Source organism: Oncorhynchus gorbuscha, linkage group LG14 (assembly GCF_021184085.1).
Source record: "Oncorhynchus gorbuscha isolate QuinsamMale2020 ecotype Even-year linkage group LG14, OgorEven_v1.0, whole genome shotgun sequence".
In the NCBI taxonomy this organism is placed as follows: domain Eukaryota; kingdom Metazoa; phylum Chordata; class Actinopteri; order Salmoniformes; family Salmonidae; genus Oncorhynchus; species Oncorhynchus gorbuscha.
Window position 1 is genome coordinate 84746012 of NC_060186.1, and position 72089 is coordinate 84818100.

General features: G+C 45.0%; 1 protein-coding gene across 1 annotated transcript; it reads right to left on the minus strand.

Moving 5' to 3' along the window:
* Positions 1–13568: 13568 nt before the first annotated feature.
* Positions 13569–53863, minus strand: gareml (GRB2 associated, regulator of MAPK1-like; the record flags this gene model as incomplete). Its single annotated transcript, XM_046299217.1, has 6 exons — positions 13569–17381; positions 17530–17690; positions 21225–21860; positions 51897–52111; positions 53329–53494; positions 53733–53863. Coding segments are annotated over 6 exons (1898 nt in total), but the record flags the coding sequence as incomplete, so codon positions are not given.
* Between the last annotated feature and the right edge of the window lie 18226 nt (positions 53864–72089).

Sequence of the window (72089 nt, forward strand, 5' to 3'; positions counted from 1 at the left end):
TCTACCTTTGGCTCTTTCCTCTCTGCCTCCTTCTTTCCACTCCTCTCCTCTTTGACCTCACCCTCTCACCTTCCCCCCTACTCACAAGGCAGGCAATACGCTCGACCTCATCTTTACTAGATGCTGTTCTTCCACTAACCTCATTGCAACTCCCCTCCAAGTCTCCGACCACTGCCTTGTATCCTTTTCCCTCTCGCTCTCATCCAACACCTCCCACACTGCCCCTACTCGGATGGTATCGCGCCGTCCCAACCTTCGCTCTCTCTCCCCCCGCTACTCTCTCCTCTTCCATCCTATCATCTCTTCCCTCCGCTCAAACCTTCTCCCACCTATCTCCTGATTCTGCCTCCTCAACCCTCCTCTCCTCCCTCTCTGCATCCCTTGACTCTCTATGTCCCCTATCCTCCAGGCCGGCTCGGTCCTCCCCTCCCGCTCCGTGGCTCGATGACTCATTGCGAGCTCACAGAACAGGGCTCCGGGCAGCCGAGCGGAAATGGAGGAAAACTCGCCTCCCTGCGGACCTGGCATCCTTTCACTCCCTCCTCTCTACATTTTCCTCCTCTGTCTCTGCTGCTAAAGCCACTTTCTACCACGCTAAATTCCAAGCATCTGCCTCTAACCCTAGGAAGCTCTTTGCCACCTTCTCCTCCCTCCTGAATCCTCCGCCCCCTCCCCCCTCCTCCTCTCTGCAGATGACTTCGTCAACCATTTTGAAAAGAAGGTCGACGACATCCGATCCTCGTTTGCTAAGTCAAACGACACCGCTGGTTCTGCTCACACTGCCCTACCCTGTGCTCTGACCTCTTTCTCCCCTCTCTCCAGATGAAATCTCGCGTCTTGTGACGGCCGGCCACCCAACAACCTGCCCGCTTGACCCTATCCCCTCCTCTCTTCTCCAGACCATTTCCGGAGACCTTCTCCCTTACCTCACCTCGCTCATCAACTCATCCCTGACCGTTGGCTACGTCCCTTCCGTCTTCAAGAGAGCGAGAGTTGCACCCCTTCTGAAAAAACCTACACTCGATCCCTCCGATGTCAACAATTACAGACCAGTATCCCTTCTTTCTTTTCTCTCCAAAACTCTTGAACGTGCCGTCCTTGGCCAGCTCTCCCGCTATCTCTCTCTGAATGACCTTCTTGATCCAAATCAGTCAGGTTTCAAGACTAGTCATTCAACTGAGACTGCTCTCCTCTGTATCACGGAGGCGCTCCGCACTGCTAAAGCTAACTCTCTCTCCTCTGCTCTCATCCTTCTAGATCTATCGGCTGCCTTCGATACTGTGAACCATCAGATCCTCCTCTCCACCCTCTCCGAGTTGGGCATCTCCGGCGCGGCCCACGCTTGATTGCGTCCTACCTGACAGGTCGCTCCTACCAGGTGGCGTGGCGAGAATCTGTCTCCTCACCACGCGCTCTCACCACTGGTGTCCCCAGGGCTCTGTTCTTGGCCCTCTTCTATTCTCGCTATACACCAAGTCACTTGGCTCTGTCATAACCTCACATGGTCTCTCTTATCATTGCTATGCAGACGACACACAATTAATCTTCTCCTTTCCCCTTCTGATGACCAGGTGGCGAATCGCATCTCTGCATGTCTGGCAGACATATCAGTGTGGATGACGGATCACCACCTCAAGCTGAACCTCGGCAAGACGGAGCTGCTCTTCCTCCCGGGGAAGGACTGCCCGTTCCATGATCTCGCCATCACGGTCGACAACTCCATTGTGTCCTCCTCCCAGAGCGCCAAGAACCTTGGCGTGATCCTGGACAACACCCTGTCGTTCTCAACTAACATCAAGGCGGTGGCCCGTTCCTGTAGGTTCATGCTCTACAACATCCGCAGAGTACGACCCTGCCTCACACAGGAAGCGGCGCAGGTCCTAATCCTGGCACTTGTCATCTCCCGTCTGGATTACTGCAACTCGCTGTTGGCTGGGCTCCCTGCCTGTGCCATTAAACCCCTTCAACTCATCCAGAACGCCGCAGCCCGTCTGGTGTTCAACCTTCCCAAGTTCTCTCACGTCACCCCGCTCCTCCGTTCTCTCCACTGGCTTCCAGTTGAAGCTCGCATCCGCTACAAGACCATGGTGCTTGCCTACGGAGCTGTGAGGGGAACGGCACCTCAGTACCTCCAGGCTCTGATCAGGCCCTACACCCAAACAAGGGCACTGCGTTCATCTACCTCTGGCCTGCTCGCCTCCCTACCACTGAGGAAGTACAGCTCCCGCTCAGCCCAGTCAAAACTGTTCGCTGCCCTGGCCCCCCAATGGTGGAACAAACTCCCTCACGACGCCAGGACAGCGGAGTCAATCACCACCTTCCGGAGACACCTGAAACCCCACCTCTTTAAGGAATACCTAGGATAGGTTAAGTAATCCCTCTCACCCCACCCCCCCTAAGTTTTAGATGCACTATTGTTAAGTGACTGTCCCACTGGATGTCATAAGGTGAATGCACCAATTTGTAAGTCGCTCTGGATAAGAGCGTCTGCTAAATGACTTAAATGTAAATGTAATGTAAATGCATTAGCGTAGCCTCTTCTGTAGCCTGTCAACTATGTGTCTGTTTATCCCTGTTCTCTCCTCTCTGCACAGACCATACAAACGCTCCTCACCGCGTGGCCGCGGCCACCCTACTCTGGTGGTCCCAGCGCGCACGACCCACGTGGAGTTCCAGGTCTCCGGTAGCCTCTGGAACTGCCAATCTGCGGTCAACAAGGCAGAGTTCATCTCAGCCTATGCCTCCCTCCAGTCCCTCGACTTCTTGGCACTGACGGAAACATGGATCACCACAGACAACACTGCTACTCCTACTGCTCTCTCTTCGTCCGCCCACGTGTTCTCGCACACCCCGAGAGCGTCTGGTCAGCGGGGTGGTGGCACCGGGATCCTCATCTCTCCCAAGTGGTCATTCTCTCTTTCTCCCCTTACCCATCTGTCTATCGCCTCCTTTGAATTCCATGCTGTCACAGTTACTAGCCCTTTCAAGCTTAACATCCTTATCATTTATCGCCCTCCAGGTTCCTCGGAGAGTTCATCAATGAGCTTGATGCCTTGATAAGCTCCTTTCCTGAGGACGGCTCACCTCTCACAGTTCTGGGCGACTTTAACCTCCCCACGTCTACCTTTGGCTCTTTCCTCTCTGCCTCCTTCTTTCCACTCCTCTCCTCTTTTGACCTCACCCTCTCACCTTCCCCCCTACTCACAAGGCAGGCAATACGCTCGACCTCATCTTTACTAGATGCTGTTCTTCCACTAACCTCATTGCAACTCCCCTCCAAGTCTCCGACCACTGCCTTGTATCCTTTTCCCTCTCGCTCTCATCCAACACCTCCCACACTGCCCCTACTGGATGGTATCGCGCCGTCCCAACCTTCGCTCTCTCTCCCCCCGCTACTCTCTCCTCTTCCATCCTATCATCTCTTCCCTCCGCTCAAACCTTCTCCCACCTATCTCCTGATTCTGCCTCCTCAACCCTCCTCTCCTCCCTCTCTGCATCCCTTGACTCTCTATGTCCCCTATCCTCCAGGCCGGCTCGGTCCTCCCCTCCCGCTCCGTGGCTCGATGACTCATTGCGAGCTCACAGAACAGGGCTCCGGGCAGCCGAGCGGAAATGGAGGAAAACTCGCCTCCCTGCGGACCTGGCATCCTTTCACTCCCTCCTCTCTACATTTTCCTCCTCTGTCTCTGCTGCTAAAGCCACTTTCTACCACGCTAAATTCCAAGCATCTGCCTCTAACCCTAGGAAGCTCTTTGCCACCTTCTCCTCCCTCCTGAATCCTCCGCCCCCTCCCCCTCCTCCCTCTCTGCAGATGACTTCGTCAACCATTTTGAAAAGAAGGTCGACGACATCCGATCCTCGTTTGCTAAGTCAAACGACACCGCTGGTTCTGCTCACACTGCCCTACCCTGTGCTCTGACCTCTTTCTCCCTCTCTCTCCAGATGAAATCTCGCGTCTTGTGACGGCCGGCCACCCAACAACCTGCCCGCTTGACCCTATCCCCTCCTCTCTTCTCCAGACCATTTCCGGAGACCTTCTCCCTTACCTCACCTCGCTCATCAACTCATCCCTGACCGTTGGCTACGTCCCTTCCGTCTTCAAGAGAGCGAGAGTTGCACCCCTTCTGAAAAAACCTACACTCGATCCCTCCGATGTCAACAATTACAGACCAGTATCCCTTCTTTCTTTTCTCTCCAAAACTCTTGAACGTGCCGTCCTTGGCCAGCTCTCCCGCTATCTCTCTCTGAATGACCTTCTTGATCCAAATCAGTCAGGTTTCAAGACTAGTCATTCAACTGAGACTGCTCTCCTCTGTATCACGGAGGCGCTCCGCACTGCTAAAGCTAACTCTCTCTCCTCTGCTCTCATCCTTCTAGATCTATCGGCTGCCTTCGATACTGTGAACCATCAGATCCTCCTCTCCACCCTCTCCGAGTTGGGCATCTCCGGCGCGGCCCACGCTTGATTGCGTCCTACCTGACAGGTCGCTCCTACCAGGTGGCGTGGCGAGAATCTGTCTCCTCACCACGCGCTCTCACCACTGGTGTCCCCCAGGGCTCTGTTCTTGGCCCTCTCCTATTCTCGCTATACACCAAGTCACTTGGCTCTGTCATAACCTCACATGGTCTCTCTTATCATTGCTATGCAGACGACACACAATTAATCTTCTCCTTTCCACCTTCTGATGACCAGGTGGCGAATCGCATCTCTGCATGTCTGGCAGACATATCAGTGTGGATGACGGATCACCACCTCAAGCTGAACCTCGGCAAGACGGAGCTGCTCTTCCTCCCGGGGAAGGACTGCCCGTTCCATGATCTCGCCATCACGGTTGACAACTCCATTGTGTCCTCCTCCCAGAGCGCCAAGAACCTTGGCGTGATCCTGGACAACACCCTGTCGTTCTCAACTAACATCAAGGCGGTGGCCCGTTCCTGTAGGTTCATGCTCTACAACATCCGCAGAGTACGACCCTGCCTCACACAGGAAGCGGCGCAGGTCCTAATCCAGGCACTTGTCATCTCCCGTCTGGATTACTGCAACTCGCTGTTGGCTGGGCTCCCTGCCTGTGCCATTAAACCCCTTCAACTCATCCAGAACGCCGCAGCCCGTCTGGTGTTCAACCTTCCCAAGTTCTCTCACGTCACCCCGCTCCTCCGTTCTCTCCACTGGCTTCCAGTTGAAGCTCGCATCCGCTACAAGACCATGGTGCTTGCCTACGGAGCTGTGAGGGGAACGGCACCTCAGTACCTCCAGGCTCTGATCAGGCCCTACACCCAAACAAGGGCACTGCGTTCATCCACCTCTGGCCTGCTAGCCTCCCTACCACTGAGGAAGTACAGCTCCCGCTCAGCCCAGTCAAAACTGTTCGCTGCCCTGGCCCCCCAATGGTGGAACAAACTCCCTCACGACGCCAGGACAGCGGAGTCAATCACCACCTTCCGGAGACACCTGAAACCCCACCTCTTTAAGGAATACCTAGGATAGGTTAAGTAATCCCTCTCACCCCACCCCCCCCTAAGTTTTAGATGCACTATTGTTAAGTGACTGTCCCACTGGATGTCATAAGGTGAATGCACCAATTTGTAAGTCGCTCTGGATAAGAGCGTCTGCTAAATGACTTAAATGTAAATGTAATGTTAAATGTAAATGTGATACAGTGAAATAATCTGTCTGTAAACAATTGTTGGAAAAATTACTTGTGTCATGCACTAAGTAGATGTCCTAACAGACTTGCCAAAACTATAGTTAGCTAACAAGAAATGTGTGGAGGGGTTGAAAAAACGAGTTTCAATGACTCCAACCTAAGTGTATGTAAACTTCCGACATCAACTGTATAAAGCAAACCAGACCGCACCATTTCCTCGGTTTTTAAATTTACGGATAGCTAGGGGCACGCTCCAACACTTGGACATCATTTACGAATGAAACTTGTTTAGTGAGTCCGCCAGATCAGAGGCAGTAGAGATGACCAGGGATGTTCTCTTGATAAGTGTGTGAATTATACCATTTTTCTGTTCTGCTAAGCGTTCAAAATGTAAGAAGTACTTTTGGATGTCAGGGAAAATGTAGGGAGTAAAAAGTACATCATTTTCTCGAGGAATGTAGTGAAGTAAGAGTAAAAGTTGTCAAAAATAGAAATAGTAAAGTAGAGTACAGATACCCCAAAAAACTACTAAAGTAAAGTAACTACTAAAGTACTACTTAAGTACCTTACATCACTGGCAAATTGTTATTGCACACCAGCACTTCAGTGTAGGCACTACCTAAAGGAAATATGCAAATAAATGCTAGAATGAGTCACCCCAGTATTTCTACTTGCACACTCGTCTTCTGCACATCTATCACGCCAGTGTTTAATTGCTATATTGTAATTATTTTGCCACTATGGCCTATTTATTGCCTTACATCTCTTATCCTACTTCATTTGCACATGCTATATATAGATTTTTATACTGTATTATTGACTATACGTTTGTCTATTCCATGTGTAACTCTGTGTTGTTGTTTGTGTCGCACTGCTTTGCTTTATCTTGGCCAGGTTGCAGTTGTAAATGAGAAGTTGTTCTCAACTTGCCTACCTGGTTAAATAAAGGTGAAATAAAAACGTAAAACCAATGGGCACAATTCAGTTGAAAATATGTCATAATGAAATATTTTCCCGATGCCATATGAATGTCAGATTTTGAATGTTTTTTTCAAAGAGGCAGTGCTGTGTCTGCAGCAGGGCATTATTTTATTTTATTTTTTTATTTCACCTTTATTTAACCAGGTAGGCTAGTTGAGAACAGGTTCTCATTTGCAACTGCGACCTGGCCAAGATAAAGCATAGCAGTGTGAACAGACAACACAGAGTTACACATGGAGTAAACAATTAACAAATCAATAACACAGAGAAAAAAAGGGGAGTCTATATACAATGTGTGCAAAAGGCATGAGGAGGTAGGCGAATAATTACAATATTGCAGATTAACACTGGAGTGATAAATGATCAGATGATCATGTACAGGTAGAGATATTGGTGTGCAAAAGAGCAGAAAAGTAAATAAATAAAAACTGTGGGGATGAGGTAGGTGAAAATGGGTGTGCTATTTACCAATAGATTATGTACAGCTGCAGCGATCGGTTAGCTGCTCAGCTAGCTGATGTTTGAAGTTGGTGAGGGAGATAAAAGTCTCCAACTTCAGCGATTTTGCAATTGTTCCAGTCACAGGCAGCAGAGTACTGGAACGAAAGGCGGCCGAATGAGGTGTTGGCTTTAGGGATGATCAATGAGATACACCTGCTGGAGCGCGTGCTACGGATGGGTGTTGCCATCGTGACCAGTGAGCTGAGATAAGGCGGAGCTTTGCCTAGCATGGCCTTGTAGATGACCTGAAGCCAGTGGGTCTGGCGACGAATATGTAGCGAGGGCCAGCCGACTAGAGCATACAAGTCGCAGTGGTGGGTAGTATAAGGTGCTTTAGTGACAAAATGTATGGCACTGTGATAAACTGCATCCAGTTTGCTGAGTAGAGTGTTGGAAGCGATTTTGTAGATGATGTCGCCGAAGTCGAGGATCGGTAGGATAGTCAGTTTTACTAGGGTAAGCTTGGCAGCGTGAGTGAAGGAGGCTTTGTTGCGGAATAGAAAGCCGATTCTTGATTTGATTTTCGATTGGAGATGTTTGATATGGGTCTGGAAGGAGAGTTTGCAGTCTAGCCAGACACCTAGGTACTTATAGGTGTCCACATATTCGAGGTTGGAACCATCCAGTGTGGTGATGCTAGTCGGGCATGCGGGTGCAGGCAGCGATCGGTTGAAAAGCATGCATTTGGTTTTACTAGCGTTTAAGAGCAGTTGGAGGCCACGGAAGGAGTGTTGTATGGCATTGAAGCTCGATTGGAGGTTAGATAGCACAGTGTCCAATGACGGGCCGAAAGTGTCATGTTTGTCATTTATTATCATGTCTTGTCCCTGTGCTCCCCATTCTATTCGGTGGTCTTATCAGGTTCTTTCCCTCTTTCTATCCCTCTCTCCCCCTCAAGAGCAACATCATTGATATATACAGAGAAAAGATTTAGTCTTCCCAGACCTTGAACCTTTCTCCTGATTAGGCCCCCCCTTTGAGACTGCCTGTCGAGTTTAGACCGGACAACATGCCCTCCGATTTGACACACTGAACTCTGTCTGCAAAGTAATTGGTGAACCAGGCAAGGCAGTCATCCGTTAAAAACCGAGGCTACTGAGTCTGCCGATAAGAATATGGTGATTGACAGAGTCGTTTGGCGAGGTCGATGAAGACGGCTGCACAGTACTGAATAAACTCTGTTTCTCTTTGCATGACAGAAGGAACCGACCAAGGAATATCGATGGCGGTTATGATGTCGTTTAGTACCTTGAGTGTGGCTGAGGTGCACCCGTGACCGAGTCTACGCTCGGAAACCAGATTGCATAGAACCTAGGAGAAGGTACGGTGAGATTCGAGATGGTCAGTGACCTGTTTGTTGACTTGGCTTTCAAGACCTTAGATAGGCAGGGCAGGATGGATATAGGTCTGTAACAGTTTGGGTCCAGGGTGTCTCCCCAGAACTTTGAGGAGGGGGATGACCGTTCAGTTTTTGGCAGATTTCCAGTCCTTGGGGATCTCAGACGATTCTATGAAAGAGAGGTTGAACAGGCTGGTAATAGGGGGCGACAATGTCGGCGGATAGTTTCAAAAATAGAGGGTCCAGATTGTCAAGCCCAGCTGATTTATACGGGTCCAGGTTTTGCAGCTCTTTCAGAACATCTGCTATCTGGATTTGGGTAAAGGAGAACCTGGAGAGGCTTGGGCGAGGAGCTGCGGGGGAACGGAGCTGTTGGCCGAGGTAGGAGTAGCCAGGCGAAGGCATGGCCAGCCGTTGAGAAATGCTTGTTGAAGTTTTCGATAATCATGGATTTGTCAGTGGTGACCGTGTTCCTAGCCTCAGTGCAGTGGGCAGCTGGGAGGAGGTGCTCTTGTTCTCCATGGACTTCACAGTGTCCCAGAACTTTTTGGAGTTGGAGCTATCAGGATGCAAACTTCTGCCTGAAGAAGCTGGCCTTAGCTTTCCTGACTGACTGTGTGTTTTGGTTCCTGACTTCCCTGAACAGTTGCATATGGAACGTTTCTTGTCATGGACTGTTTAATGATGCCATTGCAGTCCGCCACAGGATGTTTTTGTGCTGGTTGAGGGCAGTCAGGTCTGGGGTGAACCAAGGGCTGTATCTGTTCTTAGTTCTGCATTTTTTGAACGGAGCATGCTTATCTAAAATGGTGAGGAAGTTACTCTTAAAGAATGACCAGGCATCCTCAACTGACGGGATGAGGTCAATGTCCTTCCAGGATACCCGGACCAGGTCGATTAGAAAGGCCTGCTCTCATTTGGATTATTTGTCTGTGTCTCTTGAGAAGTGTTTTAGGGAGCGTTTGACAGTGATGAGGGGTGGTCGTTTGACTGCGGCACCTTCGTAGCGGATACAGGCAATGAGGCAGTGGTCGCTGAGATCCTGGTTGAAGACAGCGGAGGTGTATTTGGAGGGCCAGTTGGTCAGGATGACGTCTATGAGGGTGCCCTTGTTTACAGAGTTAGGGTTGTACCTGGTGGGTTCTTTGATGATTTGTGTGAGATTGAGGGCATCTAGCTTAGATTGTAGGACTGCCGGGGTGTTAAGCATATCCCAGTTTAGGTCACCTAGCAGAACAAACTCTGAAGCTAGATGGGGGGCAATCAATTCACAGATGGTGTCCAGGGCACAGCTGGGAGCTGAGGGTGGTCGGTAGCAGGCGGCAACAGTGAGAGACTTATTTCTAGAGAGAGTAATTTTCAGAATTAGTAGTTCGAACTGTTTGGGTATGGACCTGGAAAGTATGACATTACTTTGCAGGCTATCTCTGCAGTAGACTGCAACTCCTCCCCCTTTAGCAGTTCTATCTTGACGGAAGATGTTATAGTTGGGTATGGAAATCTCTGAATTTTTGGTGACTGTGCTGTTTGACTGTGCTGCTGCTCCAGTTTCAACTGTTCTGCCTTATTATTATTTGACCATGCTGGTCATTTATGAACATTTGAACATCTTGGTCATGTTCTGTTATAATCTCTACCCGGCACAGCCAGAAGAGGACTGGCCACCCCACATAGCCCGGTTCCTCTCTAGGTTTCTTCCTAGGTTTTGGCCTTTCTAGGGAGTTTTTCCTAGCCACCGTGCTTTTACACCTGCATTGTTTGCTGTTTGGGGTTTTAGGCTGGGTTTCTGTACAGCACTTTGAGATATCAGCTGATGTACGAAGGGCTATATAAATAAATTTGATTTGATTTGATTTGATTTGGTGGCCTTCCTGAGCCAGGATTCAGACACGGCAAGGACATCAGGGTCATCCAAAGGGGGGAAACATTGAAGCTATGTTCGGTCTGGGCTTCCCTCCCTGTCTGGGAGGTACAACACACACACACGTTAAACACACACTATGGATACACACACACACTAAATACTGGACACCACCTGACTACAAACACATGGCATCCAATGAGACAGGTTGCTATGTGTGGGTGTGAGGCCAGGTCCTTTCCAATTCGTTGATTCCATTGGTGAGGAGCGTCTCGTAGCGATGATGAGTCTTTATGAAGATGTTTATGGTCATCAGTTCACGCCCTGCCAGCTGCTATTGGACCATGCGAGGGACCCTACTAGGAAGTTCCACAAGTAACCCCACCCGCTCCAGCTCACCTCCAAACTTATTTGACAAGCCTCAACACTGCTGGGCTCTCATTGGATGGTTTAGTCAGCGTCCCCATGCAACTGCAGTCTGTTAGTATATCTAATCAGAGAACTCTAGGGAGGTGGGGTTTATTAATGCTGTAGACCAGAGAACTCTAGGGAGATGGGGTTTATTAATGCTGTAGACCAGAGAACTCTAGGGAGGTGGGGTTTATTAATGCTGTAGACCAGAGAACTCTAGGGAGGTGGGGGTTTATTAATGCTGTAGACCAGAGAACTCTAGGGAGGTGGGGGTTTATTAATGCTGTAGACCAGAGAACTCTAAGGAGGTGGGGGTTTATTAATGCTGTAGACCAGAGAACTCTAGGGAGGTGGGGTTTATTAATGCTGTAGATGCTGTATTTTACACTAAACATGTATATGTGTATCTGATGTTATCTATATTGATGACTGTGCTGGACTTATCCAATAAACTCCACAACATCCACTGTGTGTGTGTGTGTGTGTGTGTGTGTGTGTGTGTGTGTGTGTGTGTGTGTGTGTGTGTGTGTGTGTGTGTGTGTGTGTGTGTGTGTGTGTGTGTGTGTGTGTGTGTGTGTGTGTGTGTGTGTGTGTGTGTGTGTGTGTGTGTGTGTGTGTGTGTGTGTGTGTGTGTGTGTGTGTGTGTTTCAGACAAATCAAGTGCTCAGTTGAGAGGTTATTTCATTTTCTATTGATCATAGACATCCTTAAGACCTCAGTAGACATTATGTTTCAAGGTGATCAGACCTCATTAGACATTATGTTTCAAGGTGATCAGACCTCATTAGACATTATGTTTCAAGGTGATCAGACCTCATTAGACATTATGTTTCAAGGTGATCAGACCTCATTAGACATTATGTTTCAAGGTGATCAGACCTCATTAGACATTATGTTTCAAGGTGATCAGACCTCATTAGACATTATGTTTGCAAGGTGAGAAGGTAGACATTATGTTTCAAGGTGATCAGACCTCAGTAGACATTATGTTTCAAGGTGATCAGACCTCATTAGACATTATGTTTTAAGGTGTTCAGACCTCATTAGACATTATGTTTTAAGGTGATCAGACCTCATTAGACATTATGTTTCAAGGTGATCAGACCTCATTAGACATTATGTTTCAAGATCAGACCTCATTAGACATTATGTTTCAAGGTGATCAGACCTCATTAGACATTATGTTTCAAGGTGATCAGACCTCATTAGACATTATGTTTCAAGGTGATCAGACCTCATTAGACATTATGTTTCAAGGTGATCAGACCTCATTAGACATTATGTTTTAAGGTGTTCAGACCTCAGTAGACATTATGTTTTAAGGTGTGCTATGCAACATGTACTCAGCTATTTAATGTTGAAGCCATCTTAAATTATAATTTTCTTAGAACACCTTTAACATCCTCATCACTACAAACCCTGGTTAAACATCCTCATCACTACAAACCCTGGTTACACATCCTCATCACTACAAACCCTGGTTAAACACCATCATCAGTAAAGAGACCAACACTAGCCCTCACCATAGCAAATCACCATAGCAACCCCCTTTAGCAGCCAGAGGTTAGTTAACTCTACAGTTTGTAGTTACTGCAGGGCCACAGCCAGAGGTTAGTTAACTCTACAGTTTGTAGTTACTGCAGGGCCACAACCAGAGGTTAGTTAACTCTACAGTTTGTAGTTACTGCAGGGCCACAACCAGAGGTTAGTTAACTCTACAGTTTGTAGTTACTGCAGGGCCACAGCCATTACTTGAATAGTTTGAACTGTTTGGGTAGGTTAGTTAACTCTACAGTTTGTAGTTACTGCAGGGCCACAACCAGAGGTTAGTTAACTGTGCTTTTTGACAGTTTGTAGTTACTGCAGGGCCACAACCAGAGGTTAGTTAACTCTACAGTTTGTAGTTACTGCAGGGCCACAACCAGAGGTTAGTTAACTCTACAGTTTGTAGTTACTGCAGGGCCACAACCAGAGGTTAGTTAACTCTACAGTTTGTAGTTACTGCAGGGGTTTCACAACCAGAGGTTAGTTAACTCTACAGTTTGTAGTTACTGCCAGGGCCACAACCAGAGGTTAGTTAACTCTACAGTTTGTAGTTACTGCAGGGCCACAACCAGAGGTTAGTTAACTCTAGACAGTTTGTAGTTACTGCAGGGCCACAGCCAGAGGTTAAGTTAACTCTACAGTTTGTAGTTACTGCAGGGCCACAACCAGAGGTTAGTAAACTCTACAGTTTGTAGTTACTGCAGGGCCACAACCAGAGGTTAGTTAACTCTAGACTGCAGTTTGTAGTTTTAGTTACTGCAGGGCCACAACCAGAGGTTAGTTAACTCTACAGTTTGTAGTTACTGCAGGGCCACAAACCAGAGGTTAGTTAACTCTACAGTTTGTAGTTACTGCAGGGCCACAGAACCAGAGGTTAGTTAACTCTACAGTTTGTAGTTACTGCAGGGCCACAACCAGAGGTTAGTTAACTCTACAGTTTGTAGTTACTGCAGGGCCACAGCCAGAGGTTAGTTAACTCTACAGTTTGTAGTTACTGCAGGGCCACAACCAGAGGTTAGTTAACTCTACAGTTTGTAGTTACTGCAGGGCCACAGCCAGAGGTTAGTTAACTTTCTACAGTTTGTAGTTACTGCAGGGCCACAACCAGAGGTTAGTTAACTCTACAGTTTGTAGTTACTGCAGGGCCACAACCAGAGGTTTTAGTTAACTCAGTACAGTTTGTAGTTACTGCAGGGCCACAACCAGAGGTTAGTTAACTCTACAGTTTGTAGTTACTGCAAACCCTGGCCACAACCAGAGGTTAGTTAACTCAGTACAGTTTGTAGTTACTGCAGGGCCACAACCAGAGGTTAGTTAACTCTACAGTTTGTAGTTACTGCAGGGCCACAGCCAGAGGTTAGTTAACTCTACAGTTTGTAGTTACTGCAGGGCCACAACCAGAGGTTAGTTAACTCTACAGTTTGTAGTTACTGCAGGGCCACAACCAGAGGTTAGTTAACTCTACAGTTTGTAGTTACTGCAGGGCCACAACCAGAGGTTAGTTAACTCTACAGTTTGTAGTTACTGCAGGGCCACAACCAGAGGTTAGTTAACTCTACAGTTTGTAGTTACTGCAGGGCCACAACCAGAGGTTAGTTAACTCTACAGTTTGTAGTTACTGCAGGGCCACAACCAGAGGTTAGTTAACTCTACAGTTTGTAGTTACTGCAGGGCCACAACCAGAGGTTAGTTAACTCTACAGTTTGTAGTTACTGCAGGGCCACAACCAGAGGTTAGTTAACTCTACAGTTTGTAGTTACTGCAGGGCCCGTTCAGTTGCAGATAGAAATGCCATGAACAGAGTTGATGTTATTCCTTATTCTACACGTCAAAGACATATTTGGTCTACAAAGGCTATTTCTATCTGAAGGATCCAAAACGTTGCATAACAAACACCATGGGCCCATACTGGCAAACATTAGAAAAAGTTTAAGTTCAAGGTTAAGTTTAAGCATCAGCCAATTAAAATGGTTGATGTAGTGTCATGTGACAGAATGCTAACTTGTAGCTGTCCCATCAGATAACCTGGCACACATTAGCCCTTTGCAAACCTTACCAGGTAGCAGATTATTTCCTGGAACAAATTCCTAATCAGCCTATCAAAGGGCTGGATTCAATCAGATCCGCATAGCGATTATTTTGAGGTGTTCTAAGGTAAAACTGTGTTAGAGCTGTCAAATCCAGGCTATTGGGCAACACAAACACTTTTTACAGAAATCTCCTCGCTATTCAGATTCAATAAATGAGTCTGTCAATTTGAACTAAGCAAGCTACTGTAGTAAATTGTTCATTTTACATCTTGCCTAGCCTACTGTAGCCTATCTAACAGGCCTATCAGGAGTTATAGGCTACCTGCATCTAGCTAAGCAAACCATGGCAAAGTTTAATTACAATCATAAACCCAGATCATACAGCTATTATCCACATATAACAGTTTGTATGCCATCTGGCAGAGAATAAGACAGAATATATGTGTTTTTACAGTTCATCCAAGTGTTTCTTGTGGAGAGATGTTGATTCTCTGTCCAACTTCATCACTCAAACTCTCCCGTCTGACTTATCTTATTTATCTTGCAACACAAGTTCCTTTATTACGTCGTGTTTAGAACACAGTAATTATTATTTTAATGGAAAACCACATTTTGCTACAAATTACATCGCCATTCCTTCTTAATTCACTCAATAACGTTAAGGAAGGGTTAATGATCGCAAGAGCAGCTTGTCACCGATTTGATGACTCCAACGATCTGATTGAATCGAGACCTTAAACTTGTGCTCCACAAACCAAAGGCTTTCTGTAATAGGTTGACTGGCCAGCAGGGGGATACATGTTCACCTTGAAATATGGAGATTTAAATGCTCTGCACACTTCACTAATCATCCTCCAAGTGGCAGTATAGAGTCCCTATCTCTCCTCCAATCAATTGTTATTTTTACCTTTATTTAACTAGGCAAGTCAGTTAAGAACAAATTCTTATTTTCAATGACGGCCTAGGAACAGTGGGTTAACTGCCTGTTCAGGGGCAGTTAATGCTCTAACCACTAGGCTACTCTGCCGCCCCAAGAAGAATAGCGAAGGCACACCTTCTGGTTCATCCAATCGGAAGGTACACAGCATCTGATTCAACCAATAAGAAGGGACATGTAGGATGGCTAACCTAACGTTGCAGGAGGAAAATAAATACCTAAGCGGTGTTTCCTTCTTTCTGGTCCTGAAGAGAAAAACATTTTACTGTCGGGGGGGGGGTTCTCTTCTGTACTGTGCAACCAATCAAGTGAATGTGGAGGAGGAGTTAAGATGGAGTGTCGCCTTGTTAACGTCCTAAAGTTGAAGTCATGTCACAGGCTGCCCACTGAGGAAGCTGCCCACTGAGGAAGCTGCCCACTGAGGAAGCTGCTCACTGAGGAAGCTGCCCACTGAGGAAGCTGCCCACTGAGGAAGCTGCCCACTGAGGAAGCTGCCCACTGAGGAAGCTGCCCACTGAGGAAGCTGCCCACTGAGGAAGTACAGGGTGTGTTCATGGGTGTGCTACTTTTGCAAACAGGGGACAGTTCTCATCTGGGCTAAGTTGGCACTCCTGGTCCGCTGAAAAATGAAGGCAAGGCCGCCTGGTGGAGTAGACGACAAGGCCGCCTGGTGGAGTAGACGACAAGGCCGCCTGGTGGAGTAGACGACAAGGCCGCCTGGTGGAGTAGACGACAAGGCCGCCTGGTGGAGTAGACGACAAGGCCGCCTGGTGGAGTAGACGACAAGGCCGCCTGGTGGAGTAGACGGCAAGGCCGCCTGGTGGAGTAGACGACAAGGCCGCCTGGTGGAGTAGACGGCAAGGCCGCCTGGTGGAGTAGACGACAAGGCCGCCTGGTGGAGTAGACGACAAGGCAGCCTGGTGGAGTAGACGACAAGGCCGCCTGGTGGAGTAGACGACAAGGCCGCCTGGTGGAGTAGACGACAAGGCCGCCTGGTGGAGTAGACGACAAGGCCGCCTGGTGGAGTAGACGACAAGGCCGCCTGGTGGAGTAAACGACAAGGCCGCCTGGTGGAGTAAACGACAAGGCCGCCTGGTGGAGTAGACGACAAGGCCGCCTGGTGGAGTAGACGACAAGGCCGCCTGGTGGAGTAGACGACAAGGCCGCCTGGTGGAGTCGAAAGACAATCCAACACAGATGGAATAGTGAGAAACTATTTATTGATCTGACAATTTCCTTATCTGTAGTTTTTATCTGTAGTGTTTATCTGTAGAGTTTCAGTTAGGGGCAGCCTTCGCCTCGAGCGGCTTTACAGTACTTCATTAAAATAGCAAACCTTGCATTCGTCCTTTACGTAGATCGCACAGGAGGTTGGTGGCACCGTAATCGGGGAGGATGGGCTCGTGGTAAAGGCTGGAGTGGAATGCTATCAAGTACATCAAACACATGGTTTCCATTCCAGCCATTTTTATGAGCCGTCCTCCAATCAGCAGCCTCCAATGTTGTGATAAACACCTTGTGACAGTGTCACAATAGGTGTTAAATCTTGGGCCTCCAGCCCTGTATGAACTGTGTGATCTTGGTGACGTGCAATCGGCTGAGATGGAAGTCATGTGACAGGGTCTCCTCGTCGAGCTGAACCAGGAGGCTACCGTCAACGCGCTCTCTCTGGAACACGCCCACCGCTGCCTCTGATAGGCCAATGAACCTCAGACTGGCAGACACCTCCTCCAATGAGAGGGCAGACAGGTCAGTGGGCGGGCGCCAGGCAGGGTCACTAGGCGGAGTCGACCCCTCGCATGTCCCACCTCCCTCGGCGCCTCTGGAGAGCTCTGCTGTCTGATTGACTGGTATAGGCTCTGGGGAAGGGCAGGGGGAGGGACTAGGGCGGTTAAAGGGGTTAAGTGCTCCGAAGGGAGCGAATCGACTCTGAGGGGGCGGAAGCCTCAGCCGGGAGAAGGAGGAGGAATTATAGCTCCACGGCTCCACCCAGGTGGCCTGCGCTGGCTGGGGATTGGCCAAGCTGTCAGCAGGGAGAGCAGGGATTGGCTCAGGGCTGATGTGGGAGGAGTCAGTCCAGGAACATGGATAACAGTAGATAGACGAGTCTGGAGGAGAGACAGAACAACTAGAGAGGGAAAGATGAGAGAGAGGGATATGGTTAGTGTGTGTGTGTGTGTGTGTGTGTGTGTGTGTGTGTGTGTGTGTGTGTGTGTGTGTGTGTGTGTGTGTGTGTGTGTGTGTGTGTGTGTGTGTGTGTGTGTGTGTGTGTGTACCTGTTGGGTGGTCCAGAAGAGTAATAGGAGAGATGTGTCTGAGGGAAGCGGGGCGGGACCGGTGGACTGGGGGTGGGGCTTGGACAGGAAGGGGAGGAGTCTCCTTTACAGCATCGAGGAGGAACTGGAGGAGCGATCAGGAACCTGCACTCTTCTCTCACCTACACACACACACACACACACACACACACACACACACACACACACACACACACACACACACACACACACACACACACACACACACACACACACACACACAGAGAGTGGTTTCTATAGAGTCTGAAGAATTTCCAGAGGAATGTGCAAGGAATGTGTGTGTGTGTGTGTGTGTGTGTGTGTGTGTGTGTGTGTGTGTGTGTGTGTGTGTGTGTGTGTGTGTGTGTGTGTGTGTGTGTGTGTGTGTGTGGCATGCTGGTAAATGTCACTCTCAACCTTTCACTCCTGAAACACACTCTTCAGCATACAATCTGCATTGTTGGTTAGGGGCTTGTAAATCAGCATTTCACGGTAAGGTCTACACTTCTTTTATTCTGCGCATGTGAATAATAAAGTTTGATTTGAAACACACAGAGTGAGTGTGTGTGTGACCAATTCCAGTAAGTGTGTATCAATAAGTTTAACAACCAGATGGAGAGAGAGAGAGAGTGGGGGGGGGCTTTTTTTAACACAAAGCCAACTTTAGCATGAAGATGGTTAGAGGGCTTTTCTGACACAAAGGCTGATTTAGCATGAACAGCACCATTAAGGGTTTCCACCATTTTGAAGTTTCATCTTCTACTTCTGACAGTCGGAAGACAAACTGTGTTGTCTGAACAGGAATGAACCCAAGGTTGATGATTTACTGCCACCTGGAGGGTGTTGTCTGAACAGGTACAAACTAAACTTAAGCATGGGAAGCATAGAGATAGCACACATAGAACAGATATGCCTTTTCTTAGACTTGCTTTCTATGTGAATTTGGTGAGATCGTCCAAAACGTTACATATTGCAGCTTCAACAGCCTCCTACCAAGGTTCCTAACGAGCCTCCTACCGAGGCCCCTGGCGAGGCTCCTACCGAGGCTCCTGCCGAGGCTCTTACCGAGACTCCTACCGAGGCTCCTACCAAGACTCCTACCGAGGCTCCGGCCGAGGCTCCTACCGAGACTCCTACCGAGGCTCCTACCAAGACTCCTACCGAGGCTCCTACCAAGACTCCTACCGAGGTTCCGGCCGAGGCTCCTACCGAGACTCCTACCGAGGCTCCTACCGAGACTCCTACCGAGACTCCTACCGAGGCTCCGGCCGAGGCTCCTACCGAGGCTCCTACCAAGACTCCTACCGAGGCTCCTACCAAGACTCCTACAGAGACTCCTACCGAGGCTCCTACCAAGACTCCTACCGAGACTCCTACCGAGGCTCCGGCCGAGGTTCCTACCAAGACTCCTACCGAGGCTCCGGCCGAGGCTCCTACCAAGACTCCTACCGAGGCTCTTGCAGGCACCCGGTCTGCCAAACCCTCCCCGGGCGGTGCTCCCGGTCATGGCCGGTATCTACCGAGGCTCCTACCGAGGCTCCTACTAAGACTCCTACCGAGACTCCTACCGAGGCTCTGGCCGAGGCTCCTACCGAGGCTCCTACCAAGACTCCTACCGAGGCTCCGGCCGAGGCTCCTACCAAGACTCCTACCGAGGCTCTTGCAGGCACCCGGTCTGCCAAACCCTCCCCGGGCGGTGCTCCCGGTCATGGCCGGTATCTACCGAGGCTCCTACCGAGGCTCCTACCAAGACTCCCACCGAGGCCCCTGCCGAGGCTCCAGCCGAGGCTCCTACCGAGACTCCTACCGAGGCCTTTGCCGAGGCTCCTACCAAGACTCCTACCGAGGCCTCTGCCGAGGCTCCTACCGAGACTCCTACCGAGGCCTTAGCCGAGGCTCCTACCAAGACTCCTACCGAGGCCTCTGCCGAGGCTCCTACCAAGACTCCTACCGAGGCCTCTGCCGAGGCTCCTACCGAGGCTCCTACCAAGACTCCTACTGAGGCCTCTGCCGAGGCTCCTACCGAGGCTCCTACCAAGACTCCTACCGAGGCCCCTACCGAGGCTCCTACCGAGGCTCCTACCAAGACTCCTACCGAGGCCCCTGCCGAGGCTCCTGCCGAGGCTCCTACCGAGACTCCTACCGAGGCCTCTGCCGAGGCTCCTACCAAGACTCCTACCGAGGCCTCTGCTGAGGCTCCTACCGAGGCTCCTACCGAGACTCCTACCGAGGCCTCTGCCGAGGCTCCTACCAAGACTCCTACCGAGGCCTCTGCCGAGGCTCCTACCGAGACATCCCTCATTGGTGCTGCCCATCCTGTCACAGATAGGGGAGGTGCTCTCTAGGTATCTCAATGGCATAGATAGGAGAGGTGCTCTCTAGGTATCTCTATGGCATAGATAGGAGAGGTGCTCTCTAGGTATCTCAATGGCATAGATAGGAGAGGTGCTCTCTAGGTATCTCTATGGCATAGATAGGAGAGGTGCTCTCTAGGTATCTCTATGGCATAGATAGGATAGGTGCTCTCTAAGTATCTCTATGGCATAGATAGGAGAGGTGCTCTCTAGATATCTCTATGACATAGATAGGCGAGGGTATCTGTATGGTATAGATAGGCGAGGGTATCTGTATGGTATAGATAGGAGGGGCTCTCTAGGTATCTCTATGGCAGGGGTCTCCAAAAGGTTGATCGCCAGCTACCAATAGCTCGCAGCCCACCTATAAGTCATTATCATTTAAAGCAAGTCTAAGAAGTGGTAGATCTGTTCTATGTGAGCAATTTCTATGCGTCCCGTTCTTGAGATTTGTTTTTGCGTCTTTTTTACAATTGTTTTTGCATAGTGCATCTTGAAATGTTAATTGCAAAGTAGGCTCACCTGGCAGAAGTACATAATTTGTATCTATTATTTACAAACGTTGCCATGAAATGAGCAGCAGCAGTCCAGAACCATCACAAGACCGGCAAGTTAGACAGCACATTCCTCACTTGCTAGATGCACAATGGGGGGGGGGGGGAGATCGACATTTGTTAGTTTTCTTCCAAACATAAAAAATGAGGTATTTAATGTGATGTAAGCATTGAAAAAAACTCAGACCACTGTTTCTCTATGCAAAACAAATACAAATGTAAAACCAGGGGGGGGATGGAAAACATTATTTGTAAAAAAAAGTACAGATTTTATAGGGCCCCACCCCTTGGAGTTGTTTTTAACCATTATTTCACCAGGTATGTTGACAGAAAACATAGTGCACTACTTTTTCTTGTACACTAAGGACCCGGGAAGAGTAGCAGGGGAGAGGAGAAGAAAAGAACGGGCCTATCTCTATGATATAGATAGGTGAGGGTATCTCTATGGTATAGATATACTAGAGAGAGCACCTCTCCTCTCTCTGATATAGACGGAGAGGTGCTCTCTAGGTATCAATATAGTATAGATAGGAGAGGTGCTCTCTAGGTATCTCTATGATATAGATAGACAAGGGTATCACGGTATAGATCGGAGAGGTGCTCTCTAGGAATCTCTATGGTATAGATAGGAGAGGGAATCTGTATGGTATAGATATACTAGAGAGAGCACCTCTCCTATCTCTGATATAGACGGAGAGGTGCTCTCTAGGTATCAATATAGTATAGATAGGAGAGGTGCTCTCCAGGTATCTCTATGGGAGAGACTCACTGCATCTGATTTTGGAGGTACAGGGGGCGGGGTTGATACTCTTGTCACCATGGCGAGGCGGGCAGTCCCCAGCAATCCATCCAAAGAGGAAGAGGAATGGACGGAGATGCGGTTTGGCTCTGCCTTCCCCAGGCCCTCTGCAGTCTGATTGGTCCACAGTTCCTCGTAGGGGATCTCTTCACTGGTCTGCAGCTCAGCCTCTGTCCAATTGGGAGAGATGTACTCTGTCCCCTCCCCTAGAGAGTCTCTGCAGCGTTGCGATTGGCTGACGTTGTCTGTAACTCCGCCCCCAGCGAACACACACACGGACAGCAGCTGAGAGTCCTGCGCTGACACACACACACCTCCCCTCCGCGGGCTCACACACACACCGTCCTCGCTCACACACACTCTCTCCTCGCTGAGTTCTGGACGCGTCTCACGGACGGCTCGGCTGTACCCATCAGGGTCGAAGCTGGCATGTTGCCGTAGCAACAGGCTGTCTGTAGTTGCAGAGGGCGTAGCCACAGAGAAGCGCGGCATGCAGCGTAGCAACAGGAAGTGGGAGGGAACCAGTTGTATTGGCCGTAGGACGAGACACAACACCACTGTCTTACTGACAATGTTCAACAGCTTGTAGCGATGCCCCTCTCTCACCTGGAGTCAGACAGAATCACAGAGTTAGTCACCTACAGTACAGAACACAGTTACACAGTTAGTCAGCTACAGTACAGAACACAGAGTTACACAGTTAGTCACCTACAGTACAGAACACAGTTACACAGTTAGTCAGCTACAGTACAGAACACAGAGTTACACAGTTAGTCACCTACAGTAGAGAACACAGAGTTACACAGTTATTCACCTACAGTACAGAACACAGAGTTACACAGTTAGTCACCTACAGTACAGAACACAGTTAGTCACCTACAGTACAGAACACAGAGTTACACAGTTATTCACCTACAGTACAGAACACAGAGTTACACAGTTAGTCACCTACAGTAGAGAACACAGTTAGTCATCTACAATACAGAACACAGTTAGTCATCTACAATACAGAACACAGTTAGTCATCTACAGTACATAACACAGTTAGTCATCTATAATACAGAACACAGTTAGTCCCCTACAGTACAGAACCCAGTTAGTCATCTACAGTACAGAACACAGTTAGTCATCTACAGTACAGAACACAGTTAGTCATCTACAGTATAGAACACAGTTAGTCATCTACAGTACAGAACACAGTTAGTCATCTACAGTATAGAACACAGTTAGTCATCTACAGTACAGAACACAGTTAGTCATCTACAGTATAGAACACAGTTAGTCATCTACAGTACAGAACACAGTTAGTCATCTACAGTACAGAACACAGTTAGTCATCTACAGTACAGAACACAGTTAGTCATCTACAGTATAGAACACAGTTAGTCATCTACAGTATAGAACACAGTTAGTCATCTACAGTACAGAACACAGTTAGTCATCTACAGTACAGAACACAGTTAGTCATCTACAGTATAGAACACAGTTACATAGTTAGTCCCCTACAGTACAGAACACAGTTAGTCCCCATACAGTACAGAACACAGTTGCACAGTTAGTCCCCTACAGTACAGAACAAAGAGTTACACAGTTAGTCATCTACAGTACAGAACACAGTTAGTCCCCTACAGTACAGAACACAGTTGCACAGTTAGTCCCCTACAGTACAGAACACAGAGTTACACAGTTAGTATTCTACAGTACAGAACACAGTTAGTCATCTACAGTATAGAACACAGTTACACAGTTAGTCCCCTACAGTACAGAACACAGTTAGTCCCCTACAGTACAGAACACAGTTGCACAGTTAGTCCCCTACAGTACAGAACACAGAGTTACACAGTTAGTCATCTACAGTACAGAACACAGAGTTACACAGTTAGTCATCTACAGTACAGAACACAGTTAGTCATCTACAGTATAGAACACAGTTACACAGTTAGTCCCCTACAGTACAGAACACAGTTAGTCCCCTACAGTACAGAACACAGTTAGTCGCCTACAGTAGAGAACACAGTCCCCTACAGTACAGAACACAGAGTTACACAGTTAGTCATCTACAGTACAGAACACAGTTAGTCATCTGCAATACAGAACACAGTTAGTCATCTACAGTACATAACACAGTTAGTCACCTACAGAACAGAACACAGAGTTACACAGTTATTCACCTACAGTACAGAACACAGAGTTACACAGTTAGTCACCTACAGTAGAGAACACAGTTAGTCATCTACAATACAGAACACAGTTCGTCATCTACAATACAGAACACGGAGTTACACAGTTAGTCACCTTCAGTACAGAACACAGTTAGTCATCTACAGTACAGAACACAGTTACTCATCTACAGTACAGAACACAGTTAGTCATCTACAGTACAGAACACAGTTAGTCATCTACAGTACAGAACACAGTTACACAGTTAGTCACCTACAGTACAGAACACAGTGTTACACAGTTAGTCACCTACAGTATAGAACACAGTTAGTCATATACAGTACAGAACACAGTTAGTCATCTACAGTACAGAACACAGTTAGTCATCTACAGTACAGGACACAGTTACACAGGTAGTCATCTACAGTACAGAACACAGTTAGTCATCTACAGTACAGAACACAGTGTCACACAGTTAGTCACCTACAGTATAGAACACAGTTAGTCATCTACAGTACGGAACACAGTTAGTCACCTACAGTACAGAACACAGTTAGTCATCTACAGTACAGAACACAGTTAGTCATCTACTGTACAGAACACAGTTAGTCATCTACAGTATAGAACACAGTTAGTCATCTACAGTACAGAACACAGTTAGTCATCTACAGTATAGAACACAGTTACACAGTTAGTCCCCTACAGTTAGTCCCCTACAGTACAGAACACAGTTAGTCACCTACAGTACAGAACACAGTTAGTCACCTACAGTACAGAACACAGTTAGTCCCCTACAGTACAGAACACAGTTACAGTCAGTCCCCTACAGTACAGAACACAGAGTTACACAGTTAGTCACACAGTACAGAACACAGTTAGTCAGTTACAGTCCCCTACAGTACAGAACACAGTTACACAGTTAGTCACCTACAGTACAGAACACAGAGTTACACAGTTAGTCATCTACAGTACAGAACACAGTTAGTCCCCTACAGTACAGAACACAGTTAGTCCCCTACAGTACAGAACACAGTTGCACAGTTAGTCCCCTACAGTACAGAACACAGTTGCACAGTTAGTCCCCTACAGTACAGAACACAGAGTTACACAGTTAGTCATCTACAGTACAGAACACAGTTAGTCCCCTACAGTACAGAACACAGTTGCACAGTTAGTCCCCTACAGTACAGAACACAGAGTTACACAGTTAGTCATCTACAGTACAGAACACAGTTAGTCATCTACAGTATAGAACACAGTTACACAGTTAGTCCCCTACAGTACAGAACACAGTTAGTCCCCCACAGTACAGAACACAGTTGCACAGTTAGTCCCCTACAGTACAGAACACAGAGTTACACATTTAGTCATCTACAGTACAGAACACAGTTACACAGTTAGTCATCTACAGTACAGAACACAGTTAGTCATCTACAGTATAGAACACAGTTACATAGTTAGTCCCCTACAGTACAGAACACAGTTAGTCCCCTACAGTACAGAACACAGTTGCACAGTTAGTCCCCTACAGTACAGAACACAGAGTTACACAGTTAGTCATCTACAGTAGAGAACACAGTTAGTCCCCTACAGTACAGAACACAGTTGCACAGTTAGTCCCCTACAGTACAGAACACAGAGTTACACAGTTAGTCATTTACAGTACAGAACACAGTTAGTCACCTACAGTAGAGAACACAGTTAGTCATCTACAATACAGAACACAGTTCGTCATCTACAATACAGAACACAGAGTTACACAGTTAGTCACCTACAATACAGAACACAGTTAGTAATCTACAGTACAGAACACAGTTAGTCATGTACAGTACAGAACACAGTTAGTCATCTACAGTACAGAACACAGTTACACAGTTAGTCATCACAGTACAGAACCTACATCTACAGTACAGAACACAGTTAGTTATCTACAGTACAGAACACAGTTAGTCATGTACAGAACACAGTTACTTAGTCATCTACAGTACAGAACACAGTTACACAGTTAGTCCCCTACAGTACAGAACACAGTTAGTCCCCATACAGTACAGAACACAGTTGCACAGTTAGTCCCCTACAGTACAGAACACAGAGTTACACAGTTAGTCATCTACAGTACAGAACACAGTTAGTCCCCTACAGTACAGAACACAGTTGCACAGTTAGTCCCCTACAGTACAGAACACGAGTTACACAGTTAGTCATCAGTACAGTAAGAACACAGTTAGTCATCTACAGTATAGAACACAGTTACACAGTCCCCTACAGTACAGAACACAGTTAGTCCCCTACAGTACAGAACACAGTTGCACAGTTAGTCCCCTACAGTACAGAACACAGAGTTACACAGTTAGTCATCTACAGTACAGAACACAGAGTTACACACAGTTTAGTCATCTACAGTATAGAACACAGTTACACAGTTAGTCCCCTACAGTACAGAACACAGTTAGTCCCCTACAGTACAGAACACAGTTACACAGTTAGTTAGTCCCCTACAGTACAGAACACAGAGTTACACAGTTAGTCATTAGTCTACAGTACAGAACACAGTTAGTCATCTGCACAGAACACAGTTAGTCATCTACAGTACAGTTAGTCACCTACAGAACAGAACACATAGTTACACAGTTATTCACCTACAGTACAGAACACAGAGTTACACAGTTAGTCACCTACAGTAGAGAACACAGTTAGTCATCTACAATAACAGAACACAGTTAGTCATCTACAATACAGAACACAGTTACACAGTTAGTCACCTCAGTACATCTACAGAAGAACACAGTTACATCTACAGTACAGAACACAGTTAGTCATCTACAGTACAGAACACAGTTAGTCATCTACAGTACAGAACACAGTTACACAGTTAGTCACCTACAGTACAGAACACAGTGTTACACAGTTAGTCACCTACAGTATAGAACACAGTTAGTCATATACAGTACAGAACACAGTTAGTCATCTACAGTACAGAACACAGTTAGTCATCTACAGTACAGGACACAGTTACACAGGTAGTCATCTACAGTACAGAACACAGTTAGTCATCTACAGTACAGAACACAGTGTCACACAGTTAGTCACCTACAGTATAGAACACAGTTAGTCATCTACACAGTTAGTCAGTCTACAGTACAGGAACACAGTTAGTCACCTACAGTACAGAACACAGTTAGTCATCTACAGTACAGAACACAGTTAGTCATCTACTGTACAGAACACAGTTAGTCATCTACAGTATAGAACACAGTTAGTCATCTACAGTACAGAACACAGTTAGTCATCTACAGTATAGAACACAGTTACACAGTTAGTCCCCTACAGTACAGAACACAGTTAGTCACCTACAGTACAGAACACAGTTAGTCACCTACAGTACAGAACACAGTTAGTCCCCTACAGTACAGAACACAGTTGCACAGTTAGTCCCCTACAGTACAGAACACAGAGTTACACAGTTAGTCATCTACAGTACAGAACACAGTTAGTCCCCTACAGTACAGAACACAGTTGCACAGTTAGTCCCCTACAGTACAGAACACAGAGTTACACAGTTAGTCATCTACAGTACAGAACACAGTTAGTCCCCTACAGTACAGAACACAGTTAGTCCCCTACAGTACAGAACACAGTTGCACAGTTAGTCCCCTACAGTACAGAACACAGTTGCACAGTTAGTCCCCTACAGTACAGAACACAGTTACACAGTTAGTCATCTACAGTACAGAACACAGTTAGTCCCACAGTACAGAACACAGTTGCACAGTTAGTCCCCTACAGTACAGAACACAGAGTTACACAGTTAGTCATCTACAGTACAGAACACAGTTAGTCATCTACAGTATAGAACACAGTTACACAGTTAGTCCCCTACAGTACAGAACACAGTTAGTCCCCCACAGTACAGAACACAGTTGCACAGTTAGTCCCCTACAGTACAGAACACAGAGTTACACAGTTAGTCATCTACAGTACAGAACACAGTTACACAGTTAGTCATCTACAGTACAGAACACAGTTAGTCATCTACAGTATAGAACACAGTTACATAGTTAGTCCCCTACAGTTAGTCCCCTACAGTACAGAACACAGTTAGACAGTTAGTCCCCTACAGTACAGAACACAGAGTTACACAGTTAGTCATCTACAGTAGAGAACACAGTTAGTCCCCTACAGTACAGAACACAGTTGCACAGTTAGTCCCCTACAGTACAGAACACAGAGTTACACAGTTAGTCATTTACAGTACAGAACACAGTTAGTCACCTACAGTAGAGAACACAGTTAGTCATCTACAATACAGAACACAGTTCGTCATCTACAATACAGAACACAGAGTTACACAGTTAGTCACCTACAATACAGAACACAGTTAGTAATCTACAGTACAGAACACAGTTAGTCATGTACAGTACAGAACACAGTTAGTCATCTACAGTACAGAACACAGTTACACAGTTAGTCATCTACAGTACAGAACACTGTTAGTCATCTACAGTACAGAACACAGTTACACAGTTAGTCACCTACAGTACAGAACACAGAGTTACACAGTTAGTCATCTACAGTAGAGAACACAGTTAGTCCCCTACAGTACAGAACACAGTTGCACAGTTAGTCCCCTACAGTACAGAACACAGAGTTACACAGTTAGTCATCTACAGTACAGAACACAGTTAGTCCCCTACAGTACAGAACACAGTTGCACAGTTAGTCCCCTACAGTACAGAACACAGAGTTACACAGTTAGTCATCGACAGTACAGAACACAGTTAGTCAACTACAGTATAGAACACAATTACACAGTTAGTCCCCTACAGTACAGAACACAGTTAGTCCCCTACAGTACAGAACACAGAGTTACACAGTTAGTCATCTACATTACAGAACACAGTTAGTCATCTACAGTATAAAACACAGTTACACAGTTAGTCCCCTACAGTACAGAACACAGTTAGTCCCCTACAGTACAGAACACAGTTGCACAGTTAGTCCCCTACAGTACAGAACACAGAGTGACACAGTTAGTCACCTACAGTACAGAACACAGTTAGTCATCTACAGTACAGAACACAGTTACACAGTTAGTCATCTACAGTACAGAACACAGTTAGTCATCTGCAATACAGAACACAGTTAGTCATCTACAGTACATAACACAGTTAGTCACCTACAGTACAGAACACAGAGTTACACAGTTATTCACCTACAGTACAGAACACAGAGTTACACAGTTAGTCACCTACAGTAGAGAACACAGTTAGTCATCTACAATACAGAACACAGTTCGTCATCTACAATACAGAACACAGAGTTACACAGTTAGTCACCTACAATACAGAACACAGTTAGTCATCTACAGTACAGAACACAGTTAGTCATCTACAGTACAGGACACAGTTAGTCATCTACAGTACAGAACACAGTTACACAGTTAGTCATCTACAGTACAGAACACTGTTAGTCATCTACAGTACAGAACACAGTTACACAGTTAGTCACCTACAGTACAGAACACAGTGTTACACAGTTAGTCACCTACAGTATAGAACACAGTTAGTCATATACAGTACAGAACACAGTTAGTCATCTACAGTACAGAACACAGTTAGTCATCTACAGTACAGAACACAGTTACACAGTTAGTCATCTACAGTACAGAACACAGTTAGTCATCTACAGTACAGAACACAGTTAGTCATCTACAGTATAGAACACAGTTACACAGTTAGTCCCCTACAGTACAGAACACAGTTAGTCCCCTACAGTACAGAACACAGTTGCACAGTTAGTCCCCTACAGTACAGAACACAGAGTTACACAGTTAGTCATCTACAGTACAGAACACAGAGTTACACAGTTAGTCATCTACAGTAGAGAACACAGTTAGTCATCTACAGTATAGAACACAGTTACACAGTTAGTCCCCTACAGTACAGAACACAGTTAGTCCCCTACAGTACAGAACACAGTTGCACAGTTAGTCCCCTACAGTACAGAACACAGAGTTACACAGTTAGTCATCTACAGTACAGATCACAGAGTTACACAGTTAGTCATCTACAGTACAGAACACAGTTAGTCATCTACAGTATTGAAAACAGTTACACAGTTAGTCCCCTACAGTACAGAACACAGTTAGTCCCCCACAGTACAGAACACAGTTGCACAGTTAGTCCCCTACAGTACAGAACACAGAGTGACACAGTTAGTCACCTACAGTACAGAACACAGTTGCAGAGTTAGTCATCTACAGTACAGAACACAGTTAGTCATCTACAGTATAGAACACAGTTACATAGTTAGTCCCCTATAGTACAGAACACAGTTAGTCCCCTACAGTACAGAACACAGTTGCACAGTTAGTCCCCTACAGTACAGAACACAGAGTTACACAGTTAGTCATCTACAGTACAGAACACAGTTAGTCCCCTACAGTACAGAACACAGTTGCACAGTTAGTCCCCTACAGTACAGAACACAGAGTTACACAGTTAGTCATCTACAGTACAGAACACAGTTAGTCCCCTACAGTACAGAACACAGTTAGTCCCCTACAGTACAGAACACAGTTGCACAGTTAGTCCCCTACAGTACAGAACACAGTTGCACAGTTAGTCCCCTACAGTACAGAACACAGAGTTACCTACAGTACAGAACACAGAGTTACACAGTTAGTCATCTACAGTACAGAACACAGTTAGTCCCCTACAGTACAGAACACAGTTACAGTTAGTCCCCTACAGTACAGAACACAGAGTTACACAGTTAGTCATCTACAGTACAGAACACAGTTAGTCATCTACAGTATAGAACACAGTTACACAGTTAGTCCCCTACAGTACAGAACACAGTTAGTTACAGAACACAGTTGCACAGTTAGTCCCCTACAGTACAGAACACAGAGTTACACAGTTAGTCATCTACACTACAGAACACAGTTACACAGTTAGTCATCTACAGTACAGAACACAGTTAGTCATCTACAGTATAGAACACAGTTACATAGTTAGTCCCCTACAGTACAGAACACAGTTGCACAGTTAGTCCCCTACAGTACAGAACACAGAGTTACACAGTTAGTCATCTACAGTAGAGAACACAGTTAGTCCCCTACAGTACAGAACACAGTTGCACAGTTAGTCCCCTACAGTACAGAACACAGAGTTACACAGTTAGTCATCTACAGTACAGAACACAGTTAGTCCCCTACAGTACAGAACACAGTTGCACAGTTAGTCCCCTACAGTACAGAACACAGAGTTACACAGTTAGTCATCTACAGTACAGAACACAGTTAGTCATCTACAGTATAGAACACAGTTACACAGTTAGTCCCCTACAGTACAGAACACAGTTAGTCCCCTACAGTACAGAACACAGTTGCGCAGTTAGTCCCCTACAGTACAGCACACAGAGTTACACAGTTAGTCATCTACAGTACAGAACACAGAGTTACACAGTTAGTCCCCTACAGTACAGAACACAGTTAGTCCCCTACAGTACAGAACACAGTTGCACAGTTAGTCCCCTACAGTACAGAACACAGAGTGACACAGTTAGTCACCTACAGTACAGAACACAGTTACAGTTAGTCATCTACAGTACAGAACACAGAGTTACACAGTTAGTCATCTACAGTACAGAACACAGTTAGTCATCTGCAATACAGAACACAGTTAGTCATCTACAGTACATAACACAGTTAGTCACCTACAGTACAGAACACAGAGTTACACAGTTAGTCACCTACAGTACAGAACACAGAGTTACACAGTTAGTCACCTACAGTAGAGAACACAGTTAGTCATCTACAATACAGAACACAGTTCGTCATCTACAATACAGAACACAGAGTTACACAGTTAGTCACCTACAATACAGAACACAGTTAGTCATCTACAGTACAGAACACAGTTAGTCATCTACAGTACAGAACACAGTTAGTCATCTACAGTACAGAACACAGTTACACAGTTAGTCATCTACAGTACAGAACACTGTTAGTCATCTACAGTACAGAACACAGTTACACAGTTAGTCACCTACAGTACAGAACACAGAGTTACACAGTTAGTCATCTACAGTACAGAACACAGTTACACAGTTAGTCACCCCTACAGTACAGAACACAGTTGCACAGTTAGTCCCCTACAGTACAGAACACAGAGTTACACAGTTAGTCATCTACAGTACAGAACACAGTTAGTCATCTACAGTACAGAACACAGAGTTACACAGTTAGTCATCTACAGTACAGAACACAGAGTTACACAGTTAGTCATCTACAGTACAGAACACAGTTAGTCATCTACAGTATAGAACACAGTTACACAGTTAGTCCCCTACAGTACAGAACACAGTTAGTCCCCTACAGTACAGAACACAGTTGCACAGTTAGTCCCCTACAGTACAGAACACAGAGTTACACAGTTAGTCATCTACAGTACAGAACACAGAGTTACACAGTTAGTCATCTACAGTACAGAACACAGTTAGTCATCTACAGTTTGACAGAACACAGTTACACAGTTAGTCCCCTACAGTACAGAACACAGTTAGTCCCCTACAGTACAGAACACAGTTAGCACAGTTAGTCCCCTACAGTACAGAACACAGTTGACACAGTTAGTCACCTACGTACAGAACACAGTTAGTTAGTCATCTACAGTACAGAACACAGTTAGTCATCTACAGTACACAGTTACAGAGTTAGTCCCAGTTAGAACACAGTTAGTCCCCTACAGTACAGAACACAGTTAGTCCCCTACAGTACAGAACAGAACACAGTTAGTCATCTACAGTACAGAACACAGTTAGTCCCCTACAGTACAGAACACAGTTACAGTTAGTCCCCTACAGTACAGAACACAGTTACACAGTTAGTCATCTACAGTACAGAACACAGTTAGTCCCCTACAGTACAGAACACAGTTAGTCCCCTACAGTACAGAACACAGTTGCACAGTTAGTCCCCTACAGTACAGAACACAGTTGCACAGTTAGTCCCCTACAGTACAGAACACAGAGTTACACAGTTAGTCATCTACAGTACAGAACACAGTTAGTCCCCTACAGTACAGAACACAGTTGCACAGTTAGTCCCCTACAGTACAGAACACAGAGTTACACAGTTTGTCATCTACAGTACAGAACACAGTTAGTCATCTACAGTATAGAACACAGTTACACAGTTAGTCCCCTACAGTACAGAACACAGTTAGTCCCCCACAGTACAGAACACAGTTGCACAGTTAGTCCCCTACAGTACAGAACACAGAGTTACACAGTTAGTCATCCCTACAGTACAGAACACAGTTACACAGTTAGTCATCACAGTTTAGTCATCTACAGTACAGAACACAGTTACAGTTAGTCCCCTACAGTAAGAACACAGTTAGTCCCCTACAGTACAGAACACAGTTACAGTTAGTCCCCTACAGTACAGAACACAGTTGCACAGTTAGTCCCCTACAGTACAGAACACAGAGTTACACAGTTAGTCATCTACAGTACAGAACACAGTTAGTCCCCTACAGTACAGAACACAGTTGCACAGTTAGTCCCCTACAGTACAGAACACAGAGTTACACAGTTAGTCATCTACAGTACAGAACACAGTTAGTCATCTACAGTACAGAACACAGTTACACAGTTAGTCCCTACAGTACAGAACACAGTTAGTCCCCTACAGTACAGAACACAGTTAGTCAGTACAGAACACAGAGTTACACAGTTAGTCATCTACAGTACAGAACACAGTTAGTCCCCTACAGTACAGAACACAGTTAGTCCCCCCCTACAGTACAGAACACAGAGTTACACAGTTAGTCATCTACAGTACAGAACACAGTTAGTCATCTACAGTATAGAACACAGTTACACAGTTAGTCCCCTACAGTACAGAACACAGTTAGTCCCCTACAGTACAGAACACAGTTGCACAGTTAGTCCCCTACAGTACAGAACACAGAGTTACACAGTTAGTCATCTACAGTACAGAACACAGTTAGTAGTTAGTCATCCCTACAGTACAGAACACAGAGTCATACAGTTAGTCATCTACAGTACAGAACACAGTTAGTCATCTACAGTACAGAACACAGAGTTACACAGTTAGTCACCTACAGTACAGAACACAGAGTTACACAGTTAGTCACCTACAGTAGAGAACACAGTTAGTCATCTACAACACAGAACACAGTTAGTCATCTACAGTACAGAACACAGAGTTACACAGTTAGTCACCTACAATACAGAACACAGTTAGTCATCTACAGTACAGAACACAGTTAGTCATCTACAGTACAGAACACAGTTAGTCATCTACAGTACAGAACACAGTTACACAGTTAGTCATCTACAGTACAGAACACAGTTAGTCATCTACAGTACAGAACACAGTTACACAGTTAGTCACCTACAGTACAGAACACAGTTACACAGTTAGTCATCTACAGTAGAGAACACAGTTAGTCCCCTACAGTACAGAACACAGTTGCACAGTTAGTCCCCTACAGTACAGAACACAGAGTTACACAGTTAGTCATCTACAGTACAGAACACAGTTAGTCCCCTACAGTACAGAACACAGTTGCACAGTTAGTCCCCTACAGTACAGAACACAGAGTTACACAGTTAGTCATCTACAGTACAGTTAGTCATCTACAGTACAGAACACAGTTAGTCATCTACAGTTAGTCCCCCCCTACAGTACAGAACACAGTTAGTCCCCTACAGTACAGAACACAGTTAGTCATCTACAGTACAGAACACAGTTACACAGTTAGTCACACAGTACAGAACACAGTTACACAGTTAGTCATCTACAGTACAGAACACAGTTAGTCATCTACAGTACAGAACACAGTTACACAGTTAGTCATCTACAGAACACAGTTAGTACAGTTAGAACACAGTTGCACAGTTAGTCATCTACAGTACAGAACACAGTTACACAGTTAGTCATCTACAGTACAGAACACAGAGTCATCTGCACACACAGTTAGTCATCTACAGTACAGAACACAGTTAGTCATCTACAGTACAGAACACAGTTTACACAGTTAGTCACCTACAGTACAGAACACAGAGTTACACAGTTAGTCACCTACAGTACAGAACACACAGTTAACACAGTTAGTCATCTACAGTACAGAACACAGAGTTACACAGTTAGTCACCTACAGTACAGAACACAGTTAGTCATCTACACAGAACACAGTTAGTCATCTACAGTACAGAACACAGTTAGTCATCTACAGTACAGAACACAGTTACACAGTTAGTCATCTACAGTACAGAACACAGTTCTACAGTACAGAACACAGTTACACAGTTAGTCACCTACAGTACAGAACACAGTGTTACACAGTTAGTCACCTACAGTACAGAACACAGTTAGTCATCATACAGTACAGAACACAGTTAGTCATCTACAGTACAGAACACAGTTAGTCATCTACAGTACAGAACACAGTTACACAGTTAGTCATCTACAGTACAGAACACAGTTAGTCATCTACAGTACAGAACACAGTGTTACACAGTTAGTCATCTACAGTACAGAACACAGTTAGTTAGTCATCTACAGTACAGAACACAGTTAGTCATCTACAGTACAGAACACAGTTAGTCATCTACAGTACAGAACACAGTTAGTCATCTACAGTACAGAACACAGTTAGTCATCTACAGTTAGTCATCTACAGTACAGAACACAGTTAGTCATCTACAGTACAGAACACAGTTACAGTTAGTCATCTACAGTACAGAACACAGTTAGTCCCCTACAGTACAGAACACAGTTAGTCCCCTACAGTACAGAACACAGTTACACAGTTAGTCCCCTACAGTACAGAACACAGAGTTACACAGTTAGTCATCTACAGTACAGAACACAGTTAGTCCCCTACAGTACAGAACACAGTTGCACAGTTAGTCCCCTACAGTACAGAACACAGAGTTACACAGTTAGTCATCTACAGTACAGTTAGTCACCTACAGTACAGAACACAGTTACACAGTTAGTCCCCTACAGTACAGAACACAGTTAGTCACAGTAGAGAACACAGTTAGTCCCCTACAGTACAGAACACAGTTACACAGTTAGTCATCTACAGTACAGAACACAGTTAGTCATCTACAGTACAGAACACAGTTAGTCATCTACAGTACATAACACAGTTTGTCACCTACAGTACAGAACACAGTTAGTCACCTACAGTATAGAACACAGTTAGTCAGTAACACAGTTACACAGTTAGTCATCTACAGTACAGAACACAGTTAGTCATCTACAGTACAGAACACAGTTACAGTAAACACAGTTACACAGTCACACAGTTAGTCATCTACAGTACAGAACACAGTTACACAGTTAGTCACCTACAGTACAGAACACAGTTAGTTAGTCATCTACAGTACAGAACACAGTTAGTCCCCTACAGTACAGAACACAGTTGCACAGTTAGTCCCCTACAGTACAGAACACAGAGTTACACAGTTAGTCATCTACAGTACAGAACACAGTTAGTCATCTACAGTACAGAACACAGTTACAGTTAGTCCCCTACAGTACAGAACACAGTTACACAGTTAGTCATCTACAGTACAGAACACAGTTAGTCATCTACAGTTAGTCACAGTACAGAACACAGTTACCCCTACAGTACAGAACACAGTTAGTCCCCTACAGTACAGAACACAGTTACAGTTAGTCCCCTACAGTACAGAACACAGAGTTAGTTAGTCATCTACAGTACAGAACACAGAGTTACACAGTTAGTCATCTACAGTACAGAACACAGTTAGTCAGAACACAGTTAGTTAGTCCCCTACAGTACAGAACACAGTTAGTCATCTACAGTACAGAACACAGTTACAGTCATCTACAGTACAGAACACAGAGTTACACAGTTAGTCATCTACAGTACAGAACACAGTTAGTCATCTGCAATACAGAACACAGTTAGTCATCTACAGTACATAACACAGTTAGTCACCTACAGTACAGAACACAGAGTGACACAGTTAGTCACCTACAGTACAGAACACAGTTACACAGTTAGTCAGTAGAGAACCTACAGTACAGAACACAGAGTTACACAGTTAGTCACCTACAGTACAGAACACAGTTAGTCCTACAGTACAGAACACAGTTAGTCATCACAGTTAGTCATCTACAGTACAGAACACAGAGTTACACAGTTAGTCATCTACAGTACAGAACACAGTACAGAACACAGTTAGTTAGTCATCTACAGTACAGAACACAGTTAGTCATCTACAGTACAGAACACAGTTTACACAGTTAGTCACCTACAGTACAGAACACAGAGTTACACAGTTAGTCATCTACAGTACAGAACACAGTTACAGAACACAGTTAGTCATCTACAGTACAGAACACAGTACAGAACACAGTTAGTTACAGAACACAGTTAGTCATCTACAGTACAGAACACAGTTTACACAGTTAGTCATCTACAGTACACAGTTAGTCATCCTACAGTACAGAACACAGTAGTTACACAGTTAGTCATCTACAGTACAGAACACAGTTAGTCACAGTTAGTCATCTACAGTACAGAACACAGTTACACAGTTAGTCCCTACAGTACAGAACACAGTTAGTCATCTACAGTACAGAACACAGTTAGTCCCCTACAGTACAGAACACAGAGTTACACAGTTAGTCATCTACAGTACAGAACACAGTTAGTCATCTACAGTACAGAACACAGTTAGTCATCTACAGTACAGAACACAGAGTTACACAGTTAGTCATCTACAGTACAGAACACAGTTAGTCACCTACAGTACAGAACACAGTTAGTCACCTACAGTACAGTTAGTCCCCTACAGTACAGAACACAGAGTTACACAGTTAGTCATCTACAGTACAGAACACAGTTAGTCACCTTCAGTACCTAACACAGTTACACAGTTCGTCCCCTACAGTACAGAACACAGTTAGTCGCCTACAGTACAGAACACAGTTAGTCCCCTACAGTACAGAACACAGAGTTACACAGTTAGTCATCTACAGTACAGAACACAGTTAGTCATCTACAATACAGAACACAGTTAGTCATCTACAGTACAGAACACAGTTTGTCACTACAGTACAGAGCACACAGTTAGTCACCTACAGTACAGAACACAGTTACACAGTTAGTCACCTACAGTACAGAACACAGTTAGTCACCTTCAGTACAGAACACAGTTACACAGTTCACCCCCTACAGTACAGAACACAGTTAGTTACAGTAGAGAACAGTTAGTCATCTACAGTACAGAACACAGAAGTCATCTACAGTACAGAACACAGTTAGTTATCTACAATACAGAACACAGTTAGTCATCTACAGTACAGAACACAGTTAGTCATACTACAGTACAGAACACAGTTACACAGTTAGTCATCTACAGTACAGAACACAGTTACACAGTTATCACCTACAGTACAGAACACAGAGTTACACAGTTAGTCACCTACAGTTACAGAACACAGTTAGAACACAGTCATACAGTACAGAACACAGTTACAGTTAGTCAGTACAGAACACAGTTAGTCACCTACAGTACAGAACACAGTTACATAACACAGTTAGTCATCTACAGTACAGAACACAGTTAGTCATCTACAGTACAGAACACAGTTACACAGTTAGTAATCTACAGTACAGAACACAGTTAGTCATCTACAGTACAGAACACAGTTAGTCATCTACAGTACAGAACACAGTTAGTAATCTACAGTACAGAACACAGTTACACAGTTCGTCCCCTACAGTACAGAACAGAGTTACACAGTTAGTCCCCTACAGTACAGAACACATTTAGTCATCTACAGTATTGAACACAGTTAGTCCCCCACAGTACAGAAAACAGTTACACAGTTAGTCACCTACAGTACAGAACACAGTTAGTCACCTTCAGTACCTAACACAGTTACACAGTTAGTCCCCTACAGTACAGAACACAGAGTTACACAGTTAGTCATCTACAGTACAGAACACATTTAGTCATCTACAATACAGAACACAGTTAGTCATCTACAGTACAGAACACAGTTAGTCATCTACAGTACAGAACACAGTTAGTCATCTACAGTACAGAACACAGAGTTACACAGTTAGTCATCTACAGTACAGAACACAGAGTTACACAGTTAGTCATCTACAGTATAGAACACAGTTAGTCCCCTACAGTACAGAACAGAGTTACACAGTTAGTCCCCTACAGTACAGAACACAGTCACCTACAGTACAGAACACAGTTAGTCATCTACAGTACAGAACACAGTTACACAGTTAGTCACCTACAGTACAGAACACAGTTAGTCATCTACAGTACAGAACACAGTTAGTCCCCTACAGTACAGAACACAGTTAGTAATCTACAGTACAGAACACAGTTACACAGTTTGTCACCTACAGTATAGAACACAGTTTGTCACCTACAGTACAGAACACAGTTAGTCATCTACAGTATAGGACACAGTTAGTAATCTACAGTACAGAACACAGTTACACAGTTTGTCACCTACAGTATAGAACACAGTTTGTCACCTACAGTACAGAACACAGTTAGTCCCCTACAGTACAGAACACAGTTAGTCCCCTACAGTACAGAACACAGTTAGTAATCTACAGTACAGAACACAGTTACACAGTTTGTCACCTACAGTACAGAGCACAGTTAGTCATCTACAGTAGAGAACACAGTTAGTCATCTACAGTACAGAACACAGTTACACAGTCAGTCCCCTACAGTACAGAACACAGTCACCTACAGTACAGAACATTGTCAGTCCCCTACAGTACAGAACACAGTTAGTCATCTACAGTACAGAACACAGTTAGTCCCCTACAGTACAGAACACAGTTAGTCCCCTACAGTACATAACACAGTTACACAGTTAGTCCCCTACAGTACAGAACACAGTTAGTCCCCTACAGTACAGAACACAGTTACACAGTTAGTCAGTTACACAGTTAGTCCCCTACAGTACAGAACACAGTTAGTCCCCTACAGTACAGAACACAGTTACACAGTTAGTCCCCTACAGTACAGAACACAGTCACCTACAGTACAGAACACAGTTAGTCCCCTACAGTACAGAACACAGTTAGTCCCCTACAGTACAGAACACAGTTACACAGTTAGTCCCCTACAGTACAGAACACAGTTAGTCCCCTACAGTACAGAACACAGTTACACAGTTAGTCCCCTACAGTACAGAACACAGTTAGTCCCCTACAGTACAGAACACAGTTACACAGTTAGTCCCCTACAGTACAGAACACAGTCCCCTACAGTACAGAACACAGTTAGTCCCCTACAGTACAGAACACAGTTACACAGTTAGTCCCCTACAGTACAGAACACAGTTAGTCCCCTACAGTACAGAACACAGTTACACAGTTAGTCCCCTACAGTACAGAACACAGTTAGTCCCCTACAGTACAGAACACAGTTGCACAGTTAGTCCCCTACAGTACAGAACACAGAGTGACACAGTTAGTCACCTACAGTACAGAACACAGTTGCACAGTTAGTCATCTACAGTACAGAACACAGAGTTACACAGTTAGTCATCTACAGTACAGAACACAGTTAGTCATCTGCAATACAGAACACAGTTAGTCATCTACAGTACATAACACAGTTAGTCACCTACAGTACAGAACACAGAGTTACACAGTTATTCACCTACAGTACAGAACACAGAGTTATACAGTTAGTCACCTACAGTAGAGAACACAGTTAGTCATCTACAATACAGAACACAGTTCGTCATCTACAATACAGAACACAGAGTTACACAGTTAGTCACCTACAATACAGAACACAGTTAGTCATCTACAGTACAGAACACAGTTAGTCATCTACAGTACAGAACACAGTTAGTCATCTACAGTACAGAACACAGTTACACAGTTAGTCATCTACAGTACAGAACACTGTTAGTCATCTACAGTACAGAACACAGTTACACAGTTAGTCACCTACAGTACAGAACACAGAGTTACACAGTTAGTCATCTACAGTAGAGAACACAGTTAGTCCCCTACAGTACAGAACACAGTTGCACAGTTAGTCCCCTACAGTACAGAACACAGAGTTACACAGTTAGTCATCTACAGTACAGAACACAGTTAGTCCCCTACAGTACAGAACACAGTTGCACAGTTAGTCCCCTACAGTACAGAACACAGAGTTACACAGTTAGTCATCTACAGTACAGAACACAGTTAGTCATCTACACTACAGAACACAGAGTTACACAGTTAGTCACCTACAATACAGAACACAGTTAGTCATCTACAGTACAGAACACAGTTAGTCATCTACAGTACAGAACACAGTTAGTCATCTACAGTACAGAACACAGTTACACAGTTAGTCATCTACAGTACAGAACACTGTTAGTCATCTACAGTACAGAACACAGTTACACAGTTAGTCACCTACAGTACAGAACACAGAGTTACACAGTTAGTCATCTACAGTAGAGAACACAGTTAGTCCCCTACAGTACAGAACACAGTTGCACAGTTAGTCCCCTACAGTACAGAACACAGAGTTACACAGTTAGTCATCTACAGTACAGAACACAGTTAGTCCCCTACAGTACAGAACACAGTTGCACAGTTAGTCCCCTACAGTACAGAACACAGAGTTACACAGTTAGTCATCTACAGTACAGAACACAGTTAGTCATCTACAGTATAGAACACAGTTACACAGTTAGTCCCCTACAGTACAGAACACAGTTAGTCGCCTACAGTACAGAACACAGTTGCGCAGTTAGTCCCCTACAGTACAGAACACAGAGTTACACAGTTAGTCATCTACAGTACAGAACACAGAGTTACACAGTTAGTCATCTACATTACAGAACACAGTTAGTCATCTACAGTACAGAACACAGTTACACAGTTAGTCACCTACAGTACAGAACACAGTTAGTCATCTACAGTACAGAACACAGTTACACAGTTAGTCACCTACAGTACAGAACACAGTGTTACACAGTTAGTCACCTACAGTATAGAACACAGTTAGTCATATACAGTACAGAACACAGTTAGTCATCTACAGTACAGAACACAGTTAGTCATCTACAGTACAGAACACAGTTACACAGTTAGTCATCTACAGTACAGAACACAGTTAGTCATCTACAGTACAGAACACAGTGTTACACAGTTAGTCATCTACAGTATAGAACACAGTTAGTCATCTACAGTACAGAACACAGTTAGTCACCTACAGTACAGAACACAGTGAGTCATCTACAGTACAGAACACAGTTAGTCATCTACTGTACAGAACACAGTTAGTCATCTACAGTACAGAACACAGTTAGTCATCTAGAGTACAGAACACAGTTAGTCACCTACAGTACAGAACACAGTTAGTCATCTACAGTATAGAACAAAGTTAGTCATCTACAGTACAGAACACAGTTAGTCCCCTACAGTACAGAACACAGTTAGTCCCCTACAGTACAGAACACAGTTGCACAGTTAGTCCCCTACAGTACAGAACACAGAATTACACAGTTAGTCATCTACAGTACAGAACACAGTTAGTCCCCTACAGTACAGAACACAGTTGCAGAGTTAGTCCCCTACAGTACAGAACACAGAGTTACGTCAGTTAGTCAGTACAGAACACAGTTAGTCACCTTCAGTACCTAACACAGTTACACAGTTTGTCCCCTACAGTACAGAACACAGTTAGTCGCCTACAGTAGAACACAGTTAGTCCCCTACAGTACAGAACACAGAGTTACACAGTTAGTCATCTACAGTACAGAACACAGTTAGTCATCTACAATACAGAACACAGTTAGTCATCTACAGTACATAACACAGTTTGTCACCTACAGTACTGAGCACAGTTAGTCACCTACAGTATAGAACACAGTTAGTCCCCCACAGTACAGAAAACAGTTACACAGTTAGTCACCTACAGTACTGAGCACAGTTAGTCACCTACAGTATAGAACACAGTTAGTCCCCCACAGTACAGAAAACAGTTACACAGTTAGTCACCTACAGTACAGAACACAGTTAGTCACCTTCAGTACCTAACACAGTTACACAGTTCCCCCTACAGTACAGAACACAGTTAGTCGCCTACAGTAGAGAACACAGTTAGTCCCCTACAGTACAGAACACAGAGTTACACAGTTAGTCATCTACAGTACAGAACACAGTTAGTTATCTACAATACAGAACACAGTTAGTCATCTACAGATAACACAGTTTGTCACCTACAGTACTGAGCACAGTTAGTCACCTACAGTACAGAACACAGTTACACAGTTAGTCATCTACAGTACAGAACACAGAGTTACACAGTTATTCACCTACAGTACAGAACACAGAGTTACACAGTTAGTCACCTACAGTAGAGAACACAGTTAGTCATCTACAATACAGAACACAGTTCGTCATCTACAGTACAGAACACAGTTAGTCACCTACAGTACAGAACACAGTGTTACACAGTTAGTCACCTACAGTATAGAACACAGTTAGTCATATACAGTTACAGAACACAGTTAGTCATCTACAGTACAGAACACAGTTACACAGTTAGTCATCTACAGTACAGAACACAGTTAGTCCCCTACAGTACAGAACACAGTTAGTCCCCTACAGTACAGAACACAGTTGCACAGTTAGTCCCCTACAGTACAGAACACAGAGTTACACAGTTAGTCATCTACAGTACAGAACACAGTTAGTCCCCTACAGTACAGAACACAGTTGCACAGTTAGTCCCCTACAGTACAGAACACAGAGTTACACAGTTAGTCATCTACAGTACAGAACACAGTTAGTCCCCTACAGTACAGAACACAGTTGCAGAGTTAGTCCCCTACAGTACAGAACACAGAGTTACACAGTTAGTCATCTACAGTACAGAACACAGTTAGTCACCTTCAGTACCTAACACAGTTACACAGTTCGTCCCCTACAGTACAGAACACAGTTAGTCGCCTACAGTAGAACACAGTTAGTCCCCTACAGTACAGAACACAGAGTTACACAGTTAGTCATCTACAGTACAGAACACAGTTAGTCATCTACAATACAGAACACAGTTAGTCATCTACAGTACATAACACGGTTTGTCACCTACAGTACTGAGCACAGTTAGTCACCTACAGTATAGAACACAGTTAGTCCCCCACAGTACAGAAAACAGTTACACAGTTAGTCACCTACAGTACAGAACACAGTTAGTCACCTTCAGTACCTAACACAGTTACACAGTTCGTCCCCTACAGTACAGAACACAGTTAGTCGCCTACAGTAGAGAACACAGTCAGTCCCCTACAGTACAGAACACAGAGTTACACAGTTAGTCATCTACAGTACAGAACACAGTTAGTTATCTACAATACAGAACACAGTTAGTCATCTACAGTACATAACACAGTTTGTCAACTACAGTACTGAGCACAGTTAGTCACTTACAGTACAGAACACAGTTACACAGTTAGTCATCTACAGTACAGAACACAGAGTTACACAGTTATTCACCTACAGTACAGAACACAGAGTTACACAGTTAGTCACCTACAATACAGAACACAGTTCGTCATCTACAGTACAGAACACAGTTAGTCATCTACAGTACAGAACACAGTTACACAGTTAGTCATCTACAGTACAGAACACTGTTAGTCATCTACAGTACAGAACACAGTTACACAGTTAGTCACCTACAGTACAGAACACAGTGTTACACAGTTAGTCACCTACAGTATAGAACACAGTTAGTCATATACAGTACAGAACACAGTTAGTCATCTACAGTACAGAACACAGTTACACAGTTAGTCATCTACAGTACAGAACACAGTTAGTCATCTACAGTACAGAGCACAGTTAGTCATCTACAGTACAGAACACAGTTAGTAATCTACAGTACAGAACACAGTTACACAGTTCGTCCCCTACAGTACAGAACAGAGTTACACAGTTAGTCACCTTCAGTACAGAACACAGAGTTACACAGTTAGTCCCCTACAGTACAGAACACATTTAGTCATCTACAGTATTGAACACAGTTAGTCCCCCACAGTACAGAAAACAGTTACACAGTTCGTCCCCTACAGTACAGAACACAGTTAGTCGCCTACAGTAGAGAACACAGTTAGTCCCCTACAGTACAGAACACAGAGTTACACAGTTAGTCATCTACAGTACAGAACACAGTTAGTCATCTACAATACAGAACACAGTTAGTCATCTACAGTACAGAACACAGTTAGTCATCTACAGTACAGAACACAGAGTTACACAGTTAGTCATCTACAGTATAGAACACAGTTAGTCCCCTACAGTACAGAACAGAGTTACACAGTTAGTCCCCTACAGTACAGAACACAGTCACCTACAGTACAGAACACAGTTAGTCATCTACAGTACAGAACACAGTTACACAGTTAGTCACCTACAGTACAGAACACAGTTAGTCATCTACAGTACAGAACACAGTTAGTCCCCTACAGTACAGAACACAGTTAGTAATCTACAGTACAGAACACAGTTACACTGTTTGTCACCTACAGTATAGAACACAGTTTGTCACCTACAGTACAGAACACAGTTAGTCATCTACAGTATAGGACACAGTTAGTAATCTACAGTACAGAACACAGTTACACAGTTTGTCACCTACAGAACACAGTTTGTCACCTACAGTACAGAACACAGTTAGTCCCCTACAGTACAGAACACAGTTAGTCCCCTACAGTACAGAACACAGTTAGTAATCTACAGTACAGAACACAGTTACACAGTTTGTCACCTACAGTACAGAGCACAGTTAGTCATCTACAGTAGAGAACACAGTTAGTCATCTACAGTACAGAACACAGTTACACAGTTCGTCATCTACAGTACAGAACACAGTTAGTCACCTACAGTACAGAACACAGTGTTACACAGTTAGTCACCTACAGTATAGAACACAGTTAGTCATATACAGTACAGAACACAGTTAGTCATCTACAGTACAGAACACAGTTAGTCATCTACAGTACAGAACACAGTTACACAGTTAGTCATCTACAGTACAGAACACAGTTAGTCATCTACAGTACAGAACACAGTGTTACACAGTTAGTCATCTACAGTATAGAACACAGTTAGTCATCTACAGTACAGAACACAGTTAGTCACCTACAGTACAGAACACAGTGAGTCATCTACAGTACAGAACACAGTTAGTCATCTACTGTACAGAACACAGTTAGTCATCTACAGTATAGAACACAGTTAGTCATCTAGAGTACAGAACACAGTTAGTCACCTACAGTACAGAACACAGTTAGTCATCTACAGTATAGAACACAGTTAGTCATCTACAGTACAGAACACAGTTAGTCCCCTACAGTACAGAACACAGTTAGTCCCCTACAGTACAGAACACAGTTGCACAGTTAGTCCCCTACAGTACAGAACACAGAGTTACACAGTTAGTCATCTACAGTACAGAACACAGTTAGTCCCCTACAGTACAGAACACAGTTGCAGAGTTAGTCCCCTACAGTACAGAACACAGAGTTACGCAGTTAGTCAGTACAGAACACAGTTAGTCACCTTCAGTACCTAACACAGTTACACAGTTTGTCCCCTACAGTACAGAACACAGTTAGTCGCCTACAGTAGAACACAGTTAGTCCCCTACAGTACAGAACACAGAGTTACACAGTTAGTCATCTACAGTACAGAACACAGTTAGTCATCTACAATACAGAACACAGTTAGTCATCTACAGTACATAACACAGTTTGTCACCTACAGTACTGAGCACAGTTAGTCACCTACAGTATAGAACACAGTTAGTCCCCCACAGTACAGAAAACAGTTACACAGTTAGTCACCTACAGTACTGAGCACAGTTAGTCACCTACAGTATAGAACACAGTTAGTCCCCCACAGTACAGAAAACAGTTACACAGTTAGTCACCTACAGTACAGAACACAGTTAGTCACCTTCAGTACCTAACACAGTTACACAGTTCGTCCCCTACAGTACAGAACACAGTTAGTCGCCTACAGTAGAGAACACAGTTAGTCCCCTACAGTACAGAACACAGAGTTACACAGTTAGTCATCTACAGTACAGAACACAGTTAGTTATCTACAATACAGAACACAGTTAGTCATCTACAGTACATAACACAGTTTGTCACCTACAGTACTGAGCACAGTTAGTCACCTACAGTACAGAACACAGTTACACAGTTAGTCATCTACAGTACAGAACACAGAGTTACACAGTTATTCACCTACAGTACAGAACACAGAGTTACACAGTTAGTCACCTACAGTAGAGAACACAGTTAGTCATCTACAATACAGAACACAGTTCGTCATCTACAGTACAGAACACAGTTAGTCACCTACAGTACAGAACACAGTGTTACACAGTTAGTCACCTACAGTATAGAACACAGTTAGTCATATACAGTACAGAACACAGTTAGTCATCTACAGTACAGAACACAGTTACACAGTTAGTCATCTACAGTACAGAACACAGTTAGTCCCCTACAGTACAGAACACAGTTAGTCCCCTACAGTACAGAACACAGTTGCACAGTTAGTCCCCTACAGTACAGAACACAGAGTTACACAGTTAGTCATCTACAGTACAGAACACAGTTAGTCCCCTACAGTACAGAACACAGTTGCACAGTTAGTCCCCTACAGTACAGAACACAGAGTTACACAGTTAGTCATCTACAGTACAGAACACAGTTAGTCCCCTACAGTACAGAACACAGTTGCAGAGTTAGTCCCCTACAGTACAGAACACAGAGTTACACAGTTAGTCATCTACAGTACAGAACACAGTTAGTCACCTTCAGTACCTAACACAGTTACACAGTTCGTCCCCTACAGTACAGAACACAGTTAGTCGCCTACAGTAGAACACAGTTAGTCCCCTACAGTACAGAACACAGAGTTACACAGTTAGTCATCTACAGTACAGAACACAGTTAGTCATCTACAATACAGAACACAGTTAGTCATCTACAGTACATAACACGGTTTGTCACCTACAGTACTGAGCACAGTTAGTCACCTACAGTATAGAACACAGTTAGTCCCCCACAGTACAGAAAACAGTTACACAGTTAGTCACCTACAGTACAGAACACAGTTAGTCACCTTCAGTACCTAACACAGTTACACAGTTAGTCCCCTACAGTACAGAACACAGTTAGTCGCCTACAGTAGAGAACACAGTCAGTCCCCTACAGTACAGAACACAGAGTTACACAGTTAGTCATCTACAGTACAGAACACAGTTAGTTATCTACAATACAGAACACAGTTAGTCATCTACAGTACATAACACAGTTTGTCAACTACAGTACTGAGCACAGTTAGTCACCTACAGTACAGAACACAGTTACACAGTTAGTCATCTACAGTACAGAACACAGAGTTACACAGTTATTCACCTACAGTACAGAACACAGAGTTACACAGTTAGTCACCTACAATACAGAACACAGTTCGTCATCTACAGTACAGAACACAGTTAGTCATCTACAGTACAGAACACAGTTACACAGTTAGTCATCTACAGTACAGAACACTGTTAGTCATCTACAGTACAGAACACAGTTACACAGTTAGTCACCTACAGTACAGAACACAGTGTTACACAGTTAGTCACCTACAGTATAGAACACAGTTAGTCATATACAGTACAGAACACAGTTAGTCATCTACAGTACAGAACACAGTTAGTCATCTACAGTACAGAACACAGTTACACAGTTAGTCATCTACAGTACAGAACACAGTTAGTCATCTACAGTACAGAGCACAGTTAGTCATCTACAGTACAGAACACAGTTAGTAATCTACAGTACAGAACACAGTTACACAGTTCGTCCCCTACAGTACAGAACAGAGTTACACAGTTAGTCACCTTCAGTACAGAACACAGAGTTACACAGTTAGTCCCCTACAGTACAGAACACATTTAGTCATCTACAGTATTGAACACAGTTAGTCCCCCACAGTACAGAAAACAGTTACACAGTTCGTCCCCTACAGTACAGAACACAGTTAGTCGCCTACAGTAGAGAACACAGTTAGTCCCCTACAGTACAGAACACAGAGTTACACAGTTAGTCATCTACAGTACAGAACACAGTTAGTCATCTACAATACAGAACACAGTTAGTCATCTACAGTACAGAACACAGTTAGTCATCTACAGTACAGAACACAGAGTTACACAGTTAGTCATCTACAGTATAGAACACAGTTAGTCCCCTACAGTACAGAACAGAGTTACACAGTTAGTCCCCTACAGTACAGAACACAGTCACCTACAGTACAGAACACAGTTAGTCATCTACAGTACAGAACACAGTTACACAGTTAGTCACCTACAGTACAGAACACAGTTAGTCATCTACAGTACAGAACACAGTTAGTCCCCTACAGTACAGAACACAGTTAGTAATCTACAGTACAGAACACAGTTACACTGTTTGTCACCTACAGTATAGAACACAGTTTGTCACCTACAGTACAGAACACAGTTAGTCATCTACAGTATAGGACACAGTTAGTAATCTACAGTACAGAACACAGTTACACAGTTTGTCACCTACAGAACACAGTTTGTCACCTACAGTACAGAACACAGTTAGTCCCCTACAGTACAGAACACAGTTAGTCCCCTACAGTACAGAACACAGTTAGTAATCTACAGTACAGAACACAGTTACACAGTTTGTCACCTACAGTACAGAGCACAGTTAGTCATCTACAGTAGAGAACACAGTTAGTCATCTACAGTACAGAACACAGTTACACAGTCTGTCCCCTACAGTACAGAACACAGTCACCTACAGTACAGAACATTGTCAGTCCCCTACAGTACAGAACACAGTTAGTCATCTACAGTACAGAACACAGTTAGTCCCCTACAGTACAGAACACAGTTAGTCCCCTACAGTACATAACACAGTTACACAGTTAGTCCCCTACAGTACAGAACACAGTTAGTCCCCTACAGTACAGAACACAGTTACACAGTTAGTCCCCTACAGTACAGAACACAGTTAGTCCCCTACAGTACAGAACACAGTTACACAGTTAGTCCCCTACAGTACAGAACACAGTCACCTACAGTACAGAACACAGTTAGTCCCCTACAGTACAGAACACAGTTAGTCCCCTACAGTACAGAACACAGTTACACAGTTAGTCCCCTACAGTACAGAACACAGTTAGTCCCCTACAGTACAGAACACAGTTACACAGTTAGTCCCCTACAGTACAGAACACAGTTAGTCCCCTACAGTACAGAACACAGTTACACAGTTAGTCCCCTACAGTACAGAACACAGTCCCCTACAGTACAGAACACAGTTAGTCCCCTACAGTACAGAACACAGTTAGTCCCCTACAGTACAGAACATGTTATCATCGGCCACGCTCTCCATAACATTCACAAGGCCTTGGGACCAGATGGGTTACCAGGATGTGTACACAGAGCGCTGACCAGCTGACAAGTGTCTTCACTGACATTTTCAACCTCTCCGTATCTGAGTCTGTAATACCAACATGTTTCAAGCAGACCACCATAGTCCCTGTGCCCAAGAACACTAAGGTAACCTGCCTAAATGACGACCGACCTGTAGCACTCACGTCTGTTGCCATGAAGTGCTTTGAAATGCTGGTCATGTCTCACATCAACACCATTATCCCAGAAACCCTAGACCCACTCCAATTTGCATACCGCCCAAACAGATCCATAGATTAATCAGTCTCTATTGCATTCAACACTGCCCTTTCCCACCTGGACTAGAGGAACACCTATGTGAGATTGCTATTCATTGACTACAGCTCAGCATTAATCTCTATTGCACTCCACACTGCCCTTTCCCACCTGGACAAAAGGAACACCTATGTGAGATTGCTATTCATTGACTACAGCTCAGCATTCAACACCATAGTGTCCTCAAAGCTCATCACTAAGCTAAGGATCCTGGGACTAAACACATACCTCTGCAACTGGATCCTGGACTTCCTGACAGGCCACCACCAGCTGGAAAGGGTAGGCAACAACGCATCCACCACGATGATCCTCAACACTGGGGCCCTTCAGGGGTGTGTACTTAGTCCCCTCCTGTACTACCTGTTCACCCGCGACTGCGTGGCCAGGCACGACTCCAACACCATCATTACTGACGACCCAAAAGTGGTAGGCCTGATCACCGACAACGATGAGACAGCCTATATGGAGGAGGTCAGAGACCTGGCTATGTGGTGCCAGGATAACAACCTCTCCCTCAACGTCAGCAAGACAAAGGAGCTGATTGTGGACTACAGGAAATGGAGGGCCGAGCCGCCCCCATCCACATCAACGGAACTGTAGCGGAGCGGGTTGAGAGTCCATTCGCGTCCACATCACTAAGGATCTATCATGGTCCAAACTAGTCTTGGGCAGTATACTGTATACCAGGTATTCGGAAATAGCCACAGGATGGTTTTTCAATAACGTCAAGGTTTAAACTATTTATTTTATGTTTGTTTTATTACATTTAAATATTTGTAGCTACTTTTTAAGTTGAAGAAGACATTTTTGGAGAATATTGACTGGCTGCATCACCGCTTCGACCACAAGGCACTACAGAGGGTAGTGTATACGGCCCAGTCCATCACTGGGGCCAAGCTCCCTGCCATCTAGGACCTATATAACACACTGTGTCAGACCAAGGCCCTAAAAATTGTCAAAGACTCCAGATACCAGCCATAGACAGTTCTCTCTGCTACCGCATGGCAAGCTGGAGCCAACAGGAGCCTGCACAACTTCTAACCCCAAGCCATAAGACTGCTAAATAGTTAGTTAAATAGTTAACAGGACCATTTGCATTGACTCTTTTTGTACTTTTTTGACCCTTCACATTCGCTCGTTACTGGTTCCCCATGTAGCCAAGATAATGTTAAGTGTTATTACTTTTCTCAACACTATTTCTCTCTGCATTGTTGGGAAGGGCCCGTAAGTAAGCATTTCACTGTTAGTCTCCACCTGTTGTTTCTCTCTGCATTGTTGGGAAGGGCCCGTAAGTAAGCATTTCACTGTTAGTCTCCACCTGTTGTTTCTCTCTGCATTGTTGGGAAGGGCCCGTAAGTAAGCATTTCACTGTTAGTCTCCACCTGTTGTTTCTCTCTGCATTGTTGGGAAGGGCCCGTAAGTAAGCATTTCACTGTTAGTCTCCACCTGTTGTTTCTCTCTGCATTGTTGGGAAGGGCCCGTAAGTAAGCATTTCACTGTTAGTCTCCACCTGTTGTTTCTCTCTGCATTGTTGGGAAGGGCCCGTAAGTAAGCATTTCACTGTTAGTCTCCACCTGTTGTTTACAAAGCATGTGTCAAATAACATTTGATTTGATGTCTCACCACGTGGCGGTCGTAGGGGTTCCGTGGTGGTCTGGTCGGCACGGTAACATTAACAGGAAGTCGGACCCTTTCGATGATGCTGCGCACCGTGTGGTCAGCTCCCAGCATGCCCTGCTCCAGAGGGGAGCGCGTGCAGAACCGTCCTCGGCAGGCAAAGGGCAGAGAGATGCTCTGATTGGTCCGATGGTTCATACACACCAGACATGGAGTTTTACCTGAAACAAAGTGAGATCTCAGGGTGTGGTGTGAAATAGAGAGATCTCAGGGTGTGGTGTGAAATAGAGAGAGAGCTCAGGGTGTGGTGTGAAACAGAGAGAGAGCTCAGGGTGTGGTGTGAAATAGAGAGAGAGATCTCAGGGTGTGGTGTGAAATAGAGAGATCTCAGGGTGTGGTGTGAAATAGAGAGAGAGATCTCAGGGTGTGGTGTGAAATAGAGAGAGAGCTCAGGGTGTGGTGTGAAATAGAGAGAGAGATCTCAGGGTGTGGTGTGAAATAGAGAGATCTCAGGGTGTGGTGTGAAATAGAGAGAGAGAGATCTCAGGGTGTGGTGTGAAATAGAGAGATCTCAGGGTGTGGTGTGAAATAGAGAGAGAGATCTCAGGGTGTGGTGTGAAATAGAGAGAGAGCTCAGGGTGTGGTGTGAAATAGAGAGAGAGAGATCTCAGGGTGTGGTGTGAAATAGAGAGATCTCAGGGTGTGGTGTGAAATAGAGAGAGAGATCTCAGGGTGTGGTGTGAAATAGAGAGATCTCAGGGTGTGGTGTGAAACAGAGAGAGAGCTCAGGGTGTGGTGTGAAACAGAGAGAGAGCTCAGGGTGTGGTGTGAAATAGAGAGAGAGATCTCAGGGTGTGGTGTGAAATAGAGAGAGAGATCTCAGGGTGTGGTGTGAAATAGAGAGATCTCAGGGTGTGGTGTGAAATAGAGAGATCTCAGGGTGTGGTGTGAAATATATAGAGAGAGCTCAGGGTGTGGTGTGAAATAGAGAGATCTCAGGGTGTGGTGTGAAATAGAGAGAGAGAGCTCAGGGTGTGGTGTGAAATAGAGAGATCTCAGGGTGTGGTGTGAAATAGAGAGAGAGAGCTCAGGGTGTGGTGTGAAATAGAGAGATCTCAGGGTGTGGTGTGAAATAGAGAGAGAGAGCTCAGGGTGTGGTGTGAAATAGAGAGATCTCAGGGTGTGGTGTGAAATAGAGAGAGATCTCAGGGTGTGGTGTGAAACAGAAAGAGATCTCAGGGTGTGGTGTGAAACAGAGAGAGAGAGCTCAGGGTGTGGTGTGAAACAGAGAGAGATCTCAGGGTGTGGTGTGAAATAGAGAGATCTCAGGGTGTGGTGTGAAACAGAGAGAGATCTCAGGGTGTGGTGTGAAACAGAGAGAGAGCTCAGGGTGTGGTGTGAAACAGAGAGATCTCAGGGTGTGGTGTGTGGGTCTTACTGCGGGGGGTCTTCCCCAGGCGTCTCAGGAGCGCGCTCAGTCCAGTCTTCTCCGTGGTGGGCGTGGCTGTGAGAAACTCTGCCTTTCCCGTGAGTGACAGCTCATCACCAGGCTGCAGCACCACACTGTACGACTCACTGTCCTCACTGAACTCCCCTGACAGAACCTACACACACACACACACGCACGCACGCACACACACACACACACACACACACACACACACACACACACACACACACACACACACACACACACACACACACACACACACACACACACACACACACACACACACACACACACACACACACACACACACACACACACACACAGAGCAGGGGTTTGTGATGTATAGCTGAAATAGACAGCGTAGAGCTGACTGAAGCTCCTTCACCCCTGACCTTGACAGTGAAGCTGATAGTTTCCATGGCGAAGACGCGGTCAGGGAACATTCCGGCCACTTCCTCCACCGAGGAGAAATACTGGATGGGGTCCCTAACGTCTCTGTCTTCATCTATCAGACGGAACCTACCTACACACAGACAGGGAGAGACATGGTTCATTTAGTTAAATATTTCAACAACTAAAAGCATTGTATTTGGGACAAATCATTCACTAAACCTCAACTAAATGTTGTAATGCATAATGTGGAAATATAACAATTTCCTGAACTGTCAGGAACAAAATGTATTGATAGAACAGTAGCTAAGATGGAGAGAAGTCTGTCCATAATAAAGCACTGCTCTGCCTTCTTAACAACACTATCAACAAGGCAGGTCGTAGGCCATAGTTTCTACCTTCTTAACAGCACTATCAACAAGGCAGGTCCTACAGGCCCTAGTTTCTACCTTCTTAACAACACTATCAACAAGGCAGGTCCTACAGGCCCTAGTTTCTACCTTCTTAACAACACTATCAACAAGGCAGGTCCTACAGGCCCTAGTTTCTACCTTCTTAACAGCCCTATCAACAAGGCAGGTCCTACAGGCCCTAGTTTCTACCTTCTTAACAACACTATCAACAAGGCAGGTCCTACAGGCCCTAGTTTCTACCTTCTTAACAACACTATCAACAAGCAGGTCCTACAGGCCCTAGTTTCTACCTTCTTAACAACACTATCAACAAGGCAGGTCCTACAGGCCCTAGTTTCTACCTTCTTAACAGCCCTATCAACAAGGCAGGTCCTACAGGCCCTAGTTTCTACCTTCTTAACAACACTACCAACAAGGCAGGTCCTACAGGCCCTAGTTTCTACCTTCTTAACAACACTATCAACAAGGCAGGTCCTACAGGCCCTAGTTTCTACCTTCTTAACAGCCCTATCAACAAGGCAGGTCCTACAGGCCCTAGTTTCTACCTTCTTAACAACACTACCAACAAGGCAGGTCCTACAGGCCCCAGTTTCTACCTTCTTAACAGCACTATCAACAAGGCAGGTCCTACAGGCCCTAGTTTCTACCTTCTTAACAACACTATCAACAAGGCAGGTCCTACAGGCCCTAGTTTCTACATTCTTAACAACACTATCAACAAGGCAGGTCCTACAGGCCCTAGTTTCTACCTTCTTAACAACACTACCAACAAGGCAGGTCCTACAGGCCCTAGTTTCTACCTTCTTAACAGCCCTATTAACAAGGCAGGTCCTACAAGCCCTAGTTTCTACCTTCTTAACAACACTATCAACAAGGCAGGTCCTACAGGCCCTAGTTTCTACCTTCTTAACAACACTATCAACAAGGCAGGTCCTACAGGCCCTAGTTTCTACCTTCTTAACAGCCCTATCAACAAGGCAGGTCCTACAGGCCCTAGTTTCTACCTTCTTAACAACACTATCAACAAGGCAGGTCCTACAGGCCCTAGTTTCTACCTTCTTAACAACACTATCAACAAGGCAGGTCCTACAGGCCCTAGTTTCTACCTTCTTAACAACACTATCAACAAGGCAGGTCCTACAGGCCCTAGTTTCTACCTTCTTAACAGCCCTATCAACAAGGCAGGTCCTACAGGCCCTAGTTTCTACCTTCTTAACAACACTACCAACAAGGCAGGTCCTACAGGCCCTAGTTTCTACCTTCTTAACAACACTATCAACAAGGCAAGTCCTACAGGCCCTAGTTTCTACCTTCTTAACAGCCCTATCAACAAGGCAGGTCCTACAGGCCCTAGTTTCTACCTTCTTAACAACACTACCAACAAGGCAGGTCCTACAGGCCCCAGTTTCTACCTTCTTAACAGCACTATCAACAAGGCAGGTCCTACAGGCCCTAGTTTCTACCTTCTTAACAACACTATCAACAAGGCAGGTCCTACAGGCCCTAGTTTCTACCTTCTTAACAACACTATCAACAAGGCAGGTCCTACAGGCCCTAGTTTCTACCTTCTTAACAACACTACCAACAAGGCAGGTCCTACAGGCCCTAGTTTCTACCTTCTTAACAGCCCTATTAACAAGGCAGGTCCTACAAGCCCTAGTTTCTACCTTCTTAACAACACTATCAACAAGGCAGGTCCTACAGACCCTAGTTTCTACCTTCTTAACAACACTATCAACAAGGCAGGTTCTACAGGCCCTAGTTTCTACCTTCTTAACAACACTATCAACAAGGCAGGTCCTACAGGCCCTAGTTTCTACCTTCTTAACAACATTATCAACAAGGCAGGTCCTCAGGCCCTAGTTTCTACCTTCTTAACAACACTATCAACAAGGCAGGTCCTACAGGCCCTAGTTTCTACCTTCTTAACAGCCCTATTAACAAGGCAGGTCCTACAGGCCCCAGTTTCTACCTTCTTAACAGCACTATCAACAAGGCAGGTCATACAGGCCCTAGTTTCTACCTTCTTAACAACACTATCAACAAGGCAGGTCCTACAGGCCCTAGTTTCTACCTTCTTAACAGCCCTATCAACAAGGCAGGTCCTACAGGCCCTAGTTTCTACCTTCTTAACAACACTACCAACAAGGCAGGTCCTACAGGCCCTAGTTTCTACCTTCTTAACAACACTATCAACAAGGCAAGTCCTACAGGCCCTAGTTTCTACCTTCTTAACAGCCCTATCAACAAGGCAGGTCCTACAGGCCCTAGTTTCTACCTTCTTAACAACACTACCAACAAGGCAGGTCCTACAGGCCCCAGTTTCTACCTTCTTAACAGCACTATCAACAAGGCAGGTCCTACAGGCCCTAGTTTCTACCTTCTTAACAACACTATCAACAAGGCAGGTCCTACAGGCCCTAGTTTCTACCTTCTTAACAACACTATCAACAAGGCAGGTCCTACAGGCCCTAGTTTCTACCTTCTTAACAACACTACCAACAAGGCAGGTCCTACAGGCCCTAGTTTCTACCTTCTTAACAGCCCTATTAACAAGGCAGGTCCTACAAGCCCTAGTTTCTACCTTCTTAACAACACTATCAACAAGGCAGGTCCTACAGACCCTAGTTTCTACCTTCTTAACAACACTATCAACAAGGCAGGTTCTACAGGCCCTAGTTTCTACCTTCTTAACAACACTATCAACAAGGCAGGTCCTACAGGCCCTAGTTTCTACCTTCTTAACAACATTATCAACAAGGCAGGTCCTCGGCCCTAGTTTCTACCTTCTTAACAACACTATCAACAAGGCAGGTCCTACAGGCCCTAGTTTCTACCTTCTTAACAGCCCTATTAACAAGGCAGGTCCTACAGGCCCCAGTTTCTACCTTCTTAACAGCACTATCAACAAGGCAGGTCATACAGGCCCTAGTTTCTACCTTCTTAACAACACTATCAACAAGGCAGGTCCTACAGGCCCTAGTTTCTACCTTCTTAACAACACTACCAACAAGGCAGGTCCTACAGGCCCTAGTTTCTACCTTCTTAACAGCCCTATTAACAAGGCAGGTCCTACAAGCCCTAGTTTCTACCTTCTTAACAACACTATCAACAAGGCAGGTCCTACAGACCCTAGTTTCTACCTTCTTAACAACACTATCAACAAGGCGACACCTGAAACCCCACCTCTTTAAGGAATACCTAGGATAGGATAAGTAATCCTTTTCACCCCCCTTTAAGATTTAGATGCACTATTGTAAAGTGATTGTTCTACTGGATGTCATAAGGTGAATGCACCAATTTGTAAGTCGCTCTGGATAAGAGCGTCTGTTAAATGACTTAAATGTAAATGTAAATGTAAGGCAGGTCCTACAGGCCCTAGTTTCTACCTTCTTAACAACACTATCAACAAGGCAGGTCCTACAGGCCCTAGTTTCTACCTTCTTAACATCACTATCAACAAGGCAGGTCCTACAGGCCCTAGTTTCTACCTTCTTAACAACACTACCAACAAGGCAGGTCCTACAGGCCCTAGTTTCTACCTTCTTAACAGCCCTATTAACAAGGCAGGTCCTACAGGCCCTAGTTTCTACCTTCTTAACAACACTACCAACAAGGCAGGTCCTACAGGCCCCAGTTTCTACCTTCTTAACAGCACTATCAACAAGGCAGGTCCTACAGGCCCTAGTTTCTACCTTCTTAACAACACTATCAACAAGGCAGGTCCTACAGGCCCTAGTTTCTACCTTCTTAACAACATTATCAACAAGGCAGGTCCTCGGCCCTAGTTTCTACCTTCTTAACAACACTATCAACAAGGCAGGTCCTACAGGCCCTAGTTTCTACCTTCTTAACAACACTACCAACAAGGCAGGTCCTACAGGCCCTAGTTTCTACCTTCTTAACAGCCCTATTAACAAGGCAGGTCCTACAGGCCCTAGTTTCTACCTTCTTAACAGCCCTATTAACAAGGCAGGTCCTACAGGCCCTAGTTTTTACCTTCTTAACAACACTATCAACAAGGCAGGTCCTACAGGCCCTCGTTTCTACCTTCTTAACAACACTATCAACAAGGCAGGTCCTACAGACCCTAGTTTCTACCTTCTTAACAACACTACCAACAAGGCAGGTCCTACAGGCCCTAGTTTCTACCTTCTTAACAGCCCTATTAACAAGGCAGGTCCTACAAGCCCTAGTTTCTACCTTCTTAACAACACTATCAACAAGGCAGGTCCTACAGACCCTAGTTTCTACCTTCTTAACAACACTATCAACAAGGCGACACCTGAAACCCCACCTCTTTAAAGAATACCTAGAATAGGATAGGTAATCCTTCTCACCCCCCCCCTTTAAGATTTAGATGCACTATTGTAAAGTGACTGTTCTACTGGATGTCATAAGGTGAATGCACCAATTTGTAAGTCGCTCTGGATAAGAGCGTCTGCTAAATGACTTAAATGTAAATGTAAATGTAAGGCAGGTCCTACAGGCCCTAGTTTCTACCTTCTTAACAACACTATCAACAAGGCAGGTCCTACAGGCCCTAGTTTCTACCTTCTTAACAACACTATCAACAAGGCAGGTCCTACAGGCCCTAGTTTCTACCTTCTTAACAGCACTATCAACAAGGCAGGTCCTACAGGCCCTAGTTTCTACCTTAACAACACTATCAACAAGGCAGGTCCTACAGGCCCTAGTTTCTACCTTAACAACACTATCAACAAGGCAGGTCCTACAGGCCCTAGTTTCTACCTTCTTAACAGCCCTATCAACAAGGCAGGTCCTACAGTCCCTAGTTTCTACCTTCTTAACAACACTACCAACAAGGCAGGTCCTACAGGCCCTAGTTTCTACCTTCTTAACAGCCCTATTAACAAGGCAGGTCCTACATGCCCTAGTTTTTACCTTCTTAACAACACTACCAACAAGGCAGGTCCTACAGGCCCTAGTTTCTACCTTCTTAACAACATTATCAACAAGGCAGGTCCTCGGCCCTAGTTTCTACCTTCTTAACAACACTATCAACAAGGCAGGTCCTACAGGCCCTGGTTTCTACCTTCTTAACAGCACTATCAACAAGGCAGGTCATAGGCCCTAGTTTCTACCTTCTTAACAGCACTATTAACAAGGCAGTTCCTACAGGCCCTAGTTTCTACCTTCTTAACAACACTATCAACAAGGCAGGTCCTACAGGCCCTAGTTTCTACCTTCTTAACAGCCCTATCAACAAGGCAGGTCCTACAGGCCCTAGTTTCTACCTTCTTAACAACACTACCAACAAGGCAGGTCCTACAGGCCCTAGTTTCTACCTTCTTAACAACACTATCAACAAGGCAAGTCCTACAGGCCCTAGTTTCTACCTTCTTAACAGCCCTATCAACAAGGCAGGTCCTACAGGCCCTAGTTTCTACCTTCTTAACAACACTACCAACAAGGCAGGTCCTACAGGCCCCAGTTTCTACCTTCTTAACAGCACTATCAACAAGGCAGGTCCTACAGGCCCTAGTTTCTACCTTCTTAACAACACTATCAACAAGGCAGGTCCTACAGGCCCTAGTTTCTACCTTCTTAACAACACTATCAACAAGGCAGGTCCTACAGGCCCTAGTTTCTACCTTCTTAACAACACTACCAACAAGGCAGGTCCTACAGGCCCTAGTTTCTACCTTCTTAACAGCCCTATTAACAAGGCAGGTCCTACAAGCCCTAGTTTCTACCTTCTTAACAACACTATCAACAAGGCAGGTCCTACAGACCCTAGTTTCTACCTTCTTAACAACACTATCAACAAGGCAGGTTCTACAGGCCCTAGTTTCTACCTTCTTAACAACACTATCAACAAGGCAGGTCCTACAGGCCCTAGTTTCTACCTTCTTAACAACATTATCAACAAGGCAGGTCCTCGGCCCTAGTTTCTACCTTCTTAACAACACTATCAACAAGGCAGGTCCTACAGGCCCTAGTTTCTACCTTCTTAACAGCCCTATTAACAAGGCAGGTCCTACAGGCCCCAGTTTCTACCTTCTTAACAGCCCTATTAACAAGGCAGGTCCTACATGCCCTAGTTTTTACCTTCTTAACAACACTACCAACAAGGCAGGTCCTACAGGCCCTAGTTTCTACCTTCTTAACAGCCCTATTAACAAGGCAGGTCCTACATGCCCTAGTTTTTACCTTCTTAACAACACTACCAACAAGGCAGGTCCTACAGGCCCTAGTTTCTACCTTCTTAACAACATTATCAACAAGGCAGGTCCTCGGCCCTAGTTTCTACCTTCTTAACAACACTATCAACAAGGCAGGTCCTACAGGCCCTGGTTTCTACCTTCTTAACAGCACTATCAACAAGGCAGGTCATAGGCCCTAGTTTCTACCTTCTTAACAGCACTATTAACAAGGCAGTTCCTACAGGCCCTAGTTTCTACCTTCTTAACAACACTATCAACAAGGCAGGTCCTACAGGCCCTAGTTTCTACCTTCTTAACAGCCCTATCAACAAGGCAGGTCCTACAGGCCCTAGTTTCTACCTTCTTAACAACACTATCAACAAGGCAAGTCCTACAGGCCCTAGTTTCTACCTTCTTAACAGCCCTATCAACAAGGCAGGTCCTACAGGCCCTAGTTTCTACCTTCTTAACAACACTACCAACAAGGCAGGTCCTACAGGCCCCAGTTTCTACCTTCTTAACAGCACTATCAACAAGGCAGGTCCTACAGGCCCTAGTTTCTACCTTCTTAACAACACTATCAACAAGGCAGGTCCTACAGGCCCTAGTTTCTACCTTCTTAACAACACTATCAACAAGGCAGGTCCTACAGGCCCTAGTTTCTACCTTCTTAACAACACTACCAACAAGGCAGGTCCTACAGGCCCTAGTTTCTACCTTCTTAACAGCCCTATTAACAAGGCAGGTCCTACAAGCCCTAGTTTCTACCTTCTTAACAACACTATCAACAAGGCAGGTCCTACAGACCCTAGTTTCTACCTTCTTAACAACACTATCAACAAGGCAGGTTCTACAGGCCCTAGTTTCTACCTTCTTAACAACACTATCAACAAGGCAGGTCCTACAGGCCCTAGTTTCTACCTTCTTAACAACATTATCAACAAGGCAGGTCCTCGGCCCTAGTTTCTACCTTCTTAACAACACTATCAACAAGGCAGGTCCTACAGGCCCTAGTTTCTACCTTCTTAACAGCCCTATTAACAAGGCAGGTCCTACAGGCCCCAGTTTCTACCTTCTTAACAGCACTATCAACAAGGCAGGTCATACAGGCCCTAGTTTCTACCTTCTTAACAACACTATCAACAAGGCAGGTCCTACAGGCCCTAGTTTCTACCTTCTTAACAACACTACCAACAAGGCAGGTCCTACAGGCCCTAGTTTCTACCTTCTTAACAGCCCTATTAACAAGGCAGGTCCTACAAGCCCTAGTTTCTACCTTCTTAACAACACTATCAACAAGGCAGGTCCTACAGACCCTAGTTTCTACCTTCTTAACAACACTATCAACAAGGCGACACCTGAAACCCCACCTCTTTAAGGAATACCTAGGATAGGATAAGTAATCCTTTTCACCCCCCTTTAAGATTTAGATGCACTATTGTAAAGTGATTGTTCTACTGGATGTCATAAGGTGAATGCACCAATTTGTAAGTCGCTCTGGATAAGAGCGTCTGTTAAATGACTTAAATGTAAATGTAAATGTAAGGCAGGTCCTACAGGCCCTAGTTTCTACCTTCTTAACAACACTATCAACAAGGCAGGTCCTACAGGCCCTAGTTTCTACCTTCTTAACATCACTATCAACAAGGCAGGTCCTACAGGCCCTAGTTTCTACCTTCTTAACAACACTACCAACAAGGCAGGTCCTACAGGCCCTAGTTTCTACCTTCTTAACAGCCCTATTAACAAGGCAGGTCCTACAGGCCCTAGTTTCTACCTTCTTAACAACACTACCAACAAGGCAGGTCCTACAGGCCCCAGTTTCTACCTTCTTAACAGCACTATCAACAAGGCAGGTCCTACAGGCCCTAGTTTCTACCTTCTTAACAACACTATCAACAAGGCAGGTCCTACAGGCCCTAGTTTCTACCTTCTTAACAACATTATCAACAAGGCAGGTCCTCGGCCCTAGTTTCTACCTTCTTAACAACACTATCAACAAGGCAGGTCCTACAGGCCCTAGTTTCTACCTTCTTAACAACACTACCAACAAGGCAGGTCCTACAGGCCCTAGTTTCTACCTTCTTAACAGCCCTATTAACAAGGCAGGTCCTACAGGCCCTAGTTTCTACCTTCTTAACAGCCCTATTAACAAGGCAGGTCCTACAGGCCCTAGTTTTTACCTTCTTAACAACACTATCAACAAGGCAGGTCCTACAGGCCCTCGTTTCTACCTTCTTAACAACACTATCAACAAGGCAGGTCCTACAGACCCTAGTTTCTACCTTCTTAACAACACTACCAACAAGGCAGGTCCTACAGGCCCTAGTTTCTACCTTCTTAACAGCCCTATTAACAAGGCAGGTCCTACAAGCCCTAGTTTCTACCTTCTTAACAACACTATCAACAAGGCAGGTCCTACAGACCCTAGTTTCTACCTTCTTAACAACACTATCAACAAGGCGACACCTGAAACCCCACCTCTTTAAAGAATACCTAGAATAGGATAGGTAATCCTTCTCACCCCCCTTTAAGATTTAGATGCACTATTGTAAAGTGACTGTTCTACTGGATGTCATAAGGTGAATGCACCAATTTGTAAGTCGCTCTGGATAAGAGCGTCTGCTAAATGACTTAAATGTAAATGTAAATGTAAGGCAGGTCCTACAGGCCCTAGTTTCTACCTTCTTAACAACACTATCAACAAGGCAGGTCCTACAGGCCCTAGTTTCTACCTTCTTAACAGCACTATCAACAAGGCAGGTCCTACAGGCCCTAGTTTCTACCTTAACAACACTATCAACAAGGCAGGTCCTACAGGCCCTAGTTTCTACCTTCTTAACAGCCCTATCAACAAGGCAGGTCCTACAGGCCCTAGTTTCTACCTTCTTAACAACACTACCAACAAGGCAGGTCCTACAGGCCCTAGTTTCTACCTTCTTAACAGCCCTATTAACAAGGCAGGTCCTACAGGCCCTAGTTTCTACCTTCTTAACAACACTACCAACAAGGCAGGTCCTACAGGCCCCAGTTTCTACCTTCTTAACAGCACTATCAACAAGGCAGGTCCTACAGGCCCTAGTTTCTACCTTCTTAACAACACTATCAACAAGGCAGGTCCTACAGGCCCTAGTTTCTACCTTCTTAACAACATTATCAACAAGGCAGGTCCTCGGCCCTAGTTTCTACCTTCTTAACAACACTATCAACAAGGCAGGTCCTAGGCCCTAGTTTCTACCTTCTTAACAACACTACCAACAAGGCAGGTCCTACAGGCCCCAGTTTCTACCTTCTTAACAGCACTATCAACAAGGCAGGTCCTACAGGCCCTAGTTTCTACCTTCTTAACAACACTATCAACAAGGCAGGTCCTACAGGCCCTAGTTTCTACCTTCTTAACAACATTATCAACAAGGCAGGTCCTACAGGCCCTAGTTTCTACCTTAACAACACTATCAACAAGGCAGGTCCTACAGGCCCTAGTTTCTACCTTCTTAACAGCCCTATCAACAAGGCAGGTCCTACAGTCCCTAGTTTCTACCTTCTTAACAACACTACCAACAAGGCAGGTCCTACAGGCCCTAGTTTCTACCTTCTTAACAGCCCTATTAACAAGGCAGGTCCTACATGCCCTAGTTTCTACCTTCTTAACAACACTACCAACAAGGCAGGTCCTACAGGCCCTAGTTTCTACCTTCTTAACAACATTATCAACAAGGCAGGTCCTCGGCCCTAGTTTCTACCTTCTTAACAACACTATCAACAAGGCAGGTCCTACAGGCCCTGGTTTCTACCTTCTTAACAGCACTATCAACAAGGCAGGTCATAGGCCCTAGTTTCTACCTTCTTAACAGCACTATTAACAAGGCAGTTCCTACAGGCCCTAGTTTCTACCTTCTTAACAACACTATCAACAAGGCAGGTCCTACAGGCCCTAGTTTCTACCTTCTTAACAGCCCTATCAACAAGGCAGGTCCTACAGGCCCTAGTTTCTACCTTCTTAACAACACTACCAACAAGGCAGGTCCTACAGGCCCTAGTTTCTACCTTCTTAACAACACTATCAACAAGGCAAGTCCTACAGGCCCTAGTTTCTACCTTCTTAACAGCCCTATCAACAAGGCAGGTCCTACAGGCCCTAGTTTCTACCTTCTTAACAACACTACCAACAAGGCAGGTCCTACAGGCCCCAGTTTCTACCTTCTTAACAGCACTATCAACAAGGCAGGTCCTACAGGCCCTAGTTTCTACCTTCTTAACAACACTATCAACAAGGCAGGTCCTACAGGCCCTAGTTTCTACCTTCTTAACAACACTATCAACAAGGCAGGTCCTACAGGCCCTAGTTTCTACCTTCTTAACAACACTACCAACAAGGCAGGTCCTACAGGCCCTAGTTTCTACCTTCTTAACAGCCCTATTAACAAGGCAGGTCCTACAAGCCCTAGTTTCTACCTTCTTAACAACACTATCAACAAGGCAGGTCCTACAGACCCTAGTTTCTACCTTCTTAACAACACTATCAACAAGGCAGGTTCTACAGGCCCTAGTTTCTACCTTCTTAACAACACTATCAACAAGGCAGGTCCTACAGGCCCTAGTTTCTACCTTCTTAACAACATTATCAACAAGGCAGGTCCTCGGCCCTAGTTTCTACCTTCTTAACAACACTATCAACAAGGCAGGTCCTACAGGCCCTAGTTTCTACCTTCTTAACAGCCCTATTAACAAGGCAGGTCCTACAGGCCCCAGTTTCTACCTTCTTAACAGCACTATCAACAAGGCAGGTCATACAGGCCCTAGTTTCTACCTTCTTAACAACACTATCAACAAGGCAGGTCATAGGCCCTAGTTTCTACCTTCTTAACAGCACTATTAACAAGGCAGTTCCTACAGGCCCTAGTTTCTACCTTCTTAACAACACTATCAACAAGGCAGGTCCTACAGGCCCTAGTTTCTACCTTCTTAACAGCCCTATCAACAAGGCAGGTCCTACAGGCCCTAGTTTCTACCTTCTTAACAACACTACCAACAAGGCAGGTCCTACAGGCCCTAGTTTCTACCTTCTTAACAACACTATCAACAAGGCAAGTCCTACAGGCCCTAGTTTCTACCTTCTTAACAGCCCTATCAACAAGGCAGGTCCTACAGGCCCTAGTTTCTACCTTCTTAACAACACTACCAACAAGGCAGGTCCTACAGGCCCCAGTTTCTACCTTCTTAACAGCACTATCAACAAGGCAGGTCCTACAGGCCCTAGTTTCTACCTTCTTAACAACACTATCAACAAGGCAGGTCCTACAGGCCCTAGTTTCTACCTTCTTAACAACACTATCAACAAGGCAGGTCCTACAGGCCCTAGTTTCTACCTTCTTAACAACACTACCAACAAGGCAGGTCCTACAGGCCCTAGTTTCTACCTTCTTAACAGCCCTATTAACAAGGCAGGTCCTACAAGCCCTAGTTTCTACCTTTCTTAACAACACTATCAACAAGGCAGGTCCTACAGACCCTAGTTTCTACCTTCTTAACAACACTATCAACAAGGCAGGTTCTACAGGCCCTAGTTTCTACCTTCTTAACAACACTATCAACAAGGCAGGTCCTACAGGCCCTAGTTTCTACCTTCTTAACAACATTATCAACAAGGCAGGTCCTCAGGCCCTAGTTTCTACCTTCTTAACAACACTATCAACAAGGCAGGTCCTACAGGCCCTAGTTTCTACCTTCTTAACAGCCCTATTAACAAGGCAGGTCCTACAGGCCCCAGTTTCTACCTTCTTAACAGCACTATCAACAAGGCAGGTCCTACAGGCCCTAGTTTCTACCTTCTTAACAACACTATCAACAAGGCAGGTCCTACAGGCCCTAGTTTCTACCTTCTTAACAACACTACCAACAAGGCAGGTCCTACAGGCCCTAGTTTCTACCTTCTTAACAGCCCTATTAACAAGGCAGGTCCTACAGGCCCTAGTTTCTACCTTCTTAACAACACTATCAACGAGGCAGGTCCTACAGACCCTAGTTTCTACCTTCTTAACAACACTATCAACAAGGCGACACCTGAAACCCCACCTCTTTAAGGAATACCTAGGATAGGATAAGTAATCCTTTTCACCCCCCTTTAAGATTTAGATGCACTATTGTAAAGTGATTGTTCTACTGGATGTCATAAGGTGAATGCACCAATTTGTAAGTCGCTCTGGATAAGAGCGTCTGTTAAATGACTTAAATGTAAATGTAAATGTAAGGCAGGTCCTACAGGCCCTAGTTTCTACCTTCTTAACAACACTATCAACAAGGCAGGTCCTACAGGCCCTAGTTTCTACCTTCTTAACATCACTATCAACAAGGCAGGTCCTACAGGCCCTAGTTTCTACCTTCTTAACAACACTACCAACAAGGCAGGTCCTACAGGCCCTAGTTTCTACCTTCTTAACAGCCCTATTAACAAGGCAGGTCCTACAGGCCCTAGTTTCTACCTTCTTAACAACACTACCAACAAGGCAGGTCCTACAGGCCCCAGTTTCTACCTTCTTAACAGCACTATCAACAAGGCAGGTCCTACAGGCCCTAGTTTCTACCTTCTTAACAACACTATCAACAAGGCAGGTCCTACAGGCCCTAGTTTCTACCTTCTTAACAACATTATCAACAAGGCAGGTCCTCGGCCCTAGTTTCTACCTTCTTAACAACACTATCAACAAGGCAGGTCCTACAGGCCCTAGTTTCTACCTTCTTAACAACACTACCAACAAGGCAGGTCCTACAGGCCCTAGTTTCTACCTTCTTAACAGCCCTATTAACAAGGCAGGTCCTACAGGCCCTAGTTTCTACCTTCTTAACAGCCCTATTAACAAGGCAGGTCCTACAGGCCCTAGTTTTTACCTTCTTAACAACACTATCAACAAGGCAGGTCCTACAGGCCCTCGTTTCTACCTTCTTAACAACACTATCAACAAGGCAGGTCCTACAGACCCTAGTTTCTACCTTCTTAACAACACTACCAACAAGGCAGGTCCTACAGGCCCTAGTTTCTACCTTCTTAACAGCCCTATTAACAAGGCAGGTCCTACAAGCCCTAGTTTCTACCTTCTTAACAACACTATCAACAAGGCAGGTCCTACAGACCCTAGTTTCTACCTTCTTAACAACACTATCAACAAGGCGACACCTGAAACCCCACCTCTTTAAAGAATACCTAGAATAGGATAGGTAATCCTTCTCACCCCCCTTTAAGATTTAGATGCACTATTGTAAAGTGACTGTTCTACTGGATGTCATAAGGTGAATGCACCAATTTGTAAGTCGCTCTGGATAAGAGCGTCTGCTAAATGACTTAAATGTAAATGTAAATGTAAGGCAGGTCCTACAGGCCCTAGTTTCTACCTTCTTAACAACACTATCAACAAGGCAGGTCCTACAGGCCCTAGTTTCTACCTTCTTAACAGCACTATCAACAAGGCAGGTCCTACAGGCCCTAGTTTCTACCTTAACAACACTATCAACAAGGCAGGTCCTACAGGCCCTAGTTTCTACCTTCTTAACAGCCCTATCAACAAGGCAGGTCCTACAGGCCCTAGTTTCTACCTTCTTAACAACACTACCAACAAGGCAGGTCCTACAGGCCCTAGTTTCTACCTTCTTAACAGCCCTATTAACAAGGCAGGTCCTACAGGCCCTAGTTTCTACCTTCTTAACAACACTACCAACAAGGCAGGTCCTACAGGCCCCAGTTTCTACCTTCTTAACAGCACTATCAACAAGGCAGGTCCTACAGGCCCTAGTTTCTACCTTCTTAACAACACTATCAACAAGGCAGGTCCTACAGGCCCTAGTTTCTACCTTCTTAACAACATTATCAACAAGGCAGGTCCTCGGCCCTAGTTTCTACCTTCTTAACAACACTATCAACAAGGCAGGTCCTAGGCCCTAGTTTCTACCTTCTTAACAACACTACCAACAAGGCAGGTCCTACAGGCCCCAGTTTCTACCTTCTTAACAGCACTATCAACAAGGCAGGTCCTACAGGCCCTAGTTTCTACCTTCTTAACAACACTATCAACAAGGCAGGTCCTACAGGCCCTAGTTTCTACCTTCTTAACAACATTATCAACAAGGCAGGTCCTACAGGCCTAGTTTCTACCTTAACAACACTATCAACAAGGCAGGTCCTACAGGCCCTAGTTTCTACCTTCTTAACAGCCCTATCAACAAGGCAGGTCCTACAGTCCCTAGTTTCTACCTTCTTAACAACACTACCAACAAGGCAGGTCCTACAGGCCCTAGTTTCTACCTTCTTAACAACATTATCAACAAGGCAGGTCCTCGGCCCTAGTTTCTACCTTCTTAACAACACTATCAACAAGGCAGGTCCTACAGGCCCTGGTTTCTACCTTCTTAACAGCACTATCAACAAGGCAGGTCCTACAGGCCCTAGTTTCTACCTTCTTAACAACACTATCAACAAGGCAGGTCCTACAGGCCCTAGTTTCTACCTTCTTAACAACATTATCAACAAGGCAGGTCCTCGGCCCTAGTTTCTACCTTCTTAACAACACTATCAACAAGGCAGGTCCTAGGCCCTAGTTTCTACCTTCTTAACAACACTACCAACAAGGCAGGTCCTACAGGCCCCAGTTTCTACCTTCTTAACAGCACTATCAACAAGGCAGGTCCTACAGGCCCTAGTTTCTACCTTCTTAACAACACTATCAACAAGGCAGGTCCTACAGGCCCTAGTTTCTACCTTCTTAACAACATTATCAACAAGGCAGGTCCTACAGGCCCTAGTTTCTACCTTAACAACACTATCAACAAGGCAGGTCCTACAGGCCCTAGTTTCTACCTTCTTAACAGCCCTATCAACAAGGCAGGTCCTACAGTCCCTAGTTTCTACCTTCTTAACAACACTACCAACAAGGCAGGTCCTACAGGCCCTAGTTTCTACCTTCTTAACAACATTATCAACAAGGCAGGTCCTCGGCCCTAGTTTCTACCTTCTTAACAACACTATCAACAAGGCAGGTCCTACAGGCCCTGGTTTCTACCTTCTTAACAGCACTATCAACAAGGCAGGTCATAGGCCCTAGTTTCTACCTTCTTAACAGCACTATTAACAAGGCAGTTCCTACAGGCCCTAGTTTCTACCTTCTTAACAACACTATCAACAAGGCAGGTCCTACAGGCCCTAGTTTCTACCTTCTTAACAGCCCTATCAACAAGGCAGGTCCTACAGGCCCTAGTTTCTACCTTCTTAACAACACTACCAACAAGGCAGGTCCTACAGGCCCTAGTTTCTACCTTCTTAACAACACTATCAACAAGGCAAGTCCTACAGGCCCTAGTTTCTACCTTCTTAACAGCCCTATCAACAAGGCAGGTCCTACAGGCCCTAGTTTCTACCTTCTTAACAACACTACCAACAAGGCAGGTCCTACAGGCCCCAGTTTCTACCTTCTTAACAGCACTATCAACAAGGCAGGTCCTACAGGCCCTAGTTTCTACCTTCTTAACAACACTATCAACAAGGCAGGTCCTACAGGCCCTAGTTTCTACCTTCTTAACAACACTATCAACAAGGCAGGTCCTACAGGCCCTAGTTTCTACCTTCTTAACAACACTACCAACAAGGCAGGTCCTACAGGCCCTAGTTTCTACCTTCTTAACAGCCCTATTAACAAGGCAGGTCCTACAAGCCCTAGTTTCTACCTTCTTAACAACACTATCAACAAGGCAGGTCCTACAGACCCTAGTTTCTACCTTCTTAACAACACTATCAACAAGGCAGGTTCTACAGGCCCTAGTTTCTACCTTCTTAACAACACTATCAACAAGGCAGGTCCTACAGGCCCTAGTTTCTACCTTCTTAACAACATTATCAACAAGGCAGGTCCTCGGCCCTAGTTTCTACCTTCTTAACAACACTATCAACAAGGCAGGTCCTACAGGCCCTAGTTTCTACCTTCTTAACAGCCCTATTAACAAGGCAGGTCCTACAGGCCCCAGTTTCTACCTTCTTAACAGCACTATCAACAAGGCAGGTCATACAGGCCCTAGTTTCTACCTTCTTAACAACACTATCAACAAGGCAGGTCCTACAGGCCCTAGTTTCTACCTTCTTAACAACACTACCAACAAGGCAGGTCCTACAGGCCCTAGTTTCTACCTTCTTAACAGCCCTATTAACAAGGCAGGTCCTACAAGCCCTAGTTTCTACCTTCTTAACAACACTATCAACAAGGCAGGTCCTACAGACCCTAGTTTCTACCTTCTTAACAACACTATCAACAAGGCGACACCTGAAACCCCACCTCTTTAAGGAATACCTAGGATAGGATAAGTAATCCTTTTCACCCCCCCCCCTTTAAGATTTAGATGCACTATTGTAAAGTGATTGTTCTACTGGATGTCATAAGGTGAATGCACCAATTTGTAAGTCGCTCTGGATAAGAGCGTCTGTTAAATGACTTAAATGTAAATGTAAATGTAAGGCAGGTCCTACAGGCCCTAGTTTCTACCTTCTTAACAACACTATCAACAAGGCAGGTCCTACAGGCCCTAGTTTCTACCTTCTTAACATCACTATCAACAAGGCAGGTCCTACAGGCCCTAGTTTCTACCTTCTTAACAACACTACCAACAAGGCAGGTCCTACAGGCCCTAGTTTCTACCTTCTTAACAGCCCTATTAACAAGGCAGGTCCTACAGGCCCTAGTTTCTACCTTCTTAACAACACTACCAACAAGGCAGGTCCTACAGGCCCCAGTTTCTACCTTCTTAACAGCACTATCAACAAGGCAGGTCCTACAGGCCCTAGTTTCTACCTTCTTAACAACACTATCAACAAGGCAGGTCCTACAGGCCCTAGTTTCTACCTTCTTAACAACATTATCAACAAGGCAGGTCCTCGGCCCTAGTTTCTACCTTCTTAACAACACTATCAACAAGGCAGGTCCTACAGGCCCTAGTTTCTACCTTCTTAACAACACTACCAACAAGGCAGGTCCTACAGGCCCTAGTTTCTACCTTCTTAACAGCCCTATTAACAAGGCAGGTCCTACAGGCCCTAGTTTCTACCTTCTTAACAGCCCTATTAACAAGGCAGGTCCTACAGGCCCTAGTTTTTACCTTCTTAACAACACTATCAACAAGGCAGGTCCTACAGGCCCTCGTTTCTACCTTCTTAACAACACTATCAACAAGGCAGGTCCTACAGACCCTAGTTTCTACCTTCTTAACAACACTACCAACAAGGCAGGTCCTACAGGCCCTAGTTTCTACCTTCTTAACAGCCCTATTAACAAGGCAGGTCCTACAAGCCCTAGTTTCTACCTTCTTAACAACACTATCAACAAGGCAGGTCCTACAGACCCTAGTTTCTACCTTCTTAACAACACTATCAACAAGGCGACACCTGAAACCCCACCTCTTTAAAGAATACCTAGAATAGGATAGGTAATCCTTCTCACCCCCCTTTAAGATTTAGATGCACTATTGTAAAGTGACTGTTCTACTGGATGTCATAAGGTGAATGCACCAATTTGTAAGTCGCTCTGGATAAGAGCGTCTGCTAAATGACTTAAATGTAAATGTAAATGTAAGGCAGGTCCTACAGGCCCTAGTTTCTACCTTCTTAACAACACTATCAACAAGGCAGGTCCTACAGGCCCTAGTTTCTACCTTCTTAACAGCACTATCAACAAGGCAGGTCCTACAGGCCCTAGTTTCTACCTTAACAACACTATCAACAAGGCAGGTCCTACAGGCCCTAGTTTCT